The 71,628-nt window shown below is 39.9% G+C and overlaps 5 protein-coding genes across 7 annotated transcripts in view; 4 read left to right on the top strand and 1 right to left on the bottom strand.

Annotated features, from left to right (window-relative positions):
* LOC149378621 (C-type mannose receptor (DUF620)) overlaps positions 1-2,646 on the bottom strand; it is a 3,391-nt gene extending 745 nt beyond the window's left edge. Inside the window, exons 1-3 of the mRNA XM_089604482.1 lie at positions 1,898-2,646; positions 1,473-1,820; positions 1-109 (exon numbers count right to left, since the gene is read on the bottom strand). The exon at positions 1-109 is cut by the window's left edge and continues 745 nt beyond it. Of these exons, the coding sequence (XP_089460608.1) occupies positions 1-109; positions 1,473-1,820; positions 1,898-2,215 (775 nt within the window). The 5' untranslated portion in view covers positions 2,216-2,646. The remainder of the gene's footprint in view (positions 110-1,472; positions 1,821-1,897) is intronic.
* Positions 2,647-27,101: 24,455 nt separating this feature from the next.
* Positions 27,102-28,878, top strand: LOC149378620 (Acid phosphatase/vanadium-dependent haloperoxidase-related protein). Of its 2 annotated transcripts, XM_089603373.1 has the most exons (6): positions 27,102-27,352; positions 27,470-27,604; positions 28,015-28,052; positions 28,149-28,215; positions 28,339-28,449; positions 28,480-28,878. In XM_089603373.1, exons 1-6 carry the CDS (start codon positions 27,158-27,160, stop codon positions 28,651-28,653), a joined length of 720 nt encoding a protein of 239 aa, XP_089459499.1. In that variant the 5' UTR covers positions 27,102-27,157; the 3' UTR covers positions 28,654-28,878. The 2 variants fall into 2 exon arrangements, with proteins under 2 accessions (XP_089459499.1, XP_089459498.1); XM_089603372.1 differs by having other exon boundaries at positions 27,103-27,352; positions 28,339-28,872.
* Positions 28,879-41,313: 12,435 nt separating this feature from the next.
* On the top strand, positions 41,314-41,622 carry LOC149378619 (seed maturation protein). Its single transcript, XM_089604478.1, has one exon. The coding sequence runs from the start codon at positions 41,337-41,339 to the stop codon at positions 41,577-41,579; it is 243 nt and encodes an 80-aa protein (XP_089460604.1). The 5' UTR covers positions 41,314-41,336; the 3' UTR covers positions 41,580-41,622.
* Positions 41,623-42,533: 911 nt separating this feature from the next.
* LOC149378618 (WD repeat-containing protein 55-like) lies at positions 42,534-46,669 on the top strand. 2 transcript variants are annotated; one of them, XM_089604209.1, is made up of 16 exons: positions 42,534-43,195; positions 43,521-43,618; positions 43,707-43,736; positions 43,822-43,889; positions 44,010-44,097; positions 44,179-44,251; positions 44,372-44,490; positions 44,579-44,621; positions 44,695-44,751; positions 45,358-45,434; positions 45,558-45,603; positions 45,688-45,734; positions 45,831-45,901; positions 46,025-46,080; positions 46,172-46,238; positions 46,399-46,669. In XM_089604209.1, the coding sequence occupies exons 2-16, from the start codon at positions 43,524-43,526 to the stop codon at positions 46,470-46,472; spliced, it is 1,011 nt and encodes a 336-aa protein (XP_089460335.1). In that variant the 5' UTR covers positions 42,534-43,195; positions 43,521-43,523; the 3' UTR covers positions 46,473-46,669. The 2 variants fall into 2 exon arrangements, with proteins under 2 accessions (XP_089460335.1, XP_089460334.1); XM_089604208.1 differs by lacking the exon at positions 42,534-43,195 and having other exon boundaries at positions 43,463-43,618.
* Positions 46,670-48,148: 1,479 nt separating this feature from the next.
* LOC149378617 (uncharacterized) lies at positions 48,149-49,892 on the top strand. Its single transcript, XM_089602795.1, has 3 exons — positions 48,149-49,276; positions 49,382-49,465; positions 49,881-49,892. Exons 1-3 carry the CDS (start codon positions 48,149-48,151, stop codon positions 49,890-49,892), a joined length of 1,224 nt encoding a protein of 407 aa, XP_089458921.1.
* Positions 49,893-71,628: the final 21,736 nt, after the last annotated feature.

Here is a 71,628-nt window from a genome sequence, read left to right as displayed (position 1 = left end):
CTCGGTCTGCCGTCGCTTTCAGCACGAAGCAGTCGTCGTCGCCCACGCGCTTTTCGCCAAGGCATTGGGATTTGCTGAATAGCCTTGCTGTGCCCTTTGGATCCAGGCCCTGTATCCATAATTTTATCATCTGATTTTACTGTTTGTTATCGTGAAACTTGAATAGATATATTAATTTATATCGACTATTTAACTAGAACTTCCTAAATAGTACATGTAAACTTCCATCTGATTTTAATTTTAATTTTAATTTTTTATTTTATAGTAAACTCAGACAGATGTTGTATACAAAATATTGCTTCTTCAATAAAATAAAAATAATTTGACACTTTACATAAAATATTTAACTACATGTCACTTCTTATAACTTGTGATAATTTTTTGCAAGCTTTTACTGATTGTTGTCGTGAAACATGAATAGATATATTAATTTATATTGACTATTTAACTAGAACTTCCTAAATAATTACATTATGGTAAATGTTGATCATGAAGAAAGCTTTTTCTTAAAAATAGACAACAAAATTGTGAGATTCTATACTGTGATTGTCTCAATTAACGAATTAAGCCCGCATCCCTAGAAAGTTCTGCAGAAAATCTGAAAATTACTAATCGATGATTAATGAAAATACATTTAGTTCCAAGGGAATCAGGGGTTTAGTTAATTAGTTCTAAGGGTATAAGCAATTAGGAAAGTGGATGGTTATAAGTAGAGAAAAGGTGTGTGGTTGGAACGGAATGCATAGAGAAATCATTATTTTCAACAAAAGGAAGCGATGGATCGATAATGCTAGAGGGCATAGACTATAGATCCGACACTAGCTAGTCACTAAAGTGAAGAAAACTTAGAAAAGATAAAGTGAAAGCGAATTGGTTTTATAATCCCAAGGCCAAGGAATATTATTGTGTTACTATAAATGATGATCATATTCATTTCGTAATATATAATATAATATGTTTTTTATCCGAACATTGGTATTGTACGTGAATAAATAATTGACTGACGTGACGTCAAGATGACGTCAAAAGTGTTAATCACGTGCCAAGCAGTTCGCTCCCACCTTGAAGCTTTTTTGAAGCGTTCAAAAGAGAAGGAGAGGCCTAGTGTAGGGTAAAGCATGGGACAGTTTGTCTATCATCGTCAGCCCATTTTTATCGGGATCAATGACTTTGGATTTTGGCGATAATCTTGGTTCCCACATCGCTATCTCTGTTTGGTAAAGCACGATATTTGAATTGAAAGTATAGGAATTCCCACTTGCCACTTTATCGAGTACACACCACACCACCTCGTAATTATATGTTGGTCGTACATTATTACTTTGTTTGTTTGTACAACAACACTGTGTACGTTAAGTAAGTGAAGATGCAGTGTTCCTTATATATAATTTTTGTAAACTAACTAAATAAAGAGTGTAATGAAGATGTTTATTTAGCTTAATAATTAGTATTGTGAATAAAACGGGACGTACCTGTATGATGCGGCGGAGAGGGCGTTGGGGGCCCTTGGCGGCGTGGGCCCCGAGCCAAGGCATGTGGCGCCAGACAATGTTGCCGTCGCTGCCGGCGACCACTTTATTGGCGCCTAGAACGAGCTCTAAGGACCACATTCCGGGCGTCATTTGCCACACAACAAAGCAGCCGCTCTCCCCGCTCCGCCCGCCTTGCCGCTTCACGCTCCTCCCGCCGGACACCTCCGTCTCGCAGCATATCATCTTCAGCGAGCCGCTGGCGTACATGTTCTTCCGCCAACCTGGCTGCTTCAACCACCCCGTGGCCGCCAGATACTGCTGTATGATATAATGCGCACTCGAAGTCTCCTGTATATATCATTCTCGATCTCACATTAGACAATTGCTTTTCACATTACATTCTCTTTTCATATGTTACTGCCTACCAGTGGGATGTCTTTGAGATGCAGGAGCTGGTCCATGGGGTCGTTGGCGATGGGTATTGGGGCCAGAGGGCACCCCAACACACCAAGCAACAGCCTCAACTCTGATGATGACGTCATGTTACAAGACCCTGATGATGACGTCATGTTACTACTTCCTTGGATTCCCTTTTGAACCCTAAACCACTCCCTGATCAACTCCCAAGACCTCTCCTTCTTCCCACCTTCCTCTTGCAACTCCGGGTCTGGACCTTCCATCAACGGCGTCAACGGCTGTGCGCACCATATTGGCTTTTTCCATACTGCTTTTGATGATCCCATCTCTGTGTCTTCTTTTCTTTTCACTAACAGCTCATCGGTGTGCTTGATCAGGAATAATGGGATCTATATATACAAACACCACGCAGAGAGAGAGAGAGAGAGAGAGAGAGAGGAGGTATTGTTAACTTAATAAGCTGAGAAAGAACAAGGGGTAGAGATAGATAGGAAGAGGATTAATTAAGGAAAAAGTCTAGTTGGAAGAGACAAAAGAGACAGCTTATCTGTCAAACGCCAGAGAATGCTAATATAATACTAGTACACACTCGCATGCTGCCCTGTCTAATTTTTGCTTTATATATTCCTCTACCTTTGGCCTCTCTCTTGTCATTTTTATTCCCTCCATTATTTTTATTCCACAACTTTGTACACACCCTATAATACTTGCCATACCAATGTATGTAGGCCATATGTCCATCAAATTGTTTTTCCTCCATCACTTATAATACCCTTGATTTTGTCCTTAAATATAATCTTGTTTCTACTTGTTTTTTCCTACCCTTAATAAAGTCCTTTTTTTCTACTATTGATTTGCTTTTAATAAAAATATTTGATACTTGATACATATATCTGACTTCTTACTCTAATTGCTGGTTTCGTGTAACACATTGTTGTCGGATAGTGATGATTTAGGATTAGTACACGGATGGAGATCTTCTGCCACTTCCCTATCATTTAATACTATGTCATATATAGCCAACGTTAAGCCTTCATTCACGTTCTCTTCATTTATTTCGTGTTATTTGCAGGACATGAATTAATATTAACAAGTATAACTTAATTCAGAATTGCAAACATAAAATTTGTGTTCAGATTTTTATCTCTCTTCCAAAAAATTTAACCAAACGTTTCATTAGAATGGGAAAAGTTTAGTAAAATCTAGAATTTTTTAAAACTAGAGATTGCATATTATCTCGTCTTTCTAATTAAGTTTGTTTTGATTCGAATTTACGGGATTATTTTGATTCAATCTCTTCAGTATGCTGGAAAAAGTTTGATTTGACGTAGTTTTTTATTTTTACATTAATGAAACTAAAATTATTATTTTTTATTTCATAACTCTATCAATATACACCATTTTTTGTACCGTACGTCAATCTATGTACACTAAATACTTCTTAAACTTAATCTTAATAAACATTGTTAATGTCGAATTTCTTAGAACTACATGTTAATTTATCATTTTTTTACAATAAATTGATCCTTATTGTTTTGAAATTGCATAATCTTTTTAAATCACCAAATTTAGTGTTGGCTATAACGTGTGATTGGACCAGTTTTTACACCATATTTGGCGTTATGGCATGGGGTTGGAGATGCCCTAAGATCGTCTAATTTTTCTTCTTTTTTGTAGGTATCTAGTCTACTATATATTTAATATATATATATATATATATTGATACCAATTAGGATTTGCAATATGCAAATCTAGCTACCTTCTTTTTGTCTCTTTTGTCGTGCTGTCATTAATATCGAGAAAAGCGTTAATCACCCCATGTGAGGATTTACAGGAATCCCAATTGAGATTTATGGTTTTATATTAACCAAAGGCAATTAAATGTGGTTTTATACTTGGTAAAGTTCGTTTTTAGCCTGATTAAATAGAACAGAAACATCTGACAAAGTTCGATTTGGGTTAAATAAATAGTTAGATAGCACACACTTTCATATATGACCAATCTACAAAATCTTACATTTTCAATTTGATCAAATTAACTTTTTCCAATGCTCACTAGGAACAAAAACCTAAATAAAATAAAGGAATATTCAATATAAAATATAAGAATATTTTCTTTAAAACATGATACCAATTGAATTTATTCTGTGTCATGTGTTATAATGGTCCATATATGAATCAATAACGACATAGTAATTTTTGGACAAAATTACATTTAGATTAATGGTTGAAATAAATAAAAATTATCCAAATTAAAATTATAGTTCACAATAACATATTTATACCATGTGTTTTAGTGAAATGTCGAGTTTAACCCTCGATTTTCAAAAATGTCGAGTTCATACCCCCTGTTTAACTAAAACGACGAAATTATACCCTCTGTTTAGCTAAAATGACGAAATTATACCCTGAAATAGACAACAGTGTCACAAATATTCTTTTTATTGACTTTTCATTGACGTTGACTATAATATTTATATATAAACACAAATTATCTTTATTCATTCGCGCCATATATGTAATTTATTTAAAAACTAAAAAATAAACAACAGTCTCTTAATTGTGAAGAACACAGAAAGAGGCAAAGGGGTAAACATCGATAGTTGATAGTCATCAAAATCGCATATTCGAACAGAGAATCCGGGATTTAGAGTTACAATTCGAACACGAAATGAAGTCATTTCTTAGGAGGTATGAGTTTTATTATTTAATTTCAATTTAAGGCTATTTTTATTTCAAAATTGAGAATTTGGAAGTTAGGGTACTGATTTAGATTTGATTTGGTTTTTCTTATATAAGAGTTAATATAAATGAAAGGGAGATTTGTGACGCTGTTATTCATTTCAATGTATAATTTCGTCATTTTAGTTAAACAGAGGGTATAATTTCGTCATTGTAGTTAAACAGAGGGTATGAACTCGACATTTTTGAAAACCGAGGGTTAAACTCGACATTTCACTAAAACACATGGTATAAATGTGTTATTTTTCCCTTATTTAAATATCAAATCAATATATCCAAATTCACGGCTCTATAATATATATAGCACATGCCTTCTAACTAGTTTGGACTACTTTTAATTTTTGGATAACTTGGATAGAGATTCAAATGGCCTATCTATATGTCATATATGGACCATTTGAATTAAAAGTAGTTCGTTTGAATTAAATGTGGTATTATACTTGGTAAAGTTCGTTTTTAGCCTGATTAAATAGAACAGAAACATCTGACAAAGTTCGATTTGGGTTAAATAAATAGTTAGATAGCACACACTTTCATATATGACCAATCTACAAAATCTTACATTTTCAATTTGATCAAATTAACTTTTTCCAATGATCACTAGGAACAAAAACCTAAATAAAATAAAGGAATATTCAATATAAAATATAAGAATATAAGGAATGTTTTTTTTTATGTGATGGGAGATGGAAAATAAAAGGTGATGAGATGTTTTAATGTGATGAGAGATGAGAGATGATGAGATGTTCTTCAATCCTCTTGGAAATTATGTGTAGGTTTTAGAGAATCAAATGAGAGAAATTTGTGCAGAGTTTATTTTTTAATTTTTAATTTTATTTTTATGATTAGATGGGTATCTCCTCCTTTAAGTAGGTTGTGGGACCCACTTTAGGTGAAAAAAAAGATAGAAAATCAATGAAAATAATATCTCCACTAATATGATCCATTAAGCAAACAATTTTAGACCAAATATAACTCACATTAATTATCAAAATAGTGCTCACATTAATGGCCAAATCAAGCAATTACATATGACAGTGAGATTGTGATTTTTCACATTGATAATTATGTGGCTATAAATACAAACGTTTTGTGGTCCCTAAGTTCACTAACACATTCAGAAAATCAACATCAACTAGGGGTGAGAGCGAGAGCTTAGAAGAACCTCAAAATATGGGTCTTCGCCTGGTCGTTTTGACCCATAAAAGTTGAAGACGACTAAAAAGACATGTAATTGGTTTGTTTTATACCATTTTCAGCGTTATTGTCATCTAATTCTAGCTTGTCATCGTTTTAGTGGTTGCTGTCATTTTTCTTTGGGCCTGTTTTAAAATAGCGTAGTAGAAATTTACGTGACAAGTCACCTAATGACACTTGATTACAGACTAACATCTTATTTGGGTTTTTTTGCAAAATCAGCACAATTTTGAGTTGCAACTTGCAATGTCCGTTTTGCCCCTCTATTAATTCACCGAGCCTTTTCATTTTTCCAAAACGGTCAAGTTTTTCTTTTCGCTCTCTCAGTTTCTCTCTCCTCGTCCATTGAACAACTGCCATCATTTTCATATTCCTTGGCGTCCTCAGATCTCAGAGGATTCCCGTGCTTCTCCAACATATTTCTGGATGTCCGATAAAAAGAAGCACGAACAGGAAGTACCAAGTTATTGCTGCAGACTCTATCAGCTTTTTCACCCAATGCTTAGTCAATTGTATCACAAGTTATTGCGATCGAACTGCCACACAAACAATGGCCTGAGCGGATTGAAGTTCTTAGGTCAAACCCTAGGCATCGTTACCAGCAACAAAACATCTTCTCAAGTGACCACAATCGCCGGCGCGAGAGGTTCCGGCAACAGAGGGAAGGATTGGTGCGAGAGTCGCCTAGCTTAGCACGAGTGGTATTTAGAGTAACTTGGTTTTTTGGCGATAGGTTCAGCGAATCTGATGTTATCAGATCAGGTTTCTACGGCGAACAGATTCGTGAAGGACTTCATTGCTTCCTTGTTGTAGTCCGGCGACAAACGTCAGAGCTCCTTGTGGTTGAGTGAGTGAGTCTATTACGGCGTTACACTGTGAATCTTTGTGTGTGTGTTTTTTTTAATTATTTGAGACGAATGAAAACAGGTGTTTGAGAAGCTTCTTGGTCTTTCTTGTGGTTGATCGTAGATAATGAAATTCTTGGGTATTTGCTGGATTCTCTCAATCAGCTTCTTTGAGTAGTTCTCTTTTTCTTTTGGATTATTATAATTAGCTTGTAGCACATATTTCTTAGCATTATAGCAGAGCTTGTAATACTTGCTCGAAGGTTTTCTTTTTTCTTCTTTTCTTGGAGATGTTATCGTGCTTTAACTTGATACATTTACCTTAAAGCAACTACAATATTTAGAAGTATGACATATAATTACATGTTTCAAAAATCCTAAACTTTATTTTAGTGAAAAAGAATGTACTATTCGTATTAGTTGAGCTTTTGGAGTTTGAAGGCCGAAGCTGGAGAAGATCAGGGCCGTGGAGTCTAGAATTTGATGGTCTGATCCTACAAACTAAAGCATATAAAGATAGTTAGAGAAGATGGTGATTGTTTTGGTAGATGCATTTGTCACTTGTGAGTGTTTACATTTCAATGCCCATGGTGTAATTGTTGCTTGTTATTATTAGAACTTAGGTTTAGTTCATATGTCGTTTAACCTTTGTACTAATAAAAACATTTAAGTGTTTTTTTTTTTGGAAAAACCTGGTATTCAGGAGTTAGATTAAGGCAGTTGAGGCAAACAAAGTTGAATAAGATCTGGGGGAACAAGCTCCAGTCCAGCGGTCGGGTGTCTCTGGGACTATGGTAAGAGTTAGTTGGCGGAACTTGTGGATGTAGTGCAGTGCAACGAAGGCCTCGAAATGAGACGATTTTTCATATGAATAAGGAAGGCCACCACATCTCCTGTAAGTTTCCGCAGGCCCAAAGGGCGTGAAAGGTATCTTCATCCCATGGCCCGCCAAGTTTGCCGATGTGGGCACCCAATTCCTTCCGACTCTCCATAAGAAAGCCCGCATTTTGGGAGGGATTTTGAGCTTCAAAGAGACCCCCGGGTTCGAAGTACTACCCTTACTCACCGCGTCCCGAGCCACTCAGTACCCACTTCTAACGGCATACTCCCCGTCCTTCGTAAAATGCCAACAAAGCTCATCCGGAAGCACCGTTGCGGTACACGGAATTTTGAGCGCCTCTTCCACATCTTTGGCGTTTAAGCAATCGTAAATAAAGTTATGTATTTCGAACCGTGAGTAATCATAAATATAATTTTTTTTCTTTGAGTATATTTTTATTCTATAAGTATACCTTTTTTCGATTTATGAATATACTTTTTTTTTGTTCTACGAGCATACTCATAGTTTATTTTTTTACAACATTCATTCATTAAACAAAAATCTTGCAAAAAAATGTTTATTCACAATTTGAACTACAACAAATATTAACAGCGAATATGCTATTTGTTAATAGATATGGTATAGTTAGTATTTTCTAAACTGATAGTATATATTAATGTATTTCTAACAGTGAGTATACAGTTTGTTGTAACAAATATTAACTGCAAGTATACTATTTGTGAATAGATATGGCATAGTTAATATTTTTCTAACTTGATAGTACATAATTATTTATGTGTTTCGAACTGTGAGTATACATTTGTTGTAACAAAAGACTAATTGCGAGTATACTATTTGTTAATAGATATGACATAGTTAATATTTTCTAACCTGATAGTATATAGTTATTTATTTCTAACTGTGAGTATACATTTGTTGTAACAAATATTAACTGTAAGTGTTGTGTGAGATTTTTCTACACCCAAAAAACATTAAGGCCCAACCCGAACGAGGAAGCAAGGCGAGCCCGATCCAAGGAGTAGAGTCCGGAATTGAGAATAAGACAAGCTCGCCCCCAAGGGGACTCCCCTCCAAGAAGGCATCCCTCTCACCCAATCTTGACATCGGCGGCCTCCACTCTCGTCAATGACGACCTGCCTCGTAATGGCGGCCTCCACTCTCGTCAATGACGACCTGCCTCGTAATGGCGCCCTCCACTCTCGCCAAAGGCGATCTGCCCTCATAATGGATGCCTCAACTCTCGTCAATGACGACCTGCCTCATAATGGATGCCTCCACTCTCGCCAAAGGCGACCTGCCCTCATAATGGCGGCCTCCACTCTCGTCAATGAGGACCTGCCTAATAATGACGGCCTCCACTCTCGCCAAAGACGACCCACCCTCATAATGACGGCCTCCCTCATAACGACGGCCTCCCTCATAATGACGGTCTCCCTTATAACGACGGCCTCCCCCTCATAATGACGGCCTCCACCCTTATAATGACGGCCTCCCTCATAACGACGACCTCCAGGCCAGGCACGATCTCTAGGCCAGGCTCGACCTCCCGTCAGGCTCGACCTCCAGGCCAGGCTCGACCTCCAGACAGGGTCGACCTCCAGGCCAGGCACGATCTCCAGGCCAGGCTCGACCTCCCGTCAGGCCCGACCTCCAGGCAGGCTCGACCTCCAGGTCAGGCTCGACCTCCAGCCAGGCTCGACCTCCAGGCAGGGTCGACCTCCAGGCCAGGCACGACCTCCAGGCCAGGCTCGACCTCCCATCAGGCTCGACCTCCCGTCAGGCTCGACCTCCAGGCCAGGCTCGACCTCCAGCCAGGCTCGGCCTCCAGTCAGGCTCGACTAGGCTCGACCTCCAGCCAGGCTAGACATCCACCTCATGTCTGAAGGGGGAGCCCGAGTAGATGACGGTTTTACCCCAAGCCATCATCACATCTCTATAAATACCTCCATTTTTCCCATTTGGAGGTAAGTTTGCTCACACTTACAAAACTTCTGCTTCTCTCTCATCAGAGCTTCTCTCTCTAGAACTAGAAGCACGACACCTAGACTAATGTTGAGCGTCGGAGTGCCCGCCGGAGGAAACCCCTCTGCGGTCCTTTAGTTCACGTTTCTCTCTTTACTCAGGTGACGAGTCGTCGGAAATCCTTTTCCGGCACGGCGGAGGTACAGGTGTTGGGACAACTTCTTCGTTCGACCACCGCGCGGTCATAGGGTCCGGCCCTAGACCGAACCGCGGACCGGTTTTCGTGTTGATCCATTTTCAGGCATTAACATTTTGGCGCTAGAAGGAGGGGATCTCTCGAGCAACAACTACGAGATTCCACCGGCAAATCTTTCCTCCACGAATTTGAAGGTTCACCACCTTAGGTACCGAAGAACGTGATTAGGAACTCTCCTCACGAGATGGTCAACCGCGTGACCGTCTCTGAAAACGCAGCCTCCCGCCCTGCGGGGAGCATCGCGATGAACACTTGGGCTCAAGTCCAGGCCCGCCAAAGCCAGGCTCAAAACGACCCCAGGCGAGCGTGACCTCCGACCCCGTCCAAGATGAGAGTGACACACAGATAACGCCCCTGGAAGACAATCTTTTCAGGTTGACTGGCGCGCTGGCCAGAATTGGGGGGTACGAGCCCGCCCTGAAAGGAATCTTCGGGGGAGGGGAGCAGTTGGAGACCCCGCCTGAGCGTGAAGGGCGCGATCCCAGGCCCGACGAAAGCGAAGACGCCCCGGACCCAAGCCTCCGAGGTGTCGACCGTGAGCGCGCCCAGCGCGCACCGCGTCGCCCCGACGTACCGACAAAGCGCCCTCACGAAAATCCGCCTTCGCCCGTCTCGAGGGCAGGGAAGAAGTGGTGGACAGCGGAGATTCGCGCAGGTTCCACCAGCCCCGCCGCGTCAACACTGCAAGATGGGCAGGCAGGAACGAAGATCTCAGGTAACACCTTAACCGCCAATGGGAGATCCCACAACGCCAATCTCCCTCGAGGAGGGCAGAGCCTGCCAACACTGCGAAAGCCCCCCCCCCCCCCCCCCCCCCCCCCCCCCCCCGGAAAACCCGCTCCCTCGCCATGACACGCAAGCAAACCAGGCAGCCGGGGACGCTGGGCGGGTGATCATGCCGCCCCCCGCGGTGACACTACCGACCCCCGACATAGAGTTGATGAACCTTGTGCACAGGTTGCATAGGGAGATACGGGAGCTCCGGGTGACGCAAAATTCGAACCCCGCGATACGAAGCATGGTCGAAAGCACGGCTTCACCCCTCGCCCCAGACCCAAGTCTCCAGGATGTCGATCGCGAGTGCACCCATCGCGCGCGAGAACCCGCCTCCCCAAAACACACGCGCACTCCGTCGCGTACACCGATGAGTCCCAATGGTCGGCCTTCGCCCGCCTCGTAGGCACCGCCTAAACCGACAATGGGAGATACCACGACCCTAATTTCCCCGGGGGAGGGCGTAATCCACGAACTACGCGGGAACACTCCCTGAGAACCCGCTCCCCCGTCGAGACGTGCCAACAAGCCAGGCAGTTGCGGACACATGACGGGTGGTCGCACCGCCCCCCGCGGCGATACCGCTGACCCTCAACGGCGAGCTAATGAACATTGTGCAGAGTTGCAGAGAGAGATGCGGGAGCTTCGAGCGACAAATCGAGTGCCTCCAACTGAGAAGATAAATTGAAGACCTCATACAAGGAGGTCAGCTTAAAGAATTCGTCTTACAGATGGTAACTTCCAAGGGAGCACAGCTAGCTGGCGACCCCAGACCGTCGAACAATGACAGCTTGAAAGCACGAGGGTCACCACTATCCGTGAGGACGACCGAGGGAAGGTGGCAATGACCCCACTCAATATCTTGCAGAACGACGGTGAAGTCAGCCTCATAGAGTTTCTTCCGCAATCTCTGTAAGATTCCACAAGAAACTGGGGGGTTAATGATGAACAGGGACTAGATACGTCAAAAACGTCCATCCCAACAGCGAGGAAGGCGGCGAGGCGCCCTCCGGGGCACTCACGCGGGTCAGAGACGTCAAGTGCGTATAACCCAACAGCGAGGAAGGTGGCGAGGCACCCCCCGGGGGCACTCACGCGGGTCAGAGACGTCAAGTGCGTCCAACCCAACAGCGAGGAAGGCGGCGAGGCGCCCCCCCAGGGCACTCACGCGGGTCAGAGACATCAAGTGCGTCTAACCCAACAGCGTGGAAGGCGGCGAGGCGCCCTCCGGGGCATTCACGCGAGTCAAAGACGTCAAGTGCGTCTAACCCAACAGCGAGGAAGGCGGCGAGGCGCCCTCCGGGGCACTCACGCGGGTCAGAGACGTCAAGTGCGTCCAACCCAACAGCGTGGAAGGCGGCGAGGCGCCCTCCGGGGCACTCACGCGTGTCAGAGACGTCAAGTGCGTCCAACCCAACAGCGAGGAAGGCGGCGAGGCGCCCTCCGGGTCAGAGACGTCAAGTGCGTCCAAACAGAGACCCGAGACATCAAAGATGTTCGGCCCGACAGCAAGAGAGGCGGCGAGACGTCCATGAGGCACTTACGTTAACATGGACCCGAGGCATCAAAGACGCCCAACCCAACAACAGAGAAAGTGGCGGAGAGCACACTAGCCACTCACACAAAACAGGGACTCGAGACATCAAAGATGTTTAGCCCGACAGCAAGGAAGGCGGCGAGGCGCCCACGAGGCACTAACGCAGAGCAGGGACTCGAATAATCAAAGATGCTCAACCCGACAGCAAAGTAGACGTCTGGAAGACGCCTCTACAAAAATAAATTTTCAAACAGGAACACCAAAAGACTAGGTCGGAGCGCCAGACGGACGACCGAAAAACGTGTTAAATCGCCAAGACATAGTATGATGACATTAAAAAACGAAGGTTAAAGACAACTCGCATTCCACCATTTAAACACCACAAAAGAGAGTCGGATAAATACTTAACTAGGTGCACAATCGACCGCACCGTCCCCAAAAATCGTCATCTAATCAGGCGCACAAAAAACCGCGCTACACCAAAAGCAAAGTCTATTCAAACAGGAAAGCTAAGGTCCGCGTACTCCTCACCCTCGGAAGGACCCTCATGCTGACCCTGCTTAGTGGTCTCCGCGGGGGGCACGGTCGAACCCTCGAGGACCGCCTGGGTGGGGGTAGGAAAGGCAATCGGGACGTCGGGCGCGTGCACGGCAGGCTGGGCAGCACGGAGTCTCGCATGAGCGCCCTCGATGTCAAGAAACCCGTAAGTAGGAGCGATGCCGGCATTCTGCTCCTGGTAGCCTTCGTGGCACATGGTAGCCCTCATCCAAAACATCTTGCCAGAAGCCTCGCTCCACGTAGCCTCCATCCTCTCTAGCTCGACCTCGACCGACTTTTCGAGCTGAGAGATGGTCTTCGTCGCGCTCGCTAGGTCAGCACGGAGAAACTCAATCGTTTTCTCACCCTCGTCAAGCTGGGCGCGCATGGAAGCGAGCTTATCGGCATTATGTCCCGCCTCACCCTGAAGACACCTCACTCGTTCCTTGACATCGGAAATCTCATGACGAGCACGAGATACTTCGACGGACCGCCTGTCGGATGATAACACCACATCTTTCAGCTCTAGGTCGCATTCCTCCAATTTCTTCTTCAGCTGCGCCAGGCTTCTTCGGCAAGGGAGGGTCGACGTCGGAGGCACGGCGCTTTAAACCACCATCGTGTTGGGGAACGGAGTTAGTCGCTGGGTTGCGAGCGCTTGGCACGGCGCGGGGCGCGACCGGTAAAGCTGAAGGGGGCGCGCAGCCCCTCTCCTCACCGACAGCGCGAGGAACGGGAGCCAAGTCAGAGCCACAGGCGTCTGGTCCACCTTGAGAGGCGACCGGAAGATCCGGCGAAGAAGTGAACCTCTTCCGCTCGCTCGTCCTCTCGCGCGGAGCTCGGGAGGTCGGAGCTTCAATAGGGTAACGCTCACCCGACGCCCCACGAAATTTGACGGGCGGAACCAACGAAGGCACGAACCTTCTCCTCGCGCCCTGACCTGTAGGAGCCATACCTGAAAAAGAAAAAAAAATACATCAACTAACGCAAGTAAAGATAGCATGGACAGAAGCTGAGAAAAAAATGGCTAAGTATAAAATTCCATCTAGAAAATCCGTCTACCATCCTGCACCACCATCGGCGACCCGGGGGGCGGCGGATTCGAGAGATCTACCAGGGGAGTCAGAGCGCGCGGAGATGATATGGGAGTCGGATCCGACGGGTCCGGCATAGAGGCGCCCCCGGACGACACGGGACGCACGGCGGCCCGGGTCAACGACCCCGCAGAGGTCGCTGAAGAGTCCGAGAGGGGCGATGTCGAAGCTGACGACGTCGAGGTTCCTGAACATGATCGTGATCCTGATCGCACGGCAGAAGGCGACCCCGACTCGGAGGGAACGACTGGAAGAGATCGCAACCTGTTCACCACTAAGACGTGCTTGTCAAGACCGTAGTAGGACGATCCCCCCCCCCGTTCCGTCTCACGAGTTCCGGACCTGAGAGTGACCGAGCCGGCGGCACGGAGGGGAACCTAGCCAAACCAGGAATAGAGACCGTCTGAAGCCGCCCTTGCGTGTCTGGGTCCTGTTCAACGCGAGCGAGAAGAAACTCGCCCGGGCTGGAGGATGTCGCCAAGACCGGAGGAGTCCAACCCTCGCCGCACGGGCCGGAAGCGGAGGAGCTCGCCAACGGCCATGACCCGAGGCTTCCCCTGACGCGCGACGCACAGGAACCGGGGAGCGCCCCCAGGTCGGAAAGGACCTGAGAGACTCGCGCCGGCTCGGAGAGATTCACACGTCCACCGCCGAGAAGGAGGAGCTCCGGCGACGACCGGATCTGGCCCGCGCCCGGACCGCGTGATACAAAAGGGGCCAACGAAGTCGCCGACGACACGCGCCGAGCCTGACGGAGACGGACCGAGCTCGAAGACACGAACACCCGGCTTCACGCTGTCGGGATCTAGATGCACATGGGGGACCGAGCTCAAAGGCGAAGGCGCGCAAACCCTCGACGGAGACCAGACTGCGCCGCGCGGGCCCGGAGAAGAAGGCCGCTCGACGCTCGCGCCGGAGATCGGGGTCGCCCGAGGTCGTCTTAGCTGCCCGCGGCCGTCCCTCATCGGGCTCTTGTGCAAGCCGAGCTTGGCGCGAGGAAGAAGAGAACCGGCCGAGCTTGGCGGAGACGCCGTCCGGCCAAGCGTGCGAGGAAGAAGGAACTGGCCGAGCTTGGCGGAGACGGCGTCCGGCCAAGTGCGCGGGGAAGAAGACCCGACCACTACACTCCGGCGGGACCGAGGAGCCACGCACGAGATCGAGGTCGACCGAGGCTGGCTGGTCGGGGACGACGGAGATTGAGTGTCGGCTGGAAGTTGTAAAAAAAAAAAAGAGGGTGAGGCTGTGGAAGAAGAAGAAATGGAGAAGAAAAGCTACAGCGTGCATGGGTTTTGTTAATTTTTTTTTCAAAAAGATAGAGTGGTTGGTAAATTGGGAAGAAAGAATGGGTCAGGTGGATCTGGAGGATTTTGAAGAAGAAAAAAGATGGGAGATTTTTGTGATGTAATTTGCAAACCAAAATAGTGGGTTGGTGTTTGAGCGGCTAAAGAAGAAAGAGGTAGTTGAGAGTCACATGGGTTTTCAAATTTAGGGTTTGAAAACTTGGTCAAAGTAAAATTGGAATAGATTTGACCAAATCATAATCACTTTTAAGATCAATTCCAACGACCCCAACCCTATTTTGAGAAATTTTCTTCACAACCCCATCATCATTTAAAAATCCTACTTGTGACTTCTCACCATCATTTTCAAGTGAGTGAAAAAAAAAAGAGAAGGAATAAAATGCTCACCTTTCAAAAATGAGTGGACTTTTTTCAAGACCCAAAGACTCCTCCCCTCACTTCAAGCCCTACACAAACACCTGAAATAATAAAGGGGTGGTACGAGGAAACACAACCATTTTTCAAAGCGAAAGGCGTCCCACAAAAAATAAACATATATATATATATATATATATATATATATATATATATAGGTAAAGAAAGAAAGGCGCACTATGAGCACAGTCGAATGGAAGATAGGAAACAGTCAGGAAAATACCAGGGAGAAAAGGGACACCCCGACAACGCGAAAAGTTTCTTGAATTACTAAGTCATCCAAGAAACTGGGGGGTTAATGTTGTGTGAGATTTTTCTACACCCAAAAAACATTAAGGCCCAACCCGAACGAGGTAGCAAGGCGAGCCCGGTCCAAGGAGTAGAGCCCGGAATTGAGAATAAGACAAGCTCGCCCCCAAGGGGACTCCCCTCCAAGAAGGCATCCCTCTCACCCAATCCTGGCATCGGCGGCCTCCACTCTCGTCAATGACGACCTGCCTCATAATGGCGGCTTCCACTCTTGCCAAAGGAGACCTGCCTCGTAATGGCGCCCTCCACTCTCGCCAAAGGCGACCTGCCCTCATAATGGAAGCCTCCACTCTCGTCAATGATGACCTGCCTCATAATGGCGGCCTCCACTCTCGCCAAAGGCGACCTGCCCTCATAATGGCGGCCTCCACTCTCGTCAATGACGACCTGCCTCATAATGACGGCCTCCACTCTCGCCAAAGGCGACCCACCCTCATAATGACGGCCTCCCTCATAACGTCGGCCTCCCTCATAATGACGGTATCCCTTATAACGACGGCCTCCCCCTCATAATGACGGCCTACCCCTCATAATGACGGCCTCCACCCTTATAATGACGGCCTCTCTCATAACGACGACCTCCAGGCAGGGTCGACCTCCAGGCCAGGCACGACCTCCAGTCCAGGCTCGACCTCCCGTCAGGCTTGACCTCCAGGCCAGGCTCGACCTCCAGGCTAGGCTCGACCTCCAGGCAGGCTCGACCTCCAGGCCAGGCACGATCTCCAGGCCAGGCTCGACCTCCCGTCAGGCCCGACCTCCAGGCCAGGCTCGACCTCCAGGCAGGCTCGACCTCCATCCAGGCTCGACCTCCAGGCAGGGTCGACCTCCAGGCCAGACACGACCTCCAGGCCAGGCTCGACCTCCCGTCAGGCTCGACCTCCCGTCAGGCTCAACCTCCAGGCCAGGCTCGACCTCCAGCCAGGCTCGGCCTCCAGTCAGGCTCGACCTCCAGCTAGGCTCGACCTCCAGCCAGGCTCGACCTCCACCTCATGTCTGAAGGGGGAGCCCGAGTAGATGACGGTTTTACCCCAACCCATCATCACATCTCTATAAATACCTCCATTTTTCCCATTTGGAGGTAAGTTTGCTCACACTTACAAAACTTCTGCTTCTCTCTCATCAGAGCTTCTCTCTCTAGAACTAGAAGCACGACACCTAGACTAATGTTGAGCGTCGGAGTGCCCGCCGGAGGAAACCCCTCCGCGGTCCTTTAGTTCACGTTTCTCTCTTTACTCAGGTGACGAGTCGTCGGAAATCCTTTTCCGGCACGGCGGAGGTACAGGTGTTGGGACAACTTCTTCGTTCGACCACCGCGCGGTCATAGGGTCCGGCCCTAGACCGAACCGCGGACCGGTTTTCGTGTTGATCCATTTTCAGGCATTAACAGTAAGTATATATACTATTTGTTAAAAGATATCACATAGTTAAGATTTTTCTAAACTGATAGTGTATATTTATGTATTTCAAACTGTGAGTATACATTAGTTGTACCAAATATTAACTGTGAGTATACTATTTGTGAATAGATATGGCATAGTTAATATTTTCTAAACTTATAGTATATAGAGGAAATGACGGAAAAAGTCCTTAAAGTTTCCAGAAACAGCTAAGTTAGTCCCTTTTTTTTTGTATGGTGACGTTAATAAGTAACGATGTTAGGTAAAAAATGTTAGTTTTGACTGAAAACATATTTTAAGTTAGAAATTAAACAAATAAAGGAAATAAAAACAAATAAAACAGCCGGCAAAGACCCGACGGTGGCTCCGCCGAAGCAGCCGGCGGCGATGGACCACTCCTCGGCCGCCGAAGAGAAAGAGACTTTCCACACGCTCCTTCCGATAGCGTCGATGGCGTACGCGGCGATCGTGAACAACCCCGACATACCGAGCTACCAGCTCACGTGCACGGCCGGTGCGATCCGGCAGTGTTGATTCTGCTAGCGATGCATGGGGTGGAGCTCGCCACCGAATGCTTCGCCAACACGGCGGTGGTTAGGGTTTCAGGCTCGTGGAAGGTCCACTGCGTCAGTCTGCGTTAGTCAGCGTGACCTTCGACTCCGGTGATGGTTAAGCTGCTCAGCATAACCCCTTCCTCGCTCACTGTTGGAGCAATGTCACACATTCGCGTATGTTCTTGTTCATTAAATGGAGTTGATTTGTTTTTATTTCCTTTATTTGTTTAATTTCTTACTTAAAATATGTTTTCAGTCAAAACTAACGTTTTTTTTATCTAACATCGTGACATATTAACGCCAAAATGGGGTTAAGGACCTATAGAATTAGAAAAACTAAACATTAAGGACTTTCATCGTACAAAAAAAAGGAATATGGACTAACTTAGCTGTTTCTAGAAACTTTAGGGACTTTTGCCGTCATTTCCTCTAATATATATTATGTATTTCAAACTGTGAGTATACATTCGTTGTACCAAATATTTACGGCGAATATACTATTTATTAATAGATATGACATGGTTAATATTTTTTTTATGATTGATGAAGTGATCATTCAACACATTAGCATTGATTTGATAATTGCCGATCCTTTAACTAAAGGCATGCCACCAAAGAAATTTAAGGATCATGTAAAAGGCATGTGACTTGGTTCCATGATGTAAACTTTTTGTTGTACGGTACTTTTATCTTAATAAACTCTTATTTTAGTTTGATATTTTCTCATATGGTTATGCACTTTCATTTTAAATTATTGAGAAATATCATTTAAGTGGATTTAGAATAAACATATGATTTTTTCACTAAAGAATAAAATGGCTATTGAGTTGAGACTTGATATATTGTAATACATGGAGGATAATACTCGCTCATAGAAACCTATCACCATGACTCATATATTATGTTTCTTTTATGTTGAATGTTCCGTTGTATGGACTAACTGGGAGAACGTAAGAATATTTTCATATTAATTATGATATCAATGTAAATAATCTCTCCATTAATATGGTCCATTAAACAAACAATTTTAGACCAAACATAACTCACGTGAATTGTCAAAATCGCGCTGCCAATTCAAGTAATTAGCTACGAGAGTGAGATTGTGATTTTTGCCATTGATGGTTATAAGGCTACAAATACAAATGTTTTGGGGTCCCTAAATTCACTCACACATTCAGAAAACCAACATCACCAAGGGGTGAGAGCGAGGGTTTAAAAGAACCTCGAAATAGCTCGTTGGAGTCGAAGTCCGAAACTCGCTTGTAAACACCGAAAATGGCGAGAGGTAATTCGATCATTTTCGTTTCCGCTTTTACGTAATATTTTTCTTTTGGATAGAGTCATTTTATGCGTCAAAACTGATATCTTAACAAAAATAAGCATCTAAATGCAATGGCCGACCCAGGGCCGGCCTTCGCCTCCGTGGCCGACACAGGGCCGGCCTTCGCCTCCGTGACCGACCCAGGGCCGGCCTTCGCCTCCGTGGCCGACACAGGGCCGGCCTTCGCCTCCGTGACCGACCCAGGGCCGGCCTTCGCCTCCGTGGCCGACCTAGAGCCGGCCTTCGCCTCCATGGCCGACCCAGGGCCGGCCTTCGCCTTCATGGCCGACCCAGGGCCGGCCTTCGGCCAAGGGGATGCCCAAAATGCCCCTTAGTCGCTTATAAATGCCGGGGTCCCTCCCCTGGTCCAGGTAATCCATTTTTGGGTCCCGAAACGCTGTCGAACTCGTACTTCACTCGTTTCGCTCATCTTTGGCCTCTCACACTCTAAAACCTCTATACTCCACCTCAATCCTACAAATGTTGAGCGTCGGAGAGGTAAACGGAGGCACCCCCTCTGTTTCCCCTTTGTAGTTCATCTTTTCCTTCTCTTGCAGGACCAACGACGGACGAGGCAAATACCATCCACAGCTAAGGGAAGACTCGGGATACCGAGTCCGACACGCTCGAGCCCGAACGCGACCACTTGGTCCGGCCTTGGGTCGAACCGTTTGGGGCTCCTAAATCGTTGTCCGAAAAACGGCGAGAACAAGTCACATGTAATTTTTTATTTATTCAAACCTGTAATCTTTTCTTTCACTAAGTTTTTATCTCCATCCTCCAGGTTTTACTTAGAAAAGATTCTAATGAATACGGTTAAGTATTGTAATTTTCTTTATATTTATGAAATAATTTTTTTTTTGGATTTTTTTTTACAATTTATCAGTGTTTTATATACAAAAGAAATACAAATCAATCTCAATCTCAAAATAGTCTCTTAAGCAGCTAAAACAATTAAAAAAAAAACAAATAGCCCGAAACAAGACCTTTAAAAAAAAGCCCAAAACGACTCAAAACAGGCTAAAAATAAACCCCAAACAAGGCCCAAGACCAAGCCCGGTACCCGGCCCAAGACCAGGCCCGGCCCGTGAACCAGATGGCCCTGTGCCTGGTCCTGATGATTCTCTATTTTGGGTTGGACCGACCTGGCCCAGGACCAGGCCCGATCCGTGAACTAGATGGCCTTGTGCCTGGGCCCGGGCTGGTCCTGATGATTCTCTACTTTGGGTTGGGCCGACCCGGACCCCTTCATTATTGGGCCGGGTTGGCCTAGACCCGGGCTTGCTAAGGGGCTCATTTTTTTTGGTCGGGCCGACAACTTTAGTTTTGCCTCAATGAAGTCAAAATCTACTAAAATCTGCAACATATACTGACATTGTGAAAGAAGAAGCCAACACTTTAATAGGCAATTTCAAATCCTAAGAAAAATATAAATCACCCAAATCTTTGAGCTTAAAATTGGCATGCAAAAAGGTCTTAACTTTTGTAATGGCTAACAAATTTGGACCAGCTAATATGATATCATCCACATATGACACGACATCGACAAAATTACTTCCATCACCTCTAGTAAAAAGAGAATAATCTGATTTTGACCGTAAAAAAACCAAAGTTTAGATGAACCTGAGTGAACTTAATGCTCCAAAAATGGCTGCCAATAAATTCGCGACCACGATACGCTTCCCTGGAATGGACTTTGATCGCTCTGTTGCTCTTGAACTCACTGTTCTCGTACCTTATCGTCAAGTTCGCCGATCACTTTGGCCTAAAACGGCAATGCTTGTGGTGTTCGAGGCTCGTACTAGAGCGATAATTTTCAGGCAGGTGATAAGAGAAATCAAAAGAGAAGAAAAGAAAGAAAAAGAAAAGTGGGAGATAAGAAAAAAAAAACAGAGTATTAATATTAAAAAGAATAATAAAAAAAATACACTTTTACCTTTAAATTCCGTTAAGTATTTGACGGAAAGATCATCTGTGAAAAACTTCAAAAGCATAAGGTAAACGGTTGTTAAAAAAAATAAAGAAAGATAGACATTGGTATAACCTTTATAATTTAGGGGCAAAAGTAAAATTTATCAAAAAAATAATGAGATTTTTTAGAAAAAAAAAAAAAAAAAAAAAAGGTCCATATGTGACTATGAACTTCTAAGTTGGTATACATGTTGACCAGGAACACAATTTATTTTCCAAAGAAAAATTACGCGGAATACACAATTTTTGATAATTAAAGAGATTACTTGCGCCAAAAATAAAAATAAAGATCATTATGAATGTGAACTAATTTATTTCTTATAGATCAGTTACTGGTAATTTATTTGTGAGACTAAGCCAGACTAGGTCAACCATGATGTGGCACATTAAATGTGTGCATGAATTCATTCTCATTCGTTACAGTACGTTACATAGTGTTCATTATTATTTATTGTTATTTAGTCGAGCAGTGATTGTGGTTTTTAATATTAGAGAACGAAGTTTCTGCTTCTTTAATTAGTCACATGTAATTTTTTATTTATTCAAAACCGTACTCTTTTCATTCACTAAGTTTTTATCTCCATCCTCTAGGTTTTACTTAGAAAAGTTTTTAATGAATACGGTTAAGTATTGTAATTTTTTTTTTTTTTTATGAAATAATTTTTTTTTTGGGGAATTTTTTTATTTTTTATTTTTTATAATTTATCAGTGTTTTATATACAAAATAAATATAAATCAATCTCAATATCAAAATAGCCCCTTAAGCAGCCAAAACAATTAAAAAAACAAATAGCCCAAAACAAGATCTTTAAAAAAAGCTCAAAACGGCTCAAAAAATGCCCAAAATAAACCTCAAACAAGACCCAAGACCAAGCCCAGACTCGGCCTAGGATCAGGCCCGACTCGTGAACCAGATGTGCCTTGTGCCTAGGCCCGGGCTGGTCCTGATGATTCTTTACTTTGGGTTGGGCCGACCCGGGCCGCTTCATTATTGGGCCGGGTAGGGTCTAAGCCCAGACCTGCTAAGGGTCTCATTTTTTTGGGTCGGGCCAGCCTGATCCAGTTGACAGCTTTATTTGACCATACATTGATATATATGTATATATATATATAATATATATGTATATATATATATAATATATATATACACACACACACATTTGGCAGGATTTTTAATGTATATATACTTGACCATTGTGGACTATTATATTAAGGACCCTAAATATATATAAGCCATGTTGACTATTACTCATGTTGTGTCATGAGTAAAAGATTTTTTTTATTATTTTTTAGTTATACAGTGTGATATAGTGTCATACTAAATATAGTGGGATACTGTATCACATAATATATTTGGTGTGTAAAATACCATGTGATTGGAGTAAACGTGGGCATGGGGGAGGGAAATGTAAGAGAATTCTATTCTCTTCTCTTTTTTTATGGGGAAGAGAAATTTCTCTTCTCTTTAAATGTGGAAAGAGAATTTCTCTTCTCTTAGCATTTAAGGGAAGAGAAAAAACCCCAAAATCCATTCTCCTCTCTCTCTTCTCCTGCAAACATACGGTTTTAATTTTTTTTTTTGTTTTTTTTAAAATCTGAGCCATTGGATTTATGACCGTTGGAGATCCAATGGCTCAGATTTTTTGACCGTTTCAGCCCAAATGTTACCGTTTTATATCCGTTGGAACCCCAAAAAATTTAAAAAAATTCTTTTTTAACCCCCTTCATTTCTTTCTCTATAAATACACCCATATATCTCCAATCTTTTTTCACAAAACACTCTCAAATTCTCTCATTCTTCTACATCTCTCTCAAAATTCATTTCCCATAGTTATAAATTTTATCATATAGTAATAATTTTATTATACACTTCAATGTCCCGTAAATCGTCTAACTCATCCCGATCCCATCATCCGCCTCCTTTACCTCAAAACACACCTCCTACAATTCCTCCACCACCCCAACATTCCCCGACCATCCAATTTGCTCAAAATTGGTTAGGATTAAACCAATTTCCTAATTTTGAAAACACCGAGTTTGACCCGACTCCATTACCTTCATCTTCTTACCAACCTCCATCATTCAACATAACCCAATACGAAACCGAGTTAAACCCAAATCCCCCTTATGTTCAACCACCTAGTCAAATCCAATTTCAAGTCCAAAATTCCCAACAAGCCCAACTACCACAAGAGGATGATGATGAAACCCAAGATCCTTATATAGTATATCGACAATATGAAAGTGAACATATTAACCCCGAGGAGGAGGAGGAGGAGGAGGAGGAGGAGGAGGCCAATGAGGAGGAAGACGATGAGGAGGAGACCGAAGAGGTGCAACCACATCATCCTCCAATCCAAATACCACAACCAAGGCAACAAGAGCAAAGGCCCCGAAAGAAAAGAAAGGCTCGATCCCACGTGTGGCAATTTTTCGAGCAAATGGGAGAAGGCTCTACCCGTCGAGGAAAATGTCTAACATGTGGAAATGTCATCAAAGCTCAAAATGGCGTGCAAGGAACTTCTTGTCTAAAACACCACTACAAGAAGTGTTCCTCGATTGGTTCTTCAAGTAATGTAAGTACTCACGATCCCTTAGAACATAGGACACATTTAGTTGAGTACATCATTTCCACGAACCAATCATTTAGTCATGTTGAGGATGAAGGTTTTATTAAATATGTTAGTTATTTGGTACCTGGTATTCAAATTATTTCTAGATCAACATTGAGGCGTGACGTACTCAAATATTTTTTGGAAGAAAAGGAAAAAATGAAAGCCATTTTATCTTCTGGAACGTTTAGTGTAGCCTTGACCTCTGATATATGGACGGGTAAATCTAGGATGGATTTTATGAGTGTGGTGGTTCATAACATAGACGAACAATGGAACCTTAACAAAAGGATTATAGCCTTTAGGAGAATAGAAGGAAAGCACACCGCGAATAACATATTAGAGATTATATTAGGTGTTATTCAAGAGTGGGAACTTAGTGCTAGAATTATTTCCGTGACCCTAGATAATGCCACTAGCAATGATTCCATGATTAGAGGATTACAAACCAAAATACTTTGTGAGGAAAACCTTATGCACCAAAGATGTGCCACACACATCATTAACCTTATAGTTCAAAGTGGGGCACGAGCTTTTCATTATGGGATTAAGAGAATTAGACATGCTATAAGTTGGATCAATAGTTCAACCCCAAGGGTAGATGAACTTAAGAGGAGATTTTTACTTCATGGACTACATGAAAGAACCTTTCATGTAGACAATAAAATTCGTTGGAACTCCACATACTTGATGTTAACAAATTTCTTATCCGAGGGTTATTATGAGGTTATTGTAGCTTTTTACAATTCAAGTTTGAGTGAAGGTGAAGGTGCACTAAGCGAGGAAGATATTAACATGGCTAAAGTTTTTGTTACTTTTCTCAAACTTTTTTATGACCAAACTTGTTGTTTATCTGCTGTTTATAAACCTACTTCTCATTTAGCAATTCATAGTCTTTGTGCAATTGCTCAACATTTTAAAACCAATATGGACTATGTAATTTTTCAAGATTGTATTTCCTCTATGAGAGACAAATTTTTAAAATATTGGGGTAAAGGCAAAATTCCTTACTTGTATGGGTATGCTTGTATTTTAGACCCTCGTATTCAACTGGATGGTTTTAAAATGTTTTTAAATTTTTTACAAGATATGTTCATCGGGGAAGATTATATTACACATGATCACAATAGGATCGTGGAGGGTTTTTATGATCTTTTCAGGGTCTATCAAGAACGAGTTGCACCGCCCCCCGAACCTAGCCCACCACGAAATGCAAGGCAAGAAGAAGAGTATATGTTCTTGTCTGTTCACCGACACTTTCGTGGAGTTGATGGATCTCCAAAATCGTCTCCAAGAGGGAGAGGAGGGAGAGGATCTCCACAACCGTCTCGACCGATATACGACGAAATATCAAGATACACTACTCATCTTCACGTTGAGTACTCGAACACCAAACTTGACCTCTTGGATTGGTGGAGGCAACACGAAGGAATGCTTCCCATTTTAGCAAGTATGGCTCGTGATATTCTGACGATTCCTGTTTCAACCGTTTCCTCTGAATCCGCATTTAGTAGTTCAGGGCGTATTATTGATGATAGGCGTTGTAGTTTATCACCCGAGATGGTCGAGGCTTTAACGGTGGGCAAAGATTGGATTCTACATAGCCGACGAGCACAAGAGACATTTCGCGAAATTGAAATCATTGATGATTTTGATACTCGATTCTCAAACATAAACCTTACCCACCCTTAGTATTTTATTTGTAATTTCCTTTTAATTTTGCTTTGCATTTTGTTTGTTTTTGTTTTTTTTTTTTTTGTTTTTTTTTTTTTTTGCTTTGTAATATCTTGTGTAACCACGGTTTTCCTCCGCCATAAACGAGGGTTATTAATAAAAACACCACGTTTCCCTTAAAAAAATATTTACCTACAATTAAATAGAACAACACATTTAGTCATGAAATAATTACACACACATAAAAATATATTTGCTTTTTAGTCCCTTCAATTAAAAACACTACAAATAAAATACCATTAAATTTAATTCAAAATTAATTGTTAAGAGAAGAGAATTCTCTTTTAAGGGAAGAGAATTTCTCTTCCCTTTTAGTAGAGAATTCCCTAAAATAAGGGAAGAGAATTTCTCTTCCCTTATTTTGGGGAATTTTCTAACAAAAGAGAAGAGAACACGCGTTCCTTCCTTTTGGCACCGTTTAGATTGGAGGAACAAATCACATCATATTTGGTGATTTGCCGTGTGATTGCACATGGTTTTAGAGATAGATGAGTAAGAAAATTGTTTGTAAGAGTAGTTTTATTTGAAAATATGATAAACTTTTAATTTTAAATAAAATGTATATAACCAGTCTAATTTTAATATTTGGTAGTAATTAAGTTTACAAAAGTAAAATGTCTCTTATATCAAGGCTGCTGAAATTTAATAGGCATAAAGTACAAAGTATACCGAATGTGCATTCAAATAGCACAAATTTAACGTCGTGACTCGTGAAACGTGCAAGTAATGGTCACATTTACTACATCTTTTAACTTTTTGTTTTATCTTTTTCTTAAAGTTAGATGCACCTTCGCAGTTAATTAAGTTCAAAGAATTTATTCGTAATGACGGTATAACTTACACAATTCAATTAAAGCAGTCAATTAATGTTATCTGTTTAATAAGTTTGGGTCAATTTCGAAATAAAAAATATATATGTATTTATTTAGAAATAAAATATATAAATAAAGGGAAAATAACACATTTATACCCTGTGTTTTAGTGAAATGTCGACTTTAACCCTCGGTTTTAAAAAATGTCGAGTTCATACACTCTGTTTAACTAAAATAACAAAATTATACCCTCTTTTTTTAACTAAAATGACAAAACTATACCCTGAAATGAATAACAACGTCACAAATCTCCCTTTCATTGATATTAACTCTTATATAAGAAAAACCGAATCAAATCTAAATCAGTACCCTAATTTCCAAATTCTCAATTTTGAAATAAAAATAGCCTTAAATTGAAATTAAATAATAAAACGCATACCTTCTAAGAGATGACTTCATTCCGTGTTCGAATTGTAACTCTAAATCATTGATTCTCTGTTCGAATATGCGATTTTGATGACTATCAACTATCGATGTTTACCCATTTGCCTCTTTCTGTGTTCTTCACGATTAAGAGACTGTTGTTTATTTTTTTAGTTTTTAAATAAATTACATATATGGCGCGAATGACTAAAGATAATTGATGTGTATATATAAACACTATAGTCAACGTCAATGAAAAATCAATAAAAAAAAATTTCGTGACACTGTTGTCTATTTCAGTGTATAATTTCATCATTTTAGTTAAACAGAAGGTATAATTTGTCATTTTAGTAAAACAGAGGGTATGAACTCGACATTTTTGAAAACCGAAGGTTAAACTCAACATTTCACTAAAACACAGAGTATAAATATGTTATTTTCCCATAAATAAACAATATGGCAAATAGGAAAAGCGACGTATGTAATGTAACTTGACTTAAAAAAAATGTAATGTACTTTTTTTTTTTTTTTTTTGAAGGCAAGAATGTTATGGACTTGACTTGTAATTATCACTATTATTATTATTATTTTTAAGTAATTCTATTGGCTTTTCAGAGACAAGAAGACACAGAACAATGCATTCTTGGAACAGCATTTCCAGTGCCTCCTCTTCTGTTTCTTCTCTGACTTTTTGCCCTTTTCCCAATCCCAAAAACCCCCAAAACGCACTCTCAACAAAACCCATCTTCTTCTCCAACCCAAGAACTCCACACAAGACCGCTCTCAGAGCTCAGCTCTCTGACCAAATAGCCGAGCTTGTCCATAACAAGGTCTAGACTAATTCTCGGTATTATTTAATTTTTTTTCTTTTCTTTTCTTGTTGTCCCATGTAATTTGCAAAAATATCCAAAGACATAAACTTTGGTTTCTCTGTTGTGTTTTGATAGGTTTTGGTGGCAGCTGGTGTTTCAGCGGCGATTGGGCAACTCTCAAAGCCTTTCACGTCTGTGATTCTCTATGGCAAAGACTTTGATTTCAAAGCCGTTATTCAAGCTGGTGGTTTTCCTTCAACCCATTCCTCGGTAATATTTTTTTTTCCTACTAGTTTTCAGGTTTGAGAATGTCATTTTTTTTTTTGGCTTTTTTAGTAAAATATAGTTGAGCATTGGTTATCACAAAGGTCGTTTTGCTTAGTTTAGAAATCAACCGAAAATCTGGGTTTTAATCATTGATGTGGTTAATGCAATATGCTTATTGTTAGAACTCTGATTAAGAAATTGGCTTCTACATGTGTTCCAAATGCTTGGAAAAAATTAGAAGAGTTTGCTTTCTACCTGAAAAAAAAAAAAAAAAAAAAAAAAAACTATGAGTCTGCTCACCGTTTTTTTTTTTTTTTTTTTTTTTAAATTTTGGAGGAGGCAAATGAATTAGTATGGTATAATGGTATTGAATAATGATCTGACATTGTGTGTTAAATATTTGGCATGGATAGGCGGTTGTAGCTGCAGCGACATGCCTTGGTCTTGAAAGGTAATGCGACTTGCTGATTAAAATTGTCTGCATGTAATTATCGATTTCCTAACAAATTTGGGTTCTTTTTTACTATTTTTTTTTTTTTTTGCGCAGGGGATTGTCGGATTCGGTATTTGGTATTACCGTTGTTTATGCAGGCCTTATTATGTACGATGCCCAGGTATACTTTTCGACACTATTAACAAACCCAACGGCTCACTTAAGAACTCTTTTCTTAAGTGCTCTTATTCGTCACAGGCTCATTTTGAATTTGAGGTTTTTTAAGGTAGTGTGTGTGTAACAGGGCGTTAGAAGGGAAGTGGGAATGCAGGCAAGATTGCTGAACAAAGTCCTGAAATCAAGCAGCCGAGCGGACTCCATCATCGACTCTCAGGCGGGGACATTAGACAATCTGTCGTCCCAGCCAAAACGTAATACCCTTTTGGTGTCCAAGTTGGAGAAGACGAAAATGCAGGGCTCGAAAGCCCAAGGGTTTGGAACGAGTTTAAACGCCTCTTTTTTGCCGCTGAAAGAAGCAATTGGTCACACAGAGGTGGAAGTCATAGCTGGTGCTTTCTTGGGTTTCTTGGTTAGCTTGGCTCTCAACACCTTTGTTTGATACGATATCATCATCGTATATTCTTTCTAAGGCTACATCAATGACATTCTATCACAATTTTTGCATGAAAGATTGTTCAGACTTGCTTACTTCTGTAGTCTCACCAGGTACAGGCTCGTTACAAGCTCATAATTCATGATGTGCGTTTCACCCCAAAAACTAAAACATTGCTCTTACTCCTTTAATTATCATTAATAAATTATTTTCCGAAAGAATATTCCGGAATTTAATTTAATAAATAAATTCTCAAGGATGAGAATTATTTCCGAGAAACCTTAAATATATTTAAATTAATCAAGAACGAACGAGAAAAATTCTCGGTTTAATCATGTAATTAAAATCCGTTCGATCATAGATTTAATTAAATAATTATGTGATGAATGATATAATTATAACAATATTCGGGACTCATTTGAAAGGAATTTTTGATGTGGGGTCGGTTTGAGGTCAAGAGAGAAAGGAAGGATTTAATGAATAAATTCTGAATTTTTGTTCATATAAATAGAAATCTTTCTCTCCCTCTCCGGCCGCCAAGAACCTCTCCGGCCGGCTAACCACCATCACCAACCTCCTCCAGTACTGCGTGCGGTACGACACCACAACTTTCCACGCCTCTCCCGGTGCGATACAAAATCCACCGCACCTGTCTACCTCGAAACCATCGACCCCGCAATCTCTTCCCGACACCTTGATTCTGCGCACCTCCACCGGCAAGTCCCCCGTGTTGTTCGCGTAAACCTCTTTCAACACCGGCTCCCAACACGCCGACGATACGTTGAACTCTATGCTCCGAACCGCCTCCGAACCTTGGTGCACAACCATCGAAACCGAGGCCCCCACCCCCTTCACAGATATCCACTCCACCCCAGACAGATTGTTGCGCAGCGAGCCCAAGGACGGAACAGGATCGGCCCCAACACTGCACTCTCATGCGCCTGAACAGAATATGCTGAAATCACGCAAGGACATTTGATAGCTTTTTTGAGGACAAAAACTAGATATTTTACAATACATTCAATAGATACAATTGTTGTAATTATATGATTCGTTGCGTACAGACCCTATTAGCGCATTCTTCATTATATAAAAGGAAATTAACATATAGCAATAAAATTAAGCTGCAATTAATATACTTTCAAAGCATTACCTTTTCTTTTCATGGAGAACCTTTTGTGATTTATTACATATTTAATATATAAAGCTGTCAATTAGGCGGGGTCGCCCGTGGATTAACCGGCCCGATCCTCTTTTTTAGAGGTTTTGGATCGGCCCAGCTCTTTTCGTAAAAGGGTCGGGCTGAACCGGATTGCATGAAAGGTCTGGGTTTGGCTTAGGGTATAGCCCTCAAGCCCGGCCCGGCTTGGAACCTCATAAAAGCTCAACCCGAACCCGGCCCAGACCCTAGTTAGGCCCGGTTCGGGTCCAATTCCTTTTAAATAAAATAAATATTTTTTTTTTCAAAATTATGTTTTTATGTACAAAAAATATAGTTTTGACACATAAATTTAATTTTATATTAATGATATAAATTTTTTTTTACTCATATTAATTTTAACTTTACTCACATTTGATAGCTTTTTTATGACAAAAACTAGATATTTTATAATACATTCTATAGATACAATTGTTGTAATTATATGATTGGTTGCGTACGGACCCTATTAACTCATTCTTCATTCTATAAAAGGAAATTAACATATAGCAATAAAATTAGAGATGTCTAAGTAACTAAGCCATATCAAACGTTGTAATTTATAAATAGCCAACGTTTAATTTTCTTATGAAAAATAGCCATTTAGGCTACGTGGCAGATTTATTAGCAAAGTGAAATTACTGTTATAACCCTGTTTGTTTTTAAATGATAAGCAATATTAACACGTGCAAAATTTCAAATTTTAAAATAAAAATCGTTGATTGAAAATAAAATTCGCATGATTGATTTTGTGGGATTAAAATCGGTTTTTAGGATATCTTGCATTATTTGGTTATGATTCCAAAATTATAGGTTGCAGTTATTCACGATATATGCCTAGTCTATGCGCTATTAATTTTGAATCTTCATTATGAGCGGTAATAAAAAAACTCAGTAAAATAATTAACTTTAGTAATACATGTACATGACTTATACAGTCTTCAAACACCAAAGTTAATACAATTAATAAGTATTACCATTAAGTATTTTTAACACATGGGTAATACTAACAAATATTAATCAGGGTATTATTTTTTCCTTTTATTAACAAGGGAGTATTATTTCCACTTATTTCCTATTGCATACAAACATTTCCATCCGATTGCATTTTGAGTTGCCTATAACTTGCGATGGCCCTTGAACATCAAATTCGTTTTTTCAGATTTTATTTCTTTATTATTATTTATTTGGAAAGTTATGCGTTTGGATTAATTCATCCTTGCGTGAATAGAGGGTTGTTTATTGATTTACGGGATAATTAACACACGTCATTAATATTTTTTAATTACAGTTAATAAACAGGACAATTAAAGCTGATTGGTTGAGGGGAAAAATAGGGATGGCGTTAAAATATTTTGACGTCTGGCTATATCCCAAAAAATCTCAAACAATGACTAATTTCAAATATACTAGTTTCCTTTGGGCTAAAAACCCAGAGTGCCCATAAAATTAAGCTGCAATTAATATCCTTTCAAAGCATTATCTTTTCTTTTCATGGAGAACCTTATGTGATTTATTATATAGTTAATATATAAAGCTGTTAATTGGGCGGGGCCGCCCGTAGATTAACCGGCCCGATCATCTTTTTTAGAGGTTTTGGACCGGTCCGGCTCTTTTCAAAAAAGGGTCGGGCCGAACCGGATTGCATAAAAGGTATGGGTTTGGCTTAAGGTATAGCCCTCAAGCCCGGCCCGGCTTGGAACCTTATAAAAGCTCAACCCGAACCCGGTCCAGACCCTAATTAGGCCCGGTTCGGGTCCAATTCCTTTTAAATAAAATAAGTATTTTTTTTTCAAAATTATGTTTTTATGTAGAATAATATTGTTTTGACACATAAATTTAATTTTATATTAATGATATAAATATTTTTTACTCACATTTTTGTTGTTTTGATTAAAATTGTACTTTTAAAAAAAATATGTATATATATTATTTTTTTTTATAATTATAGTTTGGGGTTTTTGTAGCACAACTTTGACATATTTCAAGCTCGGGTCCAAGCTCGACCCTCGCGGTCGAGGGTCGAGGGTCGAGGGTTTGGTCTTGTGTTGGGCTTAAAGTCCTATTCCTTAAATCCGGTCCGGCCCTCCAATAAAAAGTTTCGGGTCAGGTTCGGACTTGAAGTCCTATTCCTCTTTTGGTCTTGTGTTGGGCTTAAAGTCATATTCTTCTTTTGAGCTTAAAAAAAAGGGTTGGGCCGGATCGGGCCGGTCCGACCCTTTGACATCTAATATAGACAAACATTTTCTGCTATTTTCTTATGGTTCCATGGTTATCTATAGAATCATTATAACAAAGAGAAGAATGAATTTGTGTTGCAATTTTTGTTTTGAATGCTATCAGTTTACAAACGTACATTTGTATATCTTAAATGTGGGACATTTAGATAACATAACTTCTCTTTTAAGTTATTGGTATAATTTCCCCTTATGAAATCCAGAAATGACTTCATAAAGCGTTAGTAGTGAAAGTCCAGTCTCACAACTTAATTCCACGTCTCATTTTTCTGTGCTTATACACACACACAACTTCTACGCTAAGAAAGTTAGGTCTTAAAGAGTTTAATAAAGACGTACATGAATGAACCGAGTAAAACACGTATGGGCTCACACACAGAGGCGGAGCTGCCCTATGCCGAGAGTGGGCTTCAGCCGACACTGAACTTTTGGATACTAATAGCCCACTAGACTAAACCTAATTTTTTATCAAAAGAAAAGAAAGCAAAAAAACAAAAAGAAAAAAAAGAAACGTGGATAGATTAGGAGTCAAGTCACTGAGTCAGAAAGCAAAAAGGTAATATACAAAAGAAATATATATATATATATATATATATATATATATATATATATATATATATATATATGTCAGAGAACAAACAGCAAAAAAAAAAAAAAAAAAAAAAAAAAAAACAAAGAAACAAAGAAAGAGAGGATGTACATTGAGAAAGAATTTTCTGATCGTGTGACGAATGAAGACATTATGCAACGATTTCAGAAAATGAAAACTCGCCGTCATAATTTGTAATAAATATTATTTTATGTTTATTTAGCAGTGAATTTTATCGTTTTCCTTAAAAATAACCATGTTAATTAATTTTAAATGTTATCGTTTTACTTAAAATTATGTATGTTTATTTAGTTTATAAAAAACTGTGATCCAATTTAGAAACTTGGTATGTTTTCATCAAGTTATCACATACAAGTTATTTATAAAATAATAAAAAAAAAAATTTAGTATACGCCCACACTGACTTTGATCTCTGGCTCCGCCACTGCTCACACAGATGCCACGCAAACTTCGATAACTACGCGTGCATGAAAGCCACGCAGCTCTGACGCAAACATATATACACGCACGCGAGAAGATCCACATACATATCACAAAGGAAAACAGAGAAGAGACATAATAACGTGAATTTATTTTGTTGGATCTTTAATCCAATATGTTGGATCCTTAATCCAACGTTGGACTTATATGTTAAATAATTATGTGTTGTGAACTGTCAATAAAGATGGCCCGTTAAAAATGATCTAATTTGGTGTACGGTTATTGGGCTTTAATGTATCTAACAGGTTGTGGACCTTTAATGTGTAGACTCATTATGGGCTTCTATTTCAGTGATGAGTTGAAATAGGAAGCCCACTAGGGTAACCTAGGGTTTCTCTATAAATAAGGCTAGTCCCCAGGTCACACGTAACATTCTTGTCATTCCTGATATTCCGTCGTCAGAGTGAGCCAGAGAGAACTAAAGGGACTCTCAGAGAAATACGTGTTGATCTGGATGACCAACCGTCATGGATTCATCAGGTACGCTTCCGCTAATTGGTTTTATGCTTTCTTAATTATTCAACATGATTCGGTCATGGAATTAGGTGATAGTTTTCACCTGTGATATTCAGATCTAATAATTGGTATCAGAGCCAATCATGTTTGAATTTTTGAGATTTTTGTTTTTTTTATTATGACTGGTAATTCGCGTTTGGTATAGATTGGGATATATATATATATATATATATATATATATATATATATATATATATATATCTTTTTCGGTTTGTTACGATTCACGCCAAAAAAAAAAAAAAAAAGTCAAGGTTGCTGTTGTATTCTGATCGTTTCAGTGATTGCTGTTGTATTCTGATTGTTGCAGTCCTATAACATGAGTATGCTTTATTTAGAGCTTCTCCTATCACACGGCATCCCACTATATTTGCCGTGTGATATGCTCCAACCATACTGCAATTGTATCACCAAATATAGTGTTTGATACAGTGCCACGCTATATTTGCAGTGGCACTGTATCACACGGCAACGCTTTTTTTTTCCTTTTAATAACACATTAAACATTAATTTTATATATATATATATATGTATATATTAACCCTATAATTATTTATAAAACACCAAAACTCATAAATTGACAACAAAAAATACATTAAAATAAACTTCAAGTAAAACATAAAAAATTTAAACATAGATTACAAAGTTTAAATTAAACACACAAAATAAAATAAAAACTAAAAACAATAACATAATTTTAAAAGACATAGTAAAAACTTAAAACACAATTTAAAAACGGGGAAAATTATTTCCAGTTCCGTCAAGATAATTATAATACTGAGTGTAATCTTGATTTTGATCTCCTTGAGTTTGATCTCCCTGAGTTTGATCTCCCTGAGCTTGATCTTCCCGAGCTCGATTTTGTTGATAATTAGATGTTCGATATGATCCATAATATTCAGAACCTTCTCCTTGTTCTTCATATTGGTTCGTCTGTGCTCTTTTTTGCATAATTTTTTCTTTTTCTTTTACTAGAAATTCACGCATATTTGGGTCGGATATAGTATCCACATTCATGAATAAAATTTTATTCTCTTCTTTCATTTGAGCTAGCTCAATTTTTTTCTTTCGAAGTTCATTTTTTTGTCTCTGAACTTCAATTCTATCAATATTAGAATCTTTAATAGTTCGGACAAGACTCTCATTTTTGTTCATCATTTTTTTAAATTCTTCAGCATCTTTTTGTTATTTCTTTGCTCTTTTTACACCCATTGGTCTTCCAGAAGAACGAGCCGAAGTTCCAAATGCTGAAGTTGAGATGGCAGGCGATGAAGATGCTCGATTTCAACAATTCTTAGGTCGACACCGACAAATCAAGAACAGAGACGTTCATATTGAACTTCGAAATGCATTAATTGAGCACTTGTGGAATGAATATACTAATTCTGATAATTAGTACGATGTAATCTATCTTTCAAATGTATGTTTTTATGTTGAATTATTTAAATGTAATATTTTTAGTAATGTTATTTTTATTTATCTTAATTTTTGTTAAATATTGGTAAGTACTAAATTATTTTAATCACTTAATTAAAAAATATCACCATTATAATTATTTATTGAAATATTTATTAACAAAGAGATTGTTTTATTTTAATAATATAATAATGATGAATAGTATTTTTAGTGTGAAATTTGGTGTTGTGGTTGGAGTTGAAATTTTTTTTGGTGCTAAATCAACACAAAAGTTGTGTTGAATTAACACCAAATATAAGAATGGGGTTGGAGTTGCCCTTATGAAGTTTTGTGCGTTTGTGTTTCGATCTCTAAAAAATCGTGCATAAAGTATTTTTTTTTTATTATTATTATTATTCATTAGAAACTGTATTGTTTTTTATTTTGTTTGGTCATGCGATTACGGTATCATCATGCTACTCTTTTTTGTCTTATTCGCTGAGATTTGGAGGATGCATATGCTTTGGTGTGTCTTTTATTATTCATCAGATTACTTGGATTATATACACATAAAGGTATGCATATTTATTTGTTCTTTTTCGTTGACATATACTGTGTATGTGTATATACATATGCATCAATTTCGTCCGAACATGTATCAGACATGTGTTCACCAGTTTTTGTTTTTTTTTTTTATGTCTAAAACCCTAATGGGTTTTTATTATTTAAGCTGTGGGTTTAGCCCACATAAAAAAAAAAATTAAATTCAAATATTGGTATTATTTAGTTTATATGTATTTTAAAATAAGTTAATTGAAACAACATGTCACCAAAGTGGCATCTCTTGTGGAAATTTATTTATTTTAAAATATAAAAGATATTGTATGTGTAATTATTGTGAATATTTATCGGCCCAAAGGAATGTAAATGTTTAAATTGATTGCATGTATGTTTGCGCTAATAAATACGTGATGATTCTTCGGTTTTACATGTGAATAGTAGATCGGCCCAAACGAAGATTTATTATTTGATATGTTTATTATTATCAGTATTTGATTAGTGGACCAAGATATCACTTACAAGTCATTATTCTTGTCCAAAGACATAATATTGATGGAGTGCACGATATCTTGAGATGGGTTTTACCATATTTGAATTTGAATTTTGAGTTTCGGTTTAGGTTTTTTCTCTGAGCTTGTTTGTTTATTTGTTTATTGTTCTTTGTATCAGTTACGACTCCTGGAAATATTTCTGCCAACATCAATTCAATTCCTTTGCTGAATGGCTCCAACTTCAAGTCATGGAAGGAGAACTAGTTGATTGTTCTCGGGGTCATGGATCTTGACCTGGCGATACGAACTGAAGCTCCTCCGGCACTTACGGACAAGAGTACCTCTGATGACAAGAGGGAGATGGAAAAGTGGGAGAGATCGAATCGCATGTGCATGATGATCATGAAGAAGGCCATTCCAGAAGCATTCAGGGGCACAATGTCCGATAGTATCAAAACCGCTATGGCGTTCCTTGCTGATATTGAGAAAAGGTTTGTCAAGAACGAAAAGTCTGAAATTGGTACGCTCTTGACAAGTCTGATTTCAGTGAAGTATAAGGGTAAAGGCAATATCAGGGAGTACATACTAGAAATGTCTCATCTTGCTTCAAAGCTGAAAGCACTTAAGCTTGAACTCTCTGAGGACTTGCTAGTGCATCTAGTTCTGATATCTCTTCCAACACAATTTAGCCAGTTTAAGGTGAGCTACAATTGTCAGAAAGAGACTTGGTCTCTTAATGAGCTCATCTCATATTGTGTTCAGGAAGAGGAAAGGTTGTAGCAAGATAAGACAAAAAGTGCTCACCTAGCCTCAACCTCTAAGAGCAGGGACAAGGGAAAGAAAAGAAAGAAGGATAAGGAAGCTGCGAATACAGCACCTCCGAAGAAACATCAAAAGCAACCAGATAACCCTGAGGAGACTGGTTGCTTCTTCTGTCGAGCTGAAGGGCATGTAAAGAAGCAGTGTGCTAATTATCACGCTTGGCGTGCTAAGAAAGGTATGCTTCTTAATTTGGTTTGTTCTGAGGTTAATTTAGCTTCGGTACCTAAGGACACCTGGTGGATGGATTCTGGTGCAACCACTCACATCAGTGTGTCTATGCAGGGTTGCCTCCATTGCCGAAAGCCAAATGATGCTGAAAGATACATCTATGTGGGCGATGGCAAGAAGGTTGAAGTTGAAGCAATTGGAAAATTTAGATTATTGTTGAAGACTGGATTTTATTTGGATCTTGATGAAACTTTTGTGGTACCGTCTTTTAGACGGAATTTGATTTATGTTTCTTGTTTGGACAAATGTGGTTATTCTTGTTCATTTGAGAATGGAAAATTTAGTTTATTTCACAGTTCAAATATGGTTGGTTCCGGTTCTTTATCAGGATATAATAATCTATATTCCATTGAAATAAATGCTTCATTTAATGAATCCTTGCATTTAAGTACTCGAGGTGTAAAGAGAAAATTAACTAGCGAGAATTCGGCCGCGTTATGGCACAAACGATTAGGTCACATCTCTCAAAGGAGAATAGAAAGACTTGTGTCATGCAAAATTCTAGATCCCTTAGATTTCACGGACTTCGATATCTGTGTAAATTGCATAAAAGGAAAACAAACCAATAAAAGGAGATTTGAAGCCAACAGGACTCTGGACGTCTTAGAACTTATTCACACAGACATTTGTGGACCTTTTCCAACATCTGCTTGGAATGGTCAGCAATATTTTATAACGTTCATAGACGATTTTTCAAGATATGGCTACATATATCTTATTCATGAAAAGTCACAGTCACTAGACGTGTTCAAGAAGTTCAAAGCTGAAGTTGAAAATCAACTCAGCAAAAGAATTAAAAACGTCAGATCTGATCGTGGTGGTGAGTACTACGGTAGATATGATGGTTCAGGTGAACAACGTCCAGGACCGTTTGCTAAATTCCTAGAGGAATGCGGTATCGTCCTACAGTACACTATGCCGGGTTCCCCCACTATGAACGGTGTTGCTGAAAGACGAAACAGAACGCTTAAAGACATGGTAAGAAGTATGATTTGTCATTCTACTTTACCTGAATCGCTCTGCGGAGAAGCATTAAAGACTGCAACATATATCCTTAACAGGGTTCCAACTAAGGCAGCGAGCAAAACACCTTACGAACTTTGGACGGGGCAAAAAGCCTAGTCTAAAACATATGCACGTTTGGGGATGTCCAGCTGAGGCAAGGCCTTATAAGCCTAATGAAAAGAAACTGGACTAAAAGACTGTGAGCTGCTATTTTGTTGGATACGCTGAGAGATCCCGGGGGTACAAGTTTTATGATCCCACAATTAGGTCAATTTTCGAGACAGGAAATGCTCACTTCTTTGAGGATGTCGAGTTTGCAGGGGGAGATACAGTAAGAAAATTTGTCTTGGAAGAGGAATATGTCAATATTCCCATAGGTGGTATTGACAATAATCAGGACTTAACTCCTGACATTGTTCAAGACCCAATTCAAGACGATATTAGGGAACCCCTTGCTCAACAAATTGTTCCAGAAGAACAAACTCTACCACCTCAAGAATATATGCCATTAAGAAGATCCACCAGAGAAAGAAGAAGTGCAATACTAGATGATTATGTTGTATTTCTTCAAGAACATGAGGATGATATTGGAGTGAACGAAGATGATCCTATCGACTTCCTTCAAGCCATGAAAAGTTCTGATTCTCAAATGTGGATCGATGCCATGAATGAAGAGATGAAATCTATGAAGGATAATGAGGTTTGGGACCTTGTACCATTACCAGAAGGTGCGAAACCCATTGGTTGCAAATGGATATTTAAGACCAAAAGGGATTCGAAAGGTGATGTGGAAAGGTACAAAGCTCGTCTTGTTGCAAAAGGTTTCACACAGAAAGAAGGCATCGACTATAAAGAGACTTTCTCTCCGGTTTCCACGAAAGACTCTTTTAGAATTATAATGACATTAGTGGCACATTTTGATCTTGAGTTACATCAGATGGATGTGAAGACTGCGTTCCTCAATGGTGACATCGAGGAAACAATCTATATGGTGCAACCAGAAAATTATGTGTCCAAAGACGCAAATGATTTGATCTGCAAACTTAAAAAAATCCATCTATGGACTCAAACAAGCATCTCGACAATGGTATTTCAAATTTCACCAAGTGATTATTTCGTTCGGTTTTGAAATGAATTTGGTGGATGAATGTATATACCATAAGTTCAGTGGGAGTAAGTGTATTTTTTTGGTTTTATATGTTGATGACATTTTGCTTGCTAGCAACGATATAGGCTTATTGCATGAAACCAAGAGATTTCTAGCTAAGAATTTTGAGATGAAAGATCTTGGTGACGCCTCTTTTGTATTAGGAATCTAGATATCTCGAGATCGCTCTCGGGGGATTCTTGGATTATCACAAAAGAGCTATATCGAAAAAGTTCCAAAAAGATATGGCATGCAGGAATGTAAATCAGGTGATACTCCTGTGGCTAAGGGAGACAAATTCAATCTCAATAAGTGCCCTAAGAATGATTTTGAAGAAAAGGAAATGCAGACGATTCCCTATGCTTCGGCAGTAGGAAGTCTATTGTATGCTCAGGTTTGTACGCGTCCGGATATTGCATACATTACATGGATGTTAGGCAGATATTTAAGCAACCCATGGATGGACCATTGGAAAGCAGCTAAACGAGTCCTGCGGTACTTACAAAGAACAAAAGACTACATGCTCACATATCGGAGGTCAGATCAGATCGAGATCATCGGGTATACTGACTCTGATTTTTCCGGATGCCAAGACAGTATGAAATCTACATCGGGCTACATTTACTTGCTTGCTGGAGGCGCTATCTCCTGGAAGAGTGCTAAACAGTCACTTATAGCATCTTCCACTATGGCAGCGAAATTTGTAGCTTGTTATGAGGCGTCCAATCAGGGGATATGATTGCGAAATTTTGTCACTGGGCTACGCATAGTAGATGGTGTTGATAGACCACTCCGGTTATTTTGTGACAATAAATCTGTCGTACTATATTCCAACAACAACAGGAGCTCTACGAAGTCGAAGCACATCGACATCAAGTTCTTAGTTGTGAAAGAAAGAATTCAGAGTAGACAGTTGTCTATCGAGCACATCGGAACAAACTCCATGATTGCGGATCCACTTACTAAGGGACTACCACCCAAAGTGTTTCACGAGCATACTGATCATATGGGTGTTATTTCAACTCAGGATATTCAGTTCTAGTGGGAGTTTGTTGTTTTGCTATTTTTAGTGCTTCTATGTTATAGACATATTTTATTTATGATTATTGAGGTTTTCTGCAGAAATTAAGTTTTGGTTTATTTAGACTCTGTTTTTCTAGTATATGGTTTGATCTCACTAAGGTTTAAGGAGGACCAAATGGAAATAGACATGTTGAGGTCACATAACATGAAATTTCCATACTACACATCCATTTCATGATCCATGTCGTTCAGTTGTATCGATATACGTGACCATTGATGGGTATAACTACGATAGATGTAGCTAATGCCGCTTTGATCCTATGTTGATATGATTGATGGACCGGATTGGTTATGAGATACATTTTGGTTATGACAGTAAAGTTGAGCTCATTCGGTTATTTTTGCGATACATAATTATAAGGTTAAACATATAGCCCAAGTGAGAGATTGTTGGATCTTTAATCCAATATGTTGGATCCTTAATCCAACGTTGGGCTTATATGTTAAATAATTATGTGTTGTGAACTGTCAATAAAGATGGCCCGTTAAAAGTGATCTAATTTGGTGTACGGTTATTGGGCTTTAATGTATCTAACAGGTCGTGGGCCTTTAATGTGTAGACTCATTATGGGCTTCTATTTAAGTGATGAGTTGAAATAGGAAGCCCACTAGGGTAACCTAGGGTTTCTCTATAAATACGGCTGGTCCCCAGGTCACACGTAACATTCTTGTCATTCCTGATATCCCGTCGTCAGAGTGAGCCAGAGAGAACTAAAGGGACTCTCAGAGAAATACGTGTTGATCTGGAAGACTAATCGTCATGGATTCATCAGGTACGCTTCCGCTATTGGTTTTATGCTTTCTTAATTATTCAACATGATTCGGTCATGAAATTAGGTGATGGTTTTCACCCGTGATATGAAGATCTAACATATTTAAGTGGAGGCGGAGGAATATATAATTAATTAGAAAAGGGATCATGTCAGGGGCACAGGGAGCGCATCCACTGGGGTCGCGGACGGCGACGACATACGAATCAGTGGAGGGAGGCGAGAACCGCACTCGGACGGAGGTGAGGTCGTCGGAGGACCAGGGTCTCATCCAGGTCGACAAGATTCAGGATAAAGTCTTCGACGCCACCGGAAAAGGCGGTCCGGTCTTCGGCGAGGGGAAGGGTGACGTCGACAAGAACGACCTCGGCGTCACCGGCACCGCCGCCTGATTTCCCTCCATATCTTATTATAATATTTTCTAAGAGTATATTGTGGTCGTGTGATGATGTAATCTCTACACACTCTTAAATAATACTATTTCATATTTTCCCATCGTGGGCGCAAATGCTTTTACGCAATTTATTATATGTCGACATGAATAATGAACGATAAGACAATCTTAAATAGATATGCTAAGTTCCATGGTAGCATCAGCCATCACGCAACTTAACGACCTTGCCCGTGTCAAAAATTGAGACTTGATCGGCTTTTCTAATTAAAGGACGATTCCTCGAATGTTTTCCAATTTTTTTTCTAGCACCTTAAGCCAAAAGGCGGCGTTTGTGAATTGAAAGACCATTAACATCTTAATCAATTTTCATTTTTATTTTGACGGGCACTTAACCTTTCTCTTAGGTCTTCGCCACGATTGTTTCGTTGGACGATAATCCTCATCACCATGCACTCGGGAGCGCAAGAAGTATTTCTTAGCTCCAATCGCGTTCTCGTGGTTGTTCACGCCCTCAGAGCGAGTGGGTTGTTGATTGCTCATATTTTTCTTCAGTCGAGAAAAAGAGACTTTTGGAAGAAAAGAAGAAGATGATGTAGAAGGAATTTCGGGCTGTATAAGTTAGGAAATCCGTCTCATTCTAGCGCTAAAATGTTGTCGCACGAAAATGAACTATTTAATACCTTGTGCGGTTCGATCTAAGGCCGGACCAAGTGATCGCACCCGGGCCAAAAGTGTGCACTCGGAGTCTCGAGTTGCACCTCTCAAACCCGGATGTGTGTTTTGGGGTATGACCGTGCCACGTGTGGGCTCTATATACCCATAGATCGGGATCAGGTAAGAACATAATACAATATGTTGGTTGTATCTATCGTGAGTTCGGAGGTTGAGAATCAAAGATTTAGAGCTTCTAGTGAAGACTTTAGAGGGGTCGTTTGGCTCGTAGCTTCAAGTTCTGACTCGAGATGTCGAGAAGGAGAGCAAGTTGTGCTTTGTTGAACGCTCGGGTCTTAGAATGAGAACTCGCGCTTGGGTTAGAGGGGTTCTCAGAATTCTAATGTGAGCTTGAAGGAGAAGAGAGAATTCTTGAGTTGGAGAGTCTAAGAGTTGTTCTCTCCAAAATTTCGTGTCCTTTCCCCTCAAGTGGGGGGCAAGGCGCGCGGGGTTTGAGAGCTCAAGGGAGCAGGCGAGGGAGCGCGCAAGGGGCACTCGGGGGAGGCTTGGAGGAAGCCTAGGCCGGGAGGCTCAGCCGGGAGATCCGGCAAGGGGTCTGGCCGGATTCGGCAAGGTTCGGCGAAATCCTGTCGGATCCGGCGAGGTCCGGCAAGATCCCGCTGGCGAAGTTCGGGTCAATTCTCATCCTCCTTGGCTTATGGCTCTTTTTAGGGAGGATAATGGCTCTGAGGAGAATTCTTCTTCTATTTGTGAGAAGAGACTTGAATGTGTCTTCCCCCCAAAAAATTGACCTTTTTGTTGTACATCACATTTGCAAAACTCTCGACGAGTTCGACTTGGTGAGTTTCGCCGCCAACATGCTGAAGAAGACTGGTCTCCCATTATCACATAAGAAGATGCCTAACAACAATCAACCGGCCAAGCATAAGAAACCAAAACTAGGTATTTTATGTTTTAGGTATTGGTTGCGGATTTCAAGCTTTTTTATATTATATATTTTTTGTTATTTTCCTGTTTTGATTCAATATATTGATGTTCGGTAGTTTTACTTTTGCCGTTGAAAATAATATGCAAGTATTAAAGTGTATCAAATTTAAGAGATTCTGTATATATGCCGCTAATAACCCTATTATTTTTGTTAACTTCAATAACTATATTTTGATAACTTCATTCGTGTAGAACGACTCTTATAAATATATCGTAGTATATATATAGCTAAAAGTTAAAGGACTCAGACCTTAATAACCGTAGCCGCTATTCTACGCAGTCGATGGAGATAAGCTTGGAAGAACATCCATGGGATCTCGATTTTCATCCTTCTCTACCTCTTGTTTCTGTTGGTCTCATCAACGGCGATTTACTTCTGTATTTCAAATTTAACAATATCTTTACCTATATATATTATATATTATATATATAATGTACGTGACATAATAATGATCGCTGATTGCAGGTATCGCTATGCTGGTTCGTCTCACCAGAGGTGAGATTGTACTGTGTCTTTTGATATCACAAGTATTATCACGAATAGTATTTGCTTCAAAGTGTTGTACTTTTTTATTTGTTAGGTTATTCCAAGTTCACGCACACCCTGAAAATTCTTGTAGAGCCGTTCGTTTCATCAACTGTGGCAGTGGTTGGCATTTAAATTTAACAAATAAAATTTACAGAGTTGTTCACTTTTCTTTTCTTTTAATTCAAAGGATATCTGAATTATCATAATTCATGACATTGGGGCAATCGGTGTTTTGCTTAGCAATTGTGACAGGGTCGACCGACTTCTCAATTCTCTCCACGGACGTTGAAACCGGCTGTGGCATTGCTCGTCTCGAAAATGCTCACAGGTACGGCTTTTTTATTATTGATTATTATTTAGGTGAATATGTTGCTGTATAGCTCAATTGTGATATTTTTTTCTTCGGTAGAGATACCATCAACAAGATAATCAACTTGAGTGAGTCTACCATTGCTTCAGGGGACGAAAAAGGTTGTATCAAGGTATCTCAACTCTTATAAGGGAAGATATTGAAAGAAAAGTTCAACATAATCTATGATACGTAATACCATTGGCCATTTAAGGAATGGTTGAGTAGACGAGGTGATAATATTGTATTGTAGGTTTGGGATACCAGGCAACGCTCAAGCTGCAATACTTTTTATACTGATCCCAAATCCAGTAAACATAGTATTACTGATATGACTTTTGCAGCGGACTCCATGAAGCTGTTAGGAACCAAGTAGACAATGCTCTCATTTTTATTTTCATTTAAAGTGAAAATGTTATTTAACTCAATAAAGGAGCGTTTTTTTTTTTTCCGCTTGCAGTGATGAAGGGATTCTGTCTGTTTGCAACTTGCGTAGAAATAAGGTTAGTTTTTCTTTTGGTAACAAATGTTCCCTCAATTGTGATTTCATTGATTAGTGCTTTCTCTGTGTCATAGATCCAGGCTCAATCCGAGTGGGCTGAAACCGAACTTCATTCGGTTGTTATCATGAAGGTATAGCAGTAGTAACTTCTGGTAGTAGTTTTGATGGATGAGTTTACTTATATAGGTTTCCAGTGTGTCTGTCCTGTTTTTAATTAATTCATTGAGCATGCTTTTGGTATCTTAGAAGACCTACTTTGGCTTATAAAATAAGAAAAAGAACCGTCTAGTATGCACTTGGCAGAATGAAGCACCAATCTAATTATATTTCAACTTGGTTTTAGACTTTAGTTAGCTAGGGTTCTTTCTTCTCTGGCCAAGTGTTTTTAGTGTACTACTTTTCTTATTTATGCAGGGTGTTAGCATCAGGGCAGCATACTTTTAATAGATAAATATTTATTTTAATATTAATATATATATATATATATATATATATATATATATATATATATATATTTGAGGCTTATCGAAATGGTAAAGTTGGGGTACTCAAGAGGGTATGAGAGAAATCAGAATTGTTTAGAACTCTTTACTAATTCTAGGTTATTTGGGGTATGGAGAGGTTGCTCCCTCTCGATTTTTAGCCCATCTTATGTTCGATTGATCAATAATATAGTCGTAATCTCTTGAGAATTGTTACCCGGCTCATGTCAAATTGGTGTTTTTACGTGTGGCCAGAATGGTCGTAAAATTGTTTGCGGCTCAGCTGAGGGACCTCTATTGCTTTATTCATGGGGATACTTTAAGGATTGTAGGTAAGCCACTGTAAATATGATGTTAAACGTTTTCATTTAAGAAGGTTTTTGAGAGATTATTGCTCTGCCTTCGCAAGAGGCTCAAACTAGATGATTAATGCCTAATGACCTTTTTCCTTCTAGCGATCGCTTTGTTGCTCTCACAAGCGTTGTTAATTCTATGTTGAAAGTGAGTACACCTGTATCTCAATTTTTATTCTTCGCTCTTTAGGAAGAAAAAACAACATTTTAAGTTTATCTCCATGTCTTGCAGCTTGACGAAGATCGGATTATCACAGGAGAGGAAAATGGACTGATCAAGTAAGACTCACTTTTGATTGCGATTTAATCTCCATTGTATTACTTGAATGTCTTATTGATCAAAATATTTTTTATTCTTATTACTTTTATATATAGCTTGGTAAACATACTGCCCAACAAAATCATTCAACCAATTGCTGATCGTGAAGCTGATATCGAGAATCTTGGTAAATTATTATTTTACTTTGCTTCCGGAGATCGGATTAACGATTTATTTATTGAATGTTTTTTTTTTGTATGAATGCTTATTTTCTTAGTTGTATCATGGTCTCTGTTATCTTTTTTTGTAGCGTTTTCCCATGACAAAAGATTTCTTGGATGTGCAGCCAACGATACTATGCTCAAGGTCTCTCTCATTTGAATTATTTCACTCATGAGAATGGCTTTGTAATGTTTTGCAAGGATTAACACTAGTAGTTGATTTCTCTACTCTGCAGATATGGGATCTGGATGATCTATTACAACAATCTGAAAACAATCCCAAACCAAACAAGTCAAAGAAAGGTATTTCTGGTTCCTAGACATCTAGCTGATTTCTTAGATAATTTTTTTCCCCACACAATATTTGTTTAAAGGAAGAGAAGTAGTGAAAGTTTTCAATGTCTAACACTAACATTTTAATTTGTATTGTGAAGTAAATATCTACGTTGACGTATGTTTGCAGGGTCAAAAAGGAAACATTCAAGCACAGTGCCTAAAACTATGTGTAGCTCAAATAATTTTTTCTCAGATCTGTAGTCGTGGTGCCCCTATTTATGCGTTGAAGTTTCAATATGCTGCTCCTATTTGTGGTTTATTTTATATGTAATATACATCTTATTTATTGTTTATTTTAACTGTAGTTTACTTTTTATTTTATTTTATTTTTATTTTTTTATGGTTAAAGTTTACTTCTACTCCAAGAAATTCTGTTTTTTTTTTTTTTTTTTTTTCTTTTTTTAAGTTAAAAAAATCTTCGTTTTGTTCTCTTTGGAATATTGAATAAATTCTCTTCGATTGTCAAGGTTCGGTTTGAGCTGATCGGCATCGGCAGTTTTCCCTAATTTGCCAAATATCAAATCTAAATTTCTTTTCCTATTTTAAATAAACAAACAGTAGCTAAAATGCCGAATGGAAATTTAATTGTTTAATTGAATCCCCAAATTTCTGCTAGGGATTTTGTGACTTGCTCTTGTGAATAGATAGTGAATGTGGGGAAACAACGTGTGTGTGTGTGTGACTGAAAGTGTTCCGTGTGTGATTGCAAGAAAGAAGTTCAAAATCTTAGTTGAACGACCTTACTGAACGCAGTTTGGCATGCTGGTCATTAAGTCGTTGCTTGTCAATCAAGACTCGGGTGTACAACAGTACACGGACTTGGCGACACAATATCACCGATATCGAGGTGGTAGCCGGTGACGTGGGCCAAGGGGAGCATTTTTATAAGATTCCTCCATAATACGGTATTCCTTGATGTGGGAGCTAGAGATGGTTTTATTACGTGGTCGAATAGGAGGAATGTCGGGCAAAGAATTTGAGAGAGGCTTGACTAGGCTATCGCTTTGTCACTTTTGTAAAACAACAGTGAGGGTTATTCCAGCTCTTGGATCGGATCACGACCTCATTTTACTAGATTGCTTCATGAATGCCAATCGTGGGAGAATGCCTTTTTGCGTCTACGAGGTTCGTGCCCTAGCAGAAGATTGTCAGGGCCAACCAGAGTGCTTCATGAATGACAATCGCGGGAGAATGCCTTTTTGCGTCTATGAGGCTCGCGCCATAGCAGAAGATTGTCAGGACCAACCAGAGTGGTTCATGAATGACAATCATGGGAGAATGCTATAGAATTATCCGAAGCTATTGGGTATTGAGCGATCTGCGAGCTGCGAGTTGAGCTGGGCGAGGAGTTGAGCGATCTGCGAGTTGAGCGAGCTTCGAGTTGAGCGAGCTTCGAACAGCTGCGAGTTGGGCGAGTTTCGAACTGCGAGCTACGAGTTTTGTTTCGTTTTAATTAAAACTAGTTGGTTGTTACCTTTACACGTGTTCCTTTATTATATGCTATTAGTTAGCCTGTTAGTTACGTTACCTATTCTTTAGGCATGTTTAGCTCCGATAGCTTGGCTGTTAAGCTATCGGAATAATAGGCTATTGTTATGGTATTTTAGTTAGTTTATTCGTCATTTCCCTGTATAAAAGACTCATTCGAGTATCTGAAATAATATCGAGAATTCTCATTCCCATGTTATTGCGCTCTAGTTTCTACATGGTATCAGAGCGGTTTTAACTCGATCCCAATGACAAAATACGACCAACCTCAAGCCTTTGCCTCCTCATCTGAAACACCAGCCCTAAACACATCTGAACAAACCTCAAACACCATCACCAGCCATAGATTAAATGGTCAGAATTACCTTCAATGGTCTCAGTCGGTGCAGATGTTCATTTGTGGGCGTGGAAAAGATGATCACCTCACCGGAGAAGCTCAAGCTCCGAAACCTGACGATCCTAAGTTCAGAATATGGAAGGCAGACAATAATATGGTAATGTCTTGGTTAGTGAATTCTATGACTCCTAAAATTGGAGAGAATTTTCTTCTTTATTCTACAGCATCAGGAATTTGGGAACCTGCTCGGGCCACCTTCTCAGACTCAGAAAACACCTCGGAGCTGTTTGAGATTGAAAATATCTTACACGACTCTAAGCAAGGGGAGGCATCGGTCACTCAATTCTACACCACACTCACCAGGCTATGGCAGAAGATAGATGCATACGATCAACACAAGTGGAGCTGTCCTTCAGACTCACTCCTGTACTCAAAGATCCAAGAGACGAAACGAGTATTCAAGCTGCTATCTGGTCTCAACAAGGAACTTGACGAAGTCCGGGGAAGAATCCTCAGCATCAAGCCGCTCCCAACGCTGCGAGAAGCCTTCTCGATGGTCAGGCACGAAGAGAGCCGCTGCAAGCTCATGATGACGAACCAGCTGGCCTCCGGATCTAACTCACAAGATGCCTCAGCCCTCATAGCTCATGAAGAATCACATGCACTGGCTGCCAAGACTCCATACAACAGGCAGAGGAAGAACAGACCTTACTGTGACCACTGCAAAAAGCCAGGACACACACGTGAGACTTGCTGGGAGATTCATGGGAAGCCGACAAACTGGAAACCATCCAGACACTCAAGAGACAATGATGCTCAAGCCAACGCAGCATCAACCAGTCCATTCAGTCCTGAACAACTGGAAATGCTCACCAGCCTCATCAGAAAAGCCTACCAGCCTGGTGACTCAACTGCAACAAACTCGTCTGGACTTATTGCACAAAGAGGTACCATAAGTCAAGCACTACAAGCTCTAACAGCATATCACGTGACCACTAACCTCTCTATGGTATGGATCATGGACTCTGGGGCATCAGATCACATGTCCAGCAATCCAAAACTCTTCACTGAGTACATACCAAATGATGAGAATCTATATGTCACAATTGCTGATGGCTCTGAGGCATTAGTTGCTGGGATTGGATCTGTAAAAATCTCTCAGAAACTTACTCTAAGATCTGTACTTCATGTACCTAAATTGCACTGCAACTTATTATCAGTCCATAAGGTGAATAAAGACTCTTGTTGCCTAACCACATTTGATGATTTGTCTTGTTCTATTCAGGAAAAGAGATCAGGGATGACGATTGGCAGTGCTGAAATGTGTGGGGGACTCTACCTTCTCAAAGCCAGAAATGACTCTCACAAAGTAGCCACTACCTCAATCCTGCAAAATAAGTTAGCCTCTTCTATACATGATAGTGATATTATGTTGCATCACTATAGATTAGGCCATCCAAATTTTATTTATCTCAAGAAAATGTTCCCTGATTTATTCAACAATAAAGATGCAAGTTTATTTCAATGTGATGTGTGTCAATTAGCAAAGCATACTCGTAGCACTTACAGCCCTAAGACATACACACCATCAAAACCTTTCTCAATCATACATAGTGACATTTGGGGTCCTTCCAGAGTAAAAAACATAAATGGTGCAAGATGGTTTTTATCTATTATTGATGACCATACTAGAATCAGCTGGGTTTACCTAATGAAAGAAAAATCAGAGGCTTGTTCTATCCTCATTCAATTTCACAAAATGATAAAAAACCAATTTGCATCAGATATCCAAGTAATACACTCAGATAATGCCAAGGATTATTTCAACATTCAGTTAAACCAATATTGTCAAACCCAAGGTATTGTCCAACTCAGTTCATGTGTCCAAACCCCACAACAGAATGGAATAGCTGAGAGGAAAAATAGGCACCTATTAGAAGTTGCTAGGACTCTTATGTTTACCTCAAATGTACCTAAATACCTCTGGGGAGAAGCCATCTTAACAGCAACATACCTCATCAATAGGATGCCCTCACGTGTCCTGAAATTCAAAACTCCTTGTGAAGTTCTTAGGGAATCCTTTCCTACTACTAGGCTTATCTCCACTATCTCACCTAAAGTCTTTGGCTGCTCAGTTTTTGTACACACATATGATCAGAGTAAACTGGATCCCAGATCTATAAAATGCATCTTTATTGGCTACTCTTCCACACAAAAGGGTTACAAGTGCTACTCACCTCAAAACAGAAAAACATACATATCCTATGATGTCACTTTTCATGAGACTACACCATTCTTTGCCAATTCAGAGGGAGTCAGAAACTCTATAGTCACCCCTCCTGATGAAGAATCACAAACTAACCCTCACAGTCACTTAGACATCATCAACCTCTCACATGACCCTGACCAAGAAGCCATGCCACCAGAAACTCACACATATCAGCATCTCCATGAAGCATCTCCATCTCAATTCCAAAATAGATCAGAGGAATCAGAACAAGGTAACAATAATCCTAACTCACCTACACTGAATGTAAGTGACAGTATGACAGATCTGGACATGCCTATTGCATTGAGAAAGCCAGCACGTGCATGTGGCCCCTATCAAATCCAAGACTTTGTCTACTATGGAAATCTGTCCACCAAGTACCAGGCCTTTGTAACTCAGATGGACCAGGTCACCATACCTAACTCAATTCAAGCTGCAATGGAAAGTCCTGAGTGGAGCCAAGCAGCAAACGAGGAGATAGCAGCACTCGAGAAAAAAAAGACATGGAGCATTGTAAAACTACCACCAGGGAAGAAGACAGTGGGGTGCAGATGGCTCTTTACAGTGAAGCACAAGTCAGATGGCTCAGTTGAGAGATACAATGCCAGACTAGTCGCCAAAGACTATACTCAGTCCTATGGAATTGATTACCGGGAGACCTTTGCACCAGTTGCTAAGCTCAACACAATCCGAGTTTTGATGTCAATTGCCTCAAACCTGGATTGGCCTCTGTTCCAACTAGATGTGAAGAATGCCTTTCTCAATGGCAATCTTGAAGAAGAAGTGTATATGGACTTGCCCCCGGGATTTGAAGATGCAAGCGACAAGGATCGAGTATGTCGTCTCCACAAGTCCCTATACAGTCTCAAACAGAGTCCAAGAGCCTGGTTTGGTCGCTTTACAAAAGTACTCAAAGAGTGCAGCTATACTCAAGGACACTCAGACCACACATTTTTCACAAAGCACTCAGGTGAAGGAAAATGCACAATCCTAAGTGTATATGTGGATGATATCATTCTCACTAGTGATGATCAAGAGGAGATCAAGAGACTCAAGACTGTCTTGGCATCAGAATTTGAAATTAAAGATCTCAGAGAGTTAAGGTATTTCCTGGGAATGGAGGTTGCAAGGTCAAAGCTAGGCATTTCTGTGTCACAAAGAAAGTACACACTCGACTTGCTCAAGGAAACTGGCATGCTGGGGTGCAAACCAGCAGATACACCAATGGATCCTAATGTGAAGCTAATGAAGAGGAGCACTGAGAAGGGAGTAGATAAAGGTCAATATCAGAGACTCGTTGGGAAATTGATCTATCTATCCCACACCAGACCAGACATTAGCTTCTCAGTGAGCATGGCGAGTAGATTTATGAATGATCCATCTGAGAGTCACCTAGAAGCTGTAATGAGGATCCTCAGGTACCTCAAATCATCACCAGGAAGAGGACTGATGTTCAAAAAGCTGAGTTTCCGTGATATACAAGTCTTCACTGATGCTGATTGGGCAGGATCCAAGACAGACTCAAGATCAACTTCTGGCATGTGTTCTTTTGTTTCGGGAAACTTAGTCACGTGGCGCAGCAAGAAGCAATCAGTCGTATCAAGAAGCAGTGCTGAGTCCGAGTTGAGGTCACTAGCACATGGTGTGTATGAAGGAATCTGGTTGAAGAAACTGCTCGATGATCTGAAGGTGCAAGATGAGGGACCAGTGAAGATGTGGTGCGATAACAAGTCAGCACTCAGCATGGCCAAAGATCCAGTGCATCATGACCGGACAAAACATGTCGAGATAGATAGACATTTCTTGAGCGAGAAGATAGATGAAAATGTTATCTCCATGCAATATGTCAACTCTCAGAATCAAGCTGCTGATATCCTCACCAAGCCATTGCCTCGACAACAGTTCCAGGATAATTGTTCCAAGCTCGACTTGATTGACATCTATCACCGAGCTTGAGGGGGAGTATAGAATTATCCGAAGCTATTGGGTATTGAACGATCTGCGAGCTGCGAGTTGAGCTGGGCGAGGAGTTGAGCGATCTGCGAGCTGCGAGTTGAGCGAGCTTCGAACAGCTGCGAGTTGGGCGAGCTTCGAACTACGAGCTGCGAGTTTTGTTTCGTTTTAATTAAAACTAGTTGGTTGTTACCTTTACACGTGTTCCTTTATTATCTGCTATTAGTTAGCCTGTTAGTTACGTTACCTATTCTTTAGGCATGTTTAGCTCCGATAGCTTGGCTGTTAAGCTATCGGAATAATAGGCTATTGTTATGGTATTTTAGTTAGTTTATTCGTCATTTCCCTGTATAAAAGACTCATTCGAGTATCTGAAATAATATCGAGAATTTTCATTCCCATGTTATTGCGCTCTAGTTTCTACAAATGCCTTTTTGCGTCTACGAGGCTCGCGCCATAGCAGAAGATTGTCAGGGCCAACCAGAGTGCTTCATGAATGACAATCGTGGGAGAATGCCTTTTTACGTCTACGAGGCTCGCACCATAGCAGAAGATTGTCAGGGCCAACCAGAGTGCTTCATGAATGACAATCGTGGGAGAATGCCTTTTTACGTCTACGAGGCTCGTGCCATAGCAGAAGATTGTCAGGGCTAACCAGAGTGCTTCATGAATGACAATTGTGGGAGAATGCCTTTTTGCGTCTACGAGGCTCGTGCCATATCAGAAGATTGTCAAGGCCAATTAGAGCTTGGATAAACAAGTCTTTATTCAATGTAAAAAGTAGAGAGATTGGTAAAAAAATGTCAAAATGGCAAGCCGAGAGTCATGGCTCAAACTTGGGGATGCCAACACAAATTTTATCACACACGTAAGAGAAATTATATCGGAACTATGGCAACTGAAGACAATAAAAATATATTGTCGATCACATAAATAGTAAGTTAGTTTAAACTCTTTAAATCTTCTAACCTACTAAGATGAATAGTAACTTTGGATGCGACAAAAGTTGCATCTTTTAGTTCGTAGCTGTTTGGATGCAACTTGCCGCATCCATTACTATTCCATGAGAACATGTATGGCGAGCAGTTTGGCTTGTCGCATCAAAAGCCCTTTCCCGAGCTTTGTTGGGTTATCTTTGGCTAGGACTTTATCGCATCCATTTTGGTTATTTATCTTTTTACATTTTATATATTGAAATATTATTGTATGTTACAATATTCTTTTACTTCAAAAATTACAAAAATGCTACTGACTTAGAAAATCACAAAAGTATCATTAAAACATATTAACCTTTTAAATATAACGAATTACAAAGCTGCCACTAATTTTATAACCTATTTACACCTTACAAAATCACAAATGTGCCACGAAAACTGCCATTGTCGGTGGGTCCTTTTATGCGCTGGGTGTTAAGTTTTTGCCAAAATAATAGAAGTGGAAAAGTCTCACATGGGAAAGGAAGAGTAACTTTGTGAGATCCAAAGGTATATAAAAGGGGGAACATAGGGTGTATTCTAAACATCCCAGTTAGAAATACTTTAAGCCGAGTGTACTAGCTCTAGTTAAATTCCTTTCTTATAATTTTCTTGGGAGGATTTGGGAGAGAGGTGTGAGTAATCTAAAGCTTTGAGAGAGTGTTTTTATAATTGGGGTCGGGGAGGGAAAACTGTGTGATTGTAACAATTTTTCGCATTGTGGAGTTTCTTTCTGGTGGGCCATGGTTTTTCTCTAGTTTTGGAGTTTTGCACGTAAATTCTTGTGTTATTCTTTATTGTTGTTATTCTTTTAATTTCTCGTATTATTTTCGTCTTTACGTAGTGGTGGGAAGGCTTCCGCTCGCCCAACAACTGGTATCAGAGCACTAGGTTTGCAGTTTCTTTAACTTTCGAGTATGGTGTTTGTGGCATTGCCCGATCTTCCACATCAGAAAAGAATTTTTGAAACGGAGTGCGGCTTGTAGAAAGTACGGAGTGTGGCTTGTGGAAAGTACGGAGTGTGGCTTGTGGAAAGTGCAGCTTGGTCATTAGTTGGGCATACAAACAAGGAGTGTAAAAAGGAATGATGAATTTCATGAGTCCAGTGAAGTTTGAAGTGGAGAAATTTGACGGAAAGATCAACTTTGGCCTGTGGCAAGTCCAAGTCAATTATGTGCTGATACAATCAGGGTTATACAAGGCGTTGAAGGGAAGACCTGGTGGTGGTGCGGTGATGGTGGTCCAACAGTGGCAGGGGATATTTCCGACAAAGGTACTAAGAAGTCAAGCATGAGTGATGACGATTGGGAGGAGATGGATTTGAGGGATACGAGCGCAATACGACTGTGTTTGTCGAAGAATGTTATGGCAAATGTGCACGGAATATCAACGGCAAATGAGCTCTGGGAGAAGCTTTTGTATCAGATGAAGGGCATCTCAAATCGGCTATACCTGAAAGAGCAATTTCACACACTGCGAATGGAGCAAGGTACAAAAATCTCGGATTATCTGAGTGTTCTCAATGGCATCATTTCTGAGCTGGAGGTGATCAAAGTGAAGATAGATGATGAAGATAAGGCTCTAACTGACGAGTGAAGGGCGTCCTTCATATGAAATACTTCGTCTATAGTTTGGAAGATACTCGTAAACTAACAGTTTGCCCGAGGTTACAGGTTGATAACTGTTAGTTTATCTTCTAATCGTTAATGTCGGTACTTCGTCTCTAGGATATAACCTACTTCTCTAGGATATTATAATTGACTGACATAGTTTTTAACGTTTCAAGGAGCGAGAGCGAGCTTTGAGGTCTTTAATTCCTCTACTCTTTTTTTGCTGGTTTCTCAAAGTTGAAAGTGGGTATTGTCTAAACGCAGCTCGCTTTAACATTGGTGTTCGTCGAGACCAAAAAAAGGAGCAGACGCGTTAGAGTACTGTCTGTGGCAGAATGGCTTTCCCGAGATAAAGTCCAAATGGTTAGTTTATTCTAATCTTTTATTTATTTATTATTACTACACTGTTGCAATTTCCATTCTGTCTCTCAATCTCAATCGTTAATGTGTGATAAAAATCATATGATCCCCCAATACTAGATGTCGGTAATTCGTCTCTAGGATATAAGCCACTTCTTGTAAATGAAAAGTGATTGACTTGCTTTGCAGACAGCAAAATTCTGAGAAAAAAAATTATGCCAATTTTAGGAATTTTTTATGTGTACTAGCTGGAAATTATTTTACCTGGCTTCAGTCTCTTTGTTAAAGTTACACATTTATGTATGATTGACTTCACAGTCCGCTATAGCTTTTTACGTTGCACATTTCCGGGGTTCACTCACGAATCGAAACTAGACTAGAATATGACATAAAATTGATTGACATAGTTTTTAACATTTCAAGGAGCGAGAGCCAGCTTTGAGGTCTTTCAAGAGTGGAGAGACTCCAATTCTGGTGGCCACGGCAGTGGCTTCTCGCGGGCTCGATATCCCTCACGTGGCCCACGTGGTCAACTTCGATCTGCCCCGAGACATTGATGATTACGATCACGTGGCCCATGGCCCATGTCGTGTAAGAATTTCAAATATTTATAAAACCAAACCAAATTTATTTTTCTTTTTTAGTTGGATCTCCCTAGAAATATTGAAAAACGCCGTGGGTTCCCAATTACAATGAAATTATCACCAATTAGTAAAGGAATGCAATACCAAGTAGGAATCGAAATAACGATGTTTCGTCTGTAATCAACTTGATGTTTGTCTCCCACAAATAAGTGGTAAGCCATAGACTTAAAACACGCGCACATAACCAAATCTTTCACAAACTTTTAAGCACGAAAATCGTACAATGCGTAAAAAAAAAGTGTATGGATATAATATCTTCTTTCACATAGGTGAGTCACTCGTGATGGATGTAGTCACTAGGGTTTCCTCATGTAAATCGAGACTTCGTTTGACATAATTTTGTTTTTTAAAAAAATGATTTTAAAATAGCTGTACGAAAAAACTGTTGTTTTAAAAAAAAAAAGATGAGTGTTTGGTAAACTGTTCTAAAATAGCTACAAATTGTAGCTTTTAGTTTTTTTAGTTAAAATATTCCAAAACACTTTTTAGCTTTTAGAAAAAACAATTTTACCAAACACTTGAATATGATTTAACTTTTAGAAAAAAAACTAAAATCAAGCTTAATAAGCTGAGCCAAACATAGCCCGAATAAAGATATTCGATGTAGAATAATGCAAAAACAAAATCTTCAACAAATTATATCACTGCATTCGATACGTTATTATCTCATAAAATCAAGCGTTTGATAGAAATGGCAACGGGTACGGGCAAGGCCGTGTACACCTATTCCGTTACCCGTACCCGCTATAACTTTTTACCCGTTTACCCGAGTTTTGAGACGGGCCGGGTAACGGAGATACCCGCCAGGTAAGCGGGTTAAAAATATTGGTCCCGTTACCCGTTTATCCGGTTTAAAAAAAGGGGAGCGGGTCGGGTAGACCCGCTTACCCGTTTACAAAATAGAAATCATCAACAATATAAAGTTTTAAAATAATAAAATTTAGTTGAAAAATATCAAAATGCTACTATAATATAAAAGAACATTAAAATAAAAAAAAACAAAAAAAGTCTTCATTGCAAATTAGGTCATCTAATTAGGTAAACATATAATGGTTTATTATATTTTAAAATATTTAATAGTTAACGGGTCGGGTCCCGGGTACATGATGACAATTCCATTATCCGTACCCGGACATGTTAAAACCTAAACGGGTATTACTTGTTTACTCAATTACCCAAAAAGAACGGGTATTATCCGATCCATAATATCGGGTAACGGGCCGGAACGCGAGTAACGGGTCAAATTGCGAGTGATTTGCACAAAAGTAATTTCATATGGACAAAATTGCAGCTATGTCACCTCCAAATAACGTGTTGCAAGTAAGTCACTTTTACCTATTATTGGACTAAAATACCCTTACTAAAACAACCAAAAATCGTTCTACGAAACACTCGTGAAGAAGAGCGAAGATTCTCCCTCCAAATCCGAAGTTGAGCGTTCTGAGTCGAAATCGCCGTTCGAAATCGAAGATCCATGTTGAATGGCGAAGATTTTCCAGTCCAAAACCGTGTTCTCCGCTCTTGTCTTCACTCGGCATTCGAAATCGAAGGTCAAAGTAGAACTGCGATGAATCTCTAGCCAAAATCCGTGTTCTCGGCTCCTTGTCTTCACTCTCCGATCGAAATCGAAGGATGAAGTAAACACATGTGAAAATTCAAAGTCTCTCCACGAATACTTTCACCGCCAAAGTCAAATTTTCCAGGTTCGAATATTGATTACTTGTTTTTGGAAACTGAATTTGAAAATTAGGTTTTTGTTATGCTATATGCACTACTACAAATGTTAGATTTCACAACGCAAATTTCACAACGGAATGCTGTCCCATTGTGGAATTATGATGTTTCCACAACATGTCAATAGTCCCGTTGCGGAATCTCGATGATTCCACAATAGGTCTATTGTCCCGTTGTAGAATCATCATGTTTCCACAACGGGACAGTTGTCTCGTTGTGGAATTGTGATGATTCCACAACGGGTCAACTGCCCCGTTGTGGAATTCAAAGAAAATTTAAGATTTAAACAACGGGATAGTGACTTGTTGTTTAATCTCGCTGCGGCCACGGTATCATCTCGCCGCAGCCAAACTTTTCCACAACGGTACAATAACCCGTTATGAAAATATGTATTTAAACTAAAAAACAAGGTCATTAAGCCGCGGCCAAGGCTTACGCTCGCCTTGGCGAAATATCGTAACAATTTTAGGTCTTCAATATAAAAGCCTCATTTCGGTTTCTTTCTTCATTTTTTTTTCACTTCCTCCTGCCTCAGACCTTCATTTCGGCCGTTTCTGTGCAATTTCCTCTCCTAAACCTACCTTGAAACTTCGCCGCCTTCTCGCCGACGCCAAATCTCGCCGCGCCTCCTTGCCGAAGCCAGTTCTCGTCGCCATCTCTTTCTTTCTCTCGGTCTAGCCTCCCTTGCTTTTTCTCCCACCGACCTTGAGGTATGTTTGTAACTCAATTTCATATCAAAATCTTAAATGTCATGAATGTTTTGTGTGATTTCAAAACTAATTTAGGATTTTGGTTGTAGTTTATGGTATTGGATTGTAGATTTGGCCGAAATTAGGATTTTTTGTTTTGGATTTGATTTTGTAGATTATGATTTTGGGTATAATGTCCCGCCCCGGGAAAAGTGGGGTGTGATTAAAATATAATCAAACAGTAATAAACTTTACATAACTATCCCACGGTGCATACTCAGTTAATTACTTTACAAGTCCAAAGATAAAAGAAAGAAAACGAAACTAAAACAAACCTTCAATACTTGATAGTCTATCTAGCGAAAACCTTCAAACTCTCGACCACACTTAATCCCGAGCTCTTCCTAACCCTTTCCTCCTCACATCCTGATTATAAGAAAAATTTGAGGAAATAGGGGTGAGCCTGAGGCTCAGTAGGTGCTATAATAATGGTTTGATTTTGAAAAAGATTTTCGAAAATAATACTTACATTATAATAATAATATACTTGTCACGTGTAAATCACCATACATGTACAAGTATACCTTGCAGAAATGTAAATTGTAGAAATGTAAATGACATAAATTTAAATGTATCTCTAGATACTTCTAAACGTGTACTATCTCCTGAGCCGCCTGCCAACTTAACCCGTGGCAGTCCTCTGATCAGAGCAAGGTGCACTCTCCGCACCGTATACATGTGTGTGTGAAACCGGTTTATCCAGGATATACGAAATATTTCTTTCGTAAATACCGGGTATATGTATAATATCAAATATATTCTTAACTTCATAATCGGATATCCCGAGTTGAAGTTCCGCCACATTTTCTTAAAACGGTTCTAGGTTCTCGTGGCACGTTCACAAACATTTTCATTTCGAAAATAATATATACTTGAGGCCAAAACATAAAATCAGGAGAGACGGGTTATAATAACCTACCTCGAGAGTAAGCGTCTATGTCGCTCGTCCTGTGAACCTGAACGTTCACTAATACCGAGAATCCAGACGTTCACTTACTCCGTGAACCCTCTAAACGACTTTCAGTCTTGAATCCTATCACGGTAAATCAAACCGATCCTGAATCAGAATTCTACGAGTCATCCATAATACTCGAACTCTAACGTACGATTTATAAATCGTAGAACCCAAAGACATATCCATTATAAGGAAATCAATTCCTCGGAATAAAAATTCAAACGATATGAGAAAGTGTAAACTCGAACGAGAAACAACGATAATTCTCAAAACCGAGAAATGACTCTAATAAGCAAGCTTGTTCTTCCTTGAATAAATCTAACTTCATTTAATCCAAAATGAAACTAGAAAATAATTCCTAGCGAAACAAATATCGTTTGTTTTCTTTCCTGAATTTCAAGGAAATACCCGAATCCTCTTATCACTATGCTTGAGCAATTGAGAAACTAAACGTTAAATTGAAGTCGAGATTTAATTTCTGAACTCATAAACGAGTTTCGTGAAAAAAATAAGTTCATTCATTATTACTTATTTTTTTCTTTCTTTTTGATTTACATTCAAACTCGACCTAGAAAATAAACGTACTCGGAACGATTTAAAATTAAAGTATACCGGCGTCTTAATCTAAAATAATTTGTAAACAAGACTTAACGTCGCAAACTACAAGATGGTAAAATAAATAATTTGTTGACCCTAACGAATATTTTGCGAGTCTCCGAGCCAAACTGAAACGCCGTATCCACCCGACGTTCTCTCAGTCTTGTTCGGCCTCGCTTCGTCGACACTTGCGTGGCGGCTCAGTCATTCTTCGGTTACGTCTTCGCCGTCCCGACCAGCCGCTGGTTTGGGCTCTGCGTAGCCCGCCTAAAATAAACCTAGACCCTCGACGACAAGGCTCTCAAATGAAGACCAAACAAACCGTTAATAAGTCATAAATCGAAACATCATGAACCTAAAATTTCCGACCCCGAATCCACACCAACCATATTCAAATCATTAACAGCTCAAGATTGGATTTCAAAACCACAACCACACGGCCACTTCTAATTCACAGCCAAAATCCTAAAAATCCAAACCAACTTGCCAAAAAAAATTCAAAACCATAGTAAATTCGTCCAAAAACTCGAAAATAATCACAACCAAGCAAACTCACAATTTCAGAATCAAAATACCCAAACCAAATTCACACGGTCAGCAGAAATTCACACGGCCAAGCCAATACTTACACGGCCAAAGACAAGAATTTCAACAACAAATATCCAAAAATCCGAAATTAATTCATCTTACAAATAATCTCAAACATACCATCAATCCAAGAATCACCCAAGCACGTCCAAATAAAAATCCCCCAAATTCCCACATGAACAAACCCTAACTGTTAATTTTCGGCCAAAAAAAATTCAAGGAAAAAAATCCAAATCAAGGATCTCAATCTACAATCCGAGTTCTAAACATCACCAAAAAGTTCAAATAACCTCTCAAGCCAATCAATTTCCCGGAATCAAGCAAGACAAACAAGAATCCCAAATTTTGAATCTCAACCTAGGCTTTCAAAATTCATTCCGGGGAAGAGAGATTCTCACCTAATTCTTGTGAGATTCGGCTTCTTTGGTGCTCTCTCTCTCTCTCTCTTTCCCGGTGTATTTTCCTCGGCGTCGGTCCTTGGTGGCTCGCGGCGAGATGGAGCTCGATTGATGGCGCGCGTGACCGAAGATGAAGAAGAAGAGAGAAAGATGAGGAAGGAGATGTAGTGGTGATGATCGGCCGGAGTGCTTAAATCTTGTGATTGAATTTTTTTTTTTTCTCTTGTTTCTTTTGCAGGTAACGCACGGGAGAAATGGAGAGGAAGAAGGAAGAGAAAGAAAACGTGGAAGAAGAAGAAAGAAAGGAAGAGGGATAAGAAAAGAAAAAAAAGAAGTGTGGAAATTTTTTTTTTTTTCGGATTTTGCTATTAAATCCCTCCTAACTTCCACCTTTCTAAACTAACCTCCAACTCAAGCTTTTTATTTCAATTGAGTCCAGAAAAGATAACAATTACGTCCTTGTCACAAAATTTTGTGACTTCAACCATAACCGATCGAGCCTTTAATTAAATGACTTGAACCGAGAAAATTCTCGTTCGTTCTCGAATAATTCAAATATATTCAAGGTTTCCCGGAAATAATTCTCGTCCTTGAGAATTTATTTTCTTAAATTAAATTCCGGAATAACTCCTCGGAAAATAATTTATTATTCGAAACGAACTCGATAAATCCTTTATCCCATTCCGAGGTTTCTCCTTGCCTTAATATATTCAAATTAATTCGATAAACTTATTAGTCCAAACCCATGAATACTGGAAATAATTTCTTTGAAAATTAATTTACATAATTTTCTCGTCCTTTGATTAACTTAATTTACAAGATTAATCTTAAAACTTTTAGTCGCCATAGTTCTCCCCTCCTTAGAGAAATTTCGTCCCGAAATTTAAGATCTAACTGGGTACATGGAATAAGTACGAATAACTTAATTGGAGTTTGGATTCATTTGTTTAATTAGAAAATGGGCCGATAAAAAACCCCCGCCGATTACAAAGAAGCTGCCCCCTAGCTCTTCTAGGCCCCCACTAAAAAAAGTAAGAGGCCTCGTCTATCCGAACCCGAACCCGAAGTAAACTATAATAGTTGGATATTCACTAGTAAGGTCGCGGAAGATCGATATGACATTCTCGTTCAACGAAGTCCGATCTTTGAACGATGGTTGAAGGTGAGCCCAAGCACGCCTATAAGGGATCAAATCCACAACACCATCGAAGGTTTCTCGTGGGGAAAATTTTGTGCCACACCCGAGCACATAGAAAACGTCACTCTCATGTATGAATTCTACGCAAACTTACTGGATCAAGTGGATGATGTGGTGACAGCTCGCGTGTAGATGTCGACTGTAGTGTCGGAGCCATCAACGTGTTGCTAGGAACTCTGGACATCGATTTCGAGAACGAGGGTTACCGACAATGGTTGAGAGATCCTAACCTCGACGAAATGTTGAGTTTGTTGACTACTCTTGGAGAGAATTAGGTAATGGACAGAGGAGTTAGAAAGCTTTTCTGAAAATCATTGACGAGGTTAAACTTTTCTTCTTTTATGTGTGTATTATTGCCTATTGCATGTTTTCAATATAACGGTGTTTATTTTACAGGCTCGCGAAAATGTGGATTCATTTCATTTTCTCTCGTCTCTTTCCAATAAAGCAGTTCACCCGTCTCGACGAGGAACATGTCCATCTTCTGTTTTGTGTCATTTGTGGAAAAACCATCAACGTCGATCGATTCATCTACAATTGGATGAAGAGAATCGACTACAAGAATATCAAAAATGGGTTGCCGTGTTCGTCAATCATCTACGACTTGTGTCTGAATACCGGTTTTGGAGGCTCAAAACACGACACAACGAAGAAGTTTGCGGCGCCTATTAATGACAAGACGATCGAGAGATACATAGTAAAAGAGCCGGAAGAGGAGGAAGAGGATGAAGAAGAGGTGGACGAACCGTCACTCAACGAGCCACTGTTGTGCTTACAACCACCTCCGGGGTATGATCCCGTCACCCAAGACTACATTGCTCGGTGTAACCACTATCTCGTCAGCGGGTATCAACACACCCAAGACTACATGCACCAACAAGGAGAATATGACGCCGCGACTTTCGAGGGATTAAACGACGTCATAGGTTGGTGGGACACCAACCAGGAGAATCAATTACAGTTCCCTCCATATCCTCAATACATATACTATCCGGCCCAAACACCGCAATGAACACCGCATATGGTACTCCTCAGTACCCGGGACCACCACCACCACAACAACCTGGGAATAACAATGACGGCAACGAGTAAACTTTTTTTAATGTGTTTTTTGAACCCTTCTAAGTTTAATATTTGTTTTCAAGTTTTTTTTAATATGTGTGAGACTTAAATATTTATGCTTTTATGTGTTTTATGAGATTGTTTGTACTCGTTTCAGTTTTTATTTTGTGTTTGAGATTGTTATGGTTATTTGAATTAGTATTTGATTGAGTGTTATGGATGATTGAGTACTTGAAATATATGTATTGATTGTGTTTGATGTTATTTAAGAAAAACAGGATAACTAGTGTGTTTGTAGTAAAATATCTCAGAAATCAGTACCTCTCGCCGCGACCAAGTATATAGTTCACCGTGGCCAAATAGTTTTGCCACGGCCAACAATATACGTGGCCGCGGCGAGTTGAGTTCATAGAAATATGTTGACTGTGTTACTCATTTCCCCGCGGCCAGCTATATATTTGGCCTCGGCCAAATAATTCTACCGCGGACAACAATGTACGTGGCCGCGGTGAGATGAGTTCCTACAAATACGTTGACTCTGGAACTCATATCGCCGCAGCCAAGTAGATTTTTGGTCGCGGCCAAATAGTTTGACCGTGGCCAAATATATACGTGGCCGCGGCGAGATGAGTTCCCAGAAATATGTTGACTCTGAAACTCATTTTCGGTGCGATGACGTATATAGTTTATCGTGGCCAAACTATTTGACCGCGGCCAAATATATACTTGGTCGCGGCTAGATGAGTTCCCATAAATATGTGGACTCTGGAACTCATCTCGCCGCGACGACGTTTAATGTTGGCCGCGGCCAAACTATTTGGCCGCCACCAGATATCTTGGCCACGACCGTTTGTATAATTGGCCGCAGCCAACATCATTGTTGGCCGCAGTGAAATATGTTCCAGATTAGTGTTTATCAATAACATATACAAAAAAAAAAAATCTTACAAAATATATACCATAGAAGAAAACATGAATGTATCATAATCTGAATCATAAAATACATATAGTTTTTTGGTTTTCACACAAAAATTGGATTGATATCCGAACGAAGTAAATGAGAAATATCATCATCATCATCATGCTAAACGGGTTTATACCATCAGTGGCTGAACCAAGACGAAGGGATTAACACTGAAATCCTTATACTACAAATCAAAGGATTTCCATTGGCCAACATCGGCTGGATGTCTGTGAACACCAGCATTGACACATTTTTCGGAGTGCCAAACCATGTTCTTCGCGTGTTTGGCACTTTTAAACATTCTTCGGAAGTGTGGAATTGGAGGAATGTTCCATGACTGTAATCATTAAAAAAAATAATAAGAAACACTATGCTATATATGTATTTGATAATCGAGTAGTGAATACATACCTTAACTGGAACTCCTTTGACCCCGTCATGTGGCATTTTACCCTTCTTCCACCTCGACTCTTTGCAAGTCGAACATTCATCTAAATTTTCATGCTCGTGTCTGTATAGAACATAATCATTCGGGCATGCATGAAACTTCTTGTACTTCATACCTAATGTGCCCAAAGTTTTCTTTGCCTCGTACATACTTAAAGAAACTTTATTGCCTTTCGGAAAGGCTTATTTAAGCGTTTCCAACAATTTTATAAAGCTAGTGTTTGTCCAACCACCCGACGCCTTCAAAATCGAACAATGTGACTAAAAACGACAACTTCAAAAAGCTTGTACACCCTTCGTATAATGGGGTCTCCGCATCCATCATCATCGACTAAAAAAACTACGGCCGGTCAAAAAAATCGTCTTCTAAATCATTAATCATCCCGGGCATATCATCAACATCATCTTCCATATCATCGTTGCTATTGTTTATCATTGAATGAAAAACCTCACCATGGTAATACCATCTTTGATATGAGGTCATTATTCTGTACACAAACAAATGAGTTCGAACAACATCAAGCGAAAAATGCCTATGATTTCATGTCCTCCATATTCTCTCTAGCGAATTTACAAAACTCATCTACACCTCCTCGATATATCTCATTTAATCTATTCTCCCACATCCATTTTTTCATCTTCAATGATAGAAAACCCTAGATTTTACAACAAATACCCATTCTAATTATCATATTATACTAGAGAAGCATATTCAAAGCAAGTAGGAGAGAATAACTAATAAGACTTGGACATGGAGTTGAGAATGGTAACCAAGGATGGCACAGAACGAGTCAGAATTGTGTTTGGAGTGCTTTTCCGAGTTAGGTTTTGAGATAAAAACGTGAAAATGACGAGAAATTTTAATTTATAGAACCAGTTCGCAAACTTTCGCTCGGCCAAATATATACCTGACTGCGGAGAAATATTGCACAACGGGACAACTGTTCCGTTGTAAAAATATGGGAAAGAATCTCATCGTGGCCAAGCTTTACTTTGGCCGCGGCGAGATAATTTCAATTTGGCCAAACATACACGTGGCCGCGGTGAAATAATTTCAGAGTCTCTGGATTTCTAGGAAAGAAACTCGCCGCGGCCACCGTTTATATTGGCTACGACGAAATATGTTCGCCGCGGCCAACTATATGCGTAGTTGCGGCGAACGACTTACAGAGTCTCTGGATTTCTAGGGAAGAATCTCGCCACGGATATGCCTTATGTTAGCCGCGGCGAACCCATCTCTCCGCGGCGAACGACATGCGTGGCCGCGGTGAATCATGCACAACGGGACGGGTTGTCCCGTTGTGGAACACAGTTCGACACGGCGACGTACCACGTTCGATGCGGCGAAATATCGCAGACTGGTACACTCATAAGCTTTCCCTCTCGATTTTTTTTTCAAAAATTTCAGAATTTTCGTCTTCTCTCTCTCTCTCTCTCCAACCCTTATTGCCGCCTCTCCTTATTCCTTTGCCGCCGTCGCCGCCCTCATTCGCCTCTCTCTTCTTCTTCCTCCGCCGCCCTCCCTCTCACTTCTCTCTTCTTCTTCCTCCGCTGCCCTCCTTCTCCCCTCTCTCTTCTTCTTCCTCCACCGCCCTCACTCTCCCCCCTCTCTTCTTCTTACTCGGCCACCCTCCCTCTCCCTTCTCTCTTCTTCTTCCTTTGCCGCCCTCCCTCTCGCCTCTCTCTTCTTCTTCCTCCGCCTCCCTCACTCTCCCCTTTCTCTTCTTCTTCTTCTTCCTCCGCCGCCCTCCCTCTCCATTCTTTCTTCTTCTTCCTCCTCCTCCACCCTCCCTCTCCCCTCTCTCTTCTTCTTCCTCTTCCACCCTCACTCTCCCATTTCTCTTCTTCTTCCTCCGCCCCCTTCTTCCAAACCCACCAAACCTACTCTTCACAAACCCACCAAACATTCCCACCCACCCACTCTTCACACAAACCCACAAACCTTGCCTCCGACAACAACATACATCTCTGACACATCCATTGACTCCCACGCGCCGTGCTCGTCGTCTTCACTCCAGATAATTGTGTTTTTTATTTAATTCGTATTTTTATGTTGAAATTAGCTTAGAATTGTGTATTTGTGTCTAAATTAATGTTGGATTTGAGTTAGAATATTTAATTACATTGAATATGAATTGGAATTGAGTTAGAATATTAGATTGAATTTCGGTTTGAGGTTGTGTGGAAATTGTTTTGAATTGAAATTGAATTTCGGTTTGAGTTTGTGTTGGAATATTAGATTGAATTTCGGTTTGAGTTATTGTTGAAATATTATATCGAATTTCGGTTTGAGTTTGTGTTTGAATTGTTTTGAATTGAAATTGTATTTCGGTTTAAGTTGTGTTGGAATATTAGATTGAATTTCGGTTTGAGTTTGTGTTGATTTGTTTTTTCATAGATTATGTCTACTACCTCCACTAGTACCGTTAGCAGTAAACAGAGATCCACCAATATCGATGGTCCCAGGAAAAGTAAAAATACTCTTATGCCCAAGGCTAATAAGTGTGAAACTCTTGGTAGGAAAATAAACGTAATATTTGATGAAAAAAATCAACCAATGAATAAGGAGGGTGATGAGTTGTCGAAGTAATTTTGAATTTTTAATACAAGTAATAAAGTTAAATATTTTTATACTATTTTTTTTTTAATAAAATTAGTGAATTTATTAGATAAACAATCTCATCATGACGTTGCCGTGGATCTCAATGTTGGTGTCGTAGAGCGTTCGCGTGTCGATCCTCTAATATTCGACAAACTCGATAGTCTTTGAGCAAGTTGCTCAACGAATCCGACCCCTCCGGTGACACCGTATTCGGATGAAAGCCTCGAATGCCTTATCTTCTTTGATGATTTTGCGAATGGAGAAACGGTTCATGTAGCAAATGGGCTAGCGTACATGAAAGCCGAATCCGTTCATTTCTCATCTTTAGAGGATGCAAACGTACGAGTGAGCGTTGCGCAGCTTTGATTAAGAAAGCTTTTTTTTTTTCCGATTCCCACCGATGACGCCAAGACTTTCGAAGAAGTTGTAGGGGGGTTCGTTAAGTGGCCAAAGAGATTAGTAGAAACCGAAATTGCAAAAGAGAGTCGCGGCCCAGTGGTCACACAGGTATTGAAGGTCGGTGGAGATAGTGAACCTAAAGCCGAAGACGATAACAAGATTTCATACAATTTGATTAATCCAAAGCTTCGATTGCTCGCACAACATGCCGACCGAATAATGTTACCGAAAATGGGATTCAATCAATGTCAAATTTTGTGCAAGTATCGTCGTAGTGCCTATTCCGGTGACGTTTGAAGATGTTAGAGAATTCCTTAGATACGAGGAAATTGGCGTGTCATGCATCACAGTTTACATGGGATTCAATCAATTTCAAATCTTGTGCAAGTATCATCGTAGTTATCTACAATCCATATTAGACAAAAATAAGCGGAGTGAAGTGATGTGTTTTGTAGAAGCGGATTCGAGTTGCTACCTCCAAACCAACAACGACGAGGCCCATTTGTCCAAACGACTCAAACAAATCGGCGAAATTGTTAGAAATGTAAAACCATGACAATTAGTTTTGATGCCGTACAATTTAATTGATCATTGGATGCTTGTTTTCTTCGATCTTTGGAAGATCAAGTGATGTTCTTCGACTCGTTAAAAAATAAAATCCCATCCAATTTAAGGAAGTTGATAAAATAGTAAATTAATTACATGTTATTTGAAGTATTTCATTTACACCAATATTTGTTTTCTAATGTTTTTTTTGTTGTGCGTATAAGGATTTTTTTTTTCGGATTTCAAGCTTGAGAACCATGGAGCCCGAGATAACGACCAATCAACTTTAATCACTTGTGCCTCGGCTCCTAGAAAAATCGGAAACACGGAGTATGGGTATTATATCTTAAGTTATATGCGAGATATTGTTGGATTTGGTCTAGATAAATTACAATTGAAGAAGTCATATACACCGGATAACTTAGAAAAATCTCGAGAAGAATGAGTATTTTACGTACAAACTTTTATAAAATGTGAATATTAGTTTGATTTTGGATGATATAGATATTTGTTTTTTTTATCTTTTGGATGTTTTTGGATATATACTTAGTTTTGGATGTAATTGATATGTTTTGGATGTTGTGGACATTTGGTTTTGGATATATAATTTCATTTTCAAGTTTTTTTAATTGGAAAACTGTAAAAATATGTCTCAGGTACAATTTGGCCGCGGCGTGTGATATGTCATGCCGCAGTAAATTTTCTTAGGAATACAACTCGCCACGGCGAAACATGTACCTTACTGCGGCGATTTTTTATTTAAAAAATCAACATTAACTCGTCGCGGCCTTGTTTTGTGTTCGCCGCAGTGAGATATTCCACAACGGTACAACATTACCGTTGTTGAATATCTTGCTGCGGCGAACACAAAACGTGGCCGCGGCGAGTTAGGCAAAAACAATACTTAAGGTCACCGTGGCACCGTGTATCAGTCGCTGCGGAAAAATGTTACACAACGGTACAACTGTCCCGTTGTGTAAAAGTTCGCTGCGGCGACTAATCCATGTTGCCGCGACGAAAGGTTTAAACCTATGGAATTTTCCCACAGCGGGACAGTCCTGTTGTGTAATCATGGACATTTCCACAAAGGGAAGTACTTTTCCACAACGGGACGAGTACCATTGTTGAAACATTGCACAATGGAAGATTCCACAACGGTACAAAACCGTTGTGGAAGCCTTCCACAACGGTTCTGTATTTGGACACTATTACTTAAAATTTGAATTAATCTCTGTCGGAACAGGTTAGTGATATACAATATAATACTAAATACAAAGATTACTACGAATCTTGAACTTCAACAACGAGAACGAGTGTAAATACGAGTTCCAAATCAGCAAATGTTCTCAAATTGTTGATCTCTATAACTTCCATCCATGGCGTGTTTCAAAAGCTGAGTGTTGTACTTCAACCGGAGATTATTGATGCATATTTCCTCGATTTGCATAACAGGACGATTTGAAATAAGTAAATCGGACAATCCAACAACATAGATACCTGAATCAAAACTGAAAGACAAAAAAACAAGACAAATATTACAGTAATTAATGAGTAAACTAACAATGATAAAATTAAGAGTATAATTAATTACTAAACATACAAAAAAGAAATATAAGTTACAATGTAAAAATAAAGAATGAAAAAAACTCAAAGGAGAACAACTTACTGTTGGAATCGATCTAGGATTAAGAAAAGATTTAACGCTTCTAGCAAGCGACGGAAAATAAAAATTTTCTTTCAATAAGTAAAATGATTTTTACTAACCTAGACAAAAAGCAGGCACATGTTTATTTTAAAATTAAAACTACCTAAGAGCATTACTCGTTTACTAACCTTTATTGAAGCTTGATCGTTTAGAAGCTTATGGAGGTTGAATCGCTCGTCTCCCAATGCGGCTCGTCTTTCTTCGTTCTTCGGGACTTCGAGTAACCACCAAAGTTTCTATCACATAAATCACTCGAGGTAAGAAGGAATCAGTGTGTGGGTACTTTTAAACACAACGACTCAAGAAGAAGTCTTAGAGTCGAGGAGCTAAAACAAACGCTAGGTCAAATGTGGTCCTAGGTGCCAAAACAAAAACGAAAAGGGAAGAGAGAGAGAGAGAGAGAGAGAGAGAGAGAGAGAGAGAGAGAGAGAGAGAGAGAGAGAGAGAGAGAGAGAGAGTTGCGAAAATTCAAGAGAGAGAAGCTCTCAATCTCTAAAATTTTGGGATGAGAAACAATGAGAATGAGGTGGGGTATTTATAGGAGGATGATTATCTTAAAAATGTAGTTTCCTCTTTTCTATAGAATATCACATATTGATGAGAAAATATTTGCTACCCCTTCCTTCATTTCACACGTCCAACATGGCTTCTAGAAGCCCTTGGATTTGTTTCCTCTTTTGTTTGCCTTCTCTCTTGCTGCCCATGTTGATTCCCCAAATATTTGCTCCTTCCTTCTTCATTCCACACGTCCAAGGTCCTTCTAGAAGTCCTTGGATTTGTTTCCGCTTTTGCTTCCTCTCTTGCCTTGTCTGCACAATTCAATTTCCATCTTCATACATCAATGTACAAAATTTTGTCTCTCTTCCTTGGGTTTGGATGAGTAGCATGCATCTAGAATGAGCTTCTAGATGTTTCTTCATTTGTTCATGATAACATAAGAAAATCCCATTAAGAATTTTCAAGTAAAATTCCATGAAATGAAATTAATGCTCAAGGCCCAAATTCATTAAGTTGGCCGTGTGGAACAATTCATTGTCATCACATGACAATGTAAAAAAAAACTTATTTATTGACATTCATTTCATCCTATGTCCAAAATGACAAAAATACTCTTTAGACAATTTTCGTAAAACTTGACTAGTTCTTGTTTTGACTTAGCTTCTAGCTTAACTAATCCTACTCGAAATGACTTGTGACAGTGACCTCATGGATCCAAATGAAAAAAATCTTGGGCTAACATACTTGGACTCAAAAGTTCACAAACCTTTTCCAAGTTTAGCTTAATGTCAACTGATTCCACTAAAGAGTTGACACTGAGAATCTCTCTGTTCAAATGAATTTATTTTCTACTCAAGAATTCAACTTACTCAAGAATTCAACTGAATTGTGATGAGTGGATCCACTGAATATTATCTTTGTTTACCCTTCATGAATATCATCAGCTAGTCGGGATTTACAAAATTACCATTTTACCCTTCTAGCTGTTATTTCCTCAACTCCTTTGTCGCTTGTGAATAAGTTAGAAACAATGTATTGACGAGGAGCTAGCAAGTCACATTGATTCATCCAAAAGAGTCATCACTCAATTTGGACATTGTCCAATTCATTTATTCACATTCCAAAGAACAAAGCATGAGATGATATACATTGCGTTTCAGCAATCTGGTACATGAATTCCATATCTATGATATCTTCACAAAGTTACTCTTGACATCTTCATAACTTAGTACTTCACCAATATGTCTTGTCTATATCACATAGTGAATCTAGAACGTTGA

This window comes from Urtica dioica, chromosome 12 (genome assembly GCF_054948205.1).
Source record: "Urtica dioica subsp. dioica isolate 48M chromosome 12, U.dioica_male_clone48M_v1_H2, whole genome shotgun sequence".
NCBI classification, from domain to species: domain Eukaryota; kingdom Viridiplantae; phylum Streptophyta; class Magnoliopsida; order Rosales; family Urticaceae; genus Urtica; species Urtica dioica.
The sequence above is the reverse complement of the archived record's forward strand: the minus strand, read 5'-3'. Positions and strand labels throughout refer to the sequence as shown.

Excerpts from the sequence above, each read along its gene's own strand:
- LOC149378620 (XM_089603372.1), top strand. The coding sequence starts at position 27,158 with ATGCATTCTTGGAACAGCATTTCCAGTGCCTCCTCTTCTGTTTCTTCT. Across the intron at positions 27,605-28,014 it reads TTCCTTCAACCCATTCCTCG|GCGGTTGTAGCTGCAGCGAC; the intron begins GTAATATTTTTT and ends TGGCATGGATAG. Across the intron at positions 28,053-28,148 it reads ACATGCCTTGGTCTTGAAAG|GGGATTGTCGGATTCGGTAT; the intron begins GTAATGCGACTT and ends TTTTTTGCGCAG.
- LOC149378618 (XM_089604209.1), top strand. The coding sequence starts at position 43,524 with ATGGAGATAAGCTTGGAAGAACATCCATGGGATCTCGATTTTCATCCT. Across the intron at positions 44,252-44,371 it reads ACGAAAAAGGTTGTATCAAG|GTTTGGGATACCAGGCAACG; the intron begins GTATCTCAACTC and ends ATTGTATTGTAG. Across the intron at positions 45,435-45,557 it reads GGATACTTTAAGGATTGTAG|CGATCGCTTTGTTGCTCTCA; the intron begins GTAAGCCACTGT and ends TTTTCCTTCTAG.
- LOC149378619 (XM_089604478.1), top strand. The coding sequence starts at position 41,337 with ATGTCAGGGGCACAGGGAGCGCATCCACTGGGGTCGCGGACGGCGACG.
- LOC149378617 (XM_089602795.1), top strand. The coding sequence starts at position 48,149 with ATGTTCATTTGTGGGCGTGGAAAAGATGATCACCTCACCGGAGAAGCT. Across the intron at positions 49,277-49,381 it reads AGAAACTTACTCTAAGATCT|GAAAAGAGATCAGGGATGAC; the intron begins GTACTTCATGTA and ends TGTTCTATTCAG.